We start from the raw sequence: 72089 nt of genomic DNA on the forward strand, positions 1-72089 counted from the left end.
GTTTGTTACGCTAATTTTGAAATTATAAATAAGAGAGAGAAATTAAACCCAGAGGTAAGTTATGCCCTCTGAATCCATAGAATTCATCTGCCCAGGTAGGAAGAAAGAAGAGATTGTTCATTTAGATTTAGAAAACCAGCTGGCTTCCTTCACTCTGCCTCTGCTCCACATAAATGGATTTATCTGGTCGTATGAGAGGGAGAGTATAGGAGGGGCTTTTCAGATGAAGAAATATTAGAAGAGATGAATCATTCATAGTGTTTAATCCATTAATTTACATTACAACGCACATTACAACAGTAACACCTGTATAGAAACTAAAGGAGGCAGGTTTTAGTGCTGTGTGGAATACCTGGGTTGAGCAGACGGTAGTGAGTTCTGGGAAATAAAAGATGCACTTTGTCTCCTGGTGCTGCCCTATTGAGGATGCTCCTAGGTGTTGATAGGAGCTGGGGAGCGAAGGCCAAAGAGATGATGCCTCTCTGTTGTTCCTTAATGAGACAATTAATTACGACGGCTTAGCCTAATCATGGGTAGACACCTAATTTACCCGTGCTGGTGGGCTGTGGCACTGAGACATTCCTGCTAGAGGGTAGTCCAGTAGAGCTCTCTGTTCTGCCCATTTGCAGACAACAGGATGTCCCAGAGACATAAAAGGTTTGGTTTCAGCTTGTTTTTAACGTTTCCTGCGCTCTGTGGCATACTTTGGGTTAGATGCCTGCTGGCTGTTCTCTTATACAAGTTAGGTTACATGCAGGAAATTCATGAATATTGAACATTGATTATACATTACTAATTGATATGAAGTCTTTTATAAATGTTTTATAAACTACCTAGCCAATAACAAGGCCCGCTTGCTAACAGGGGGCAACGAGAACTCTGTTCTTACCCGTGAAAATGAAATGAAGCACCTTTTATTTACTGTTTTAATTTCATGATTTCTATCCCCCATTGGAATGAATTATGTAAATCCAGATTTTGACATCAACGTGATGCAAGAAGGCTAGAGAAGTAGCTTTCAGATCCAGCTGGAAGCTTTGTACAGTGGGAGGATACCTACGCAGAATAAACCCAGCATCACTGACAATCCTGTTTGTGTTCAGCGTAGATGGGGTACCGACCGCGGCAACTTGATATTGTCTCTGAAATGCTGAGCCAGCGGGACGCGCTCCTAGGGAACATTGCTACCAGCACAAGTAAGAGGAGCTGGAAAACTCTTCTGTCTTGATCCAGGGCCAAGATTGCTTCAAGAAGAGGAAGATGGAAAAGTTCCACCTGTGCCTCCGCCAGCGCCAAACATTTCCTTGGGGACACGCGATGATCTGGCTGCTCTCAAACATTTGTTTGAAGTATTTAACTTAGAGGAAAAAAAAAAACACCTTTAAGTTAGGAACAACTGTTTTGTCTTAAACTACTTGATCAAAGTGGGAGAAAAGAGCATCGTGCTCATTTTATTGATGTTCACTGAAGATGCACTTAGGAGAACAGCAACATGGCCATGTAAATACACTAGAAGTTGTGTATTTACCCTTTCTGTGCACTCCTGTGTTTTTCTGGAAAGATATCAAAGACATTTACTAGCTCTGAGAGGGGAAATATATGACTCCATTGTGTCTTCTGAAAATGGAAGCCCTCTGAAAGAGAGACATCAGTCAAAGTGGGGATACAAACTCTCCAGAATTTCAGGATATATTTTGTCTGGAATTTGCTTTATTACTTCATCTTTGGGTCTTTAAAGTTTTATTTTTCTCCTTGTCCTTTTTGCACCTCGTTTCCCAAATACTTGAAAATCATCTTTACATTGTAAAGTGGAACATGCCTAGAATTTAATTGATCAGTGTAAACACAGTAACTGCATGAAGGCTTTTATAAGTCTTTTTAATTCTCTTATGATGCACTTTATGTACTTGTTTTGCATTTTTCTTTTGCTGGGGGTAGTAGAGAAGAAGACATAGTTGGTTTTGCTTTCGGGTTGGCATACTGAGGAGGTGCAAATTCTTCTTATGAAGTAATATACATTAGTCCCCAGAGCTGGAAGCGATGTTTGTCACCAACAGGAACAGAGGTGGAGCATTTCTGTCTTTCTGTTCTTGAAGCAGCTTGACCTTCTCAACTTAGGATAGTTTTGGAACTCTCCTGTGCTACCTACGACCTATGTTTTTAAACGCTCTGTTAATCTCAAACTAGTATAAAGAAAGACTAATACAGTTTCAGCTGCTCATATGATGAGTTTGGACTCATATCAGTTGATGCTTTAAGTGACTTGCCTGAGGACAGAAAAACAAAATCAATATTAGAAAAAAAATTATTCTCCCAATCCTGCGCTTGGGGCAGTAGCAGAATGATTTAGCTTTCTTTTCCACACTGGCAGGCTGGTTTCTGCAGACGTTGCCAAATTTCCAAATACCTTCACTCAAGCTCATAAAAACTTCTTACTTCTCTTGGGAGAGAAAATTGGAGGGCAAGAGTTTTATTAGACCAGTTGGAAAAGCCGACAAGCTTTACAGCAGAGAGTCTCTCATTTCTCTTGGTTGTGGTTGTTGTCTTTTCCCTTCTTTTACGAGTACCTCTGCGAAAGGAGGCACTTAGCTGCTGTCAGCCGTGCAGCGTAACACCGGGAGCTGCCTCACAGAACGTGCCACAAGGGGATACCTCAGCAATGGCGTTTCTGCACGGTCGTACCTCCTCAGGTGTGGGATAGAATTCATCCCCTTTCATTGGAATTTAGCCCAATCTCAATTTTTTTTACTTTTCACTGATCATATCTGTTCTGGCACTGATGTTCCCTGAAGTGGAATACCTTTTGATGTATGTATCTTTCAGGGCAAGCACCATTTAAAAATGATTACTTAGGCTTCATATATACCTCTACGAAGTTAATACACATGTAATTATAATTCTACCTGCCTATCCATCTGCGTCACACAGGGCATACACTCAGTTTAAATGCTTTTTGCATAGGTTTAATAGCAGAATTTTTTTTACGGTAATTGCTACGTTCTGGCCTTCACAGCATTACTCACAGGTACGTGGTGCCGTGCTTGCATGAAACGCATTTCTATCCATTTCTTGCAGGACCCGAGAAGGCCCTTAAACAGACTGTTTCAAACGTTTCTATATTAATTAGATGTGGGGTGTCTGGAGTAGGACTGTTTTTTAGGTAAGCAAGCGGTGTGTTCGAGGGAGACAGTGATGTTGTCGCTCTGGATGAAACCCGGTGTCACTGTCGGCTCCAAGTGACTTTTAAGATTTTTCTTACAGTGCTTAATTAGCTCACTGGCTGAGGGCCAGCTTTCTTCTGGGTAGTCACAGGTTGTTGTTTCAGCTGTGCCATGTTCTTTCTTTCCTTATAGTTTTCAGAAGGTGGAGTGTCTCCTATAGCAAAGTGCACTGGTTTGTATCAAAAGACGTCTACGTTTTTAGCAAGTTTTTAATGCTTTATAGATGTTGTGCTTTTTTTTGTGTGTGTTTATTTGTGTTATGAACAATAAGGTGCCATTTTTTACACAGTATTTTAGTCCATGAACCACGATGTGTAATGGTGTGAGAGACCAATAGGCAAGATCATCTTCAGTAAGAGTAATAACAGATTTTAAAAAGAAAAAACACTTGCTGAATCTTTCTGTGCTTGGTTAGGTGACTGTCTTCCTCTAGAAGAGAAGCGGTGGGATTGAGTTCAGCCAGGAGAAGGTGGTAACCTGATGTCAGCCTGTGTTCCTGCCGGCAGCGTTACTTCTAAGCCAAGGCTCAGATTTAGACTGTGTTTTCTCTGTATGACTTTGGTTTCTTAATGATGCAAAAAAATTTTTGGTGAAGTCACCAAAGTCTCTTAATGTGAGTTTGGGGAATTGTACTGCTCTGCCCACAAAGCGCCTCTTCTAACTCTACTAGGAAAGTTTTATTACACGAGTATTGTTCTTAGGATTATAAATAGCAGCAAGTTGAAAAAGGTTGGTTTTGTCACAGTGTTTGTAGATCAAGTGCACAGCTCTGCAAAACCATTTGGATGGTTTGTTTTAATGGAAAAATATCTGCTGGAGATTGGAAAGCAAGAGAGCTGCTATTCCTGCAGCTCTACTGGTCTAAACGTCGCCAGCGTGGCAGGGTGTGCAGGGATGCCGAGTGCGCTTCCATTGCTGGAAGACAGGTTACCAGCACCCCCGTGTTTTGGTGAAGGGTCACAAGGGCTTTGGGAATGAAGGCTTCAGAGCTCCTGCAAAGCAGCAGACTGTCCCTCAAGCTGTGCAGAGAGAAGATCATTCAATCCCACAGGAGATTTCAAGAACCCAAGTATTGTTTCCATTCCAGCTCCCAGCCTCCAAAATGTCATTTTTCTCCACAGAAGAAAACAAAGCCCAGGAGCAATCTGGGGTTAGCTCCAGAGCTGTGGAACAGGGGCGCCCTGGCCACAGGCTCTGCTGGCACAGGACACGTACATGCCAGGCTGCGTGGGGGCTGCCCACCCTCCAAGGCCCCTGCAGCTCACCAGAAACACCAGGCTACTTCCCGTGAGCGTTACCACTTCTACCAGACCCACTATGACAAACCTCTGGCTCGTCTTGTCTGAGATACTGCAGTTTGTCCAAGTCACTAGATGGTCCTGCTGCCTTGCCTTTTGGCTGAATTACTGGAATGATCTCAGCAGACCCCAAGTTTGAGTTCATTGGAGCCTGTTGTTCAGTTTTCTGTCTGTGCCCATTTTCTGTAGGAGGAGCAGGGAGTTGGATGGAGGTTGGAGGCTGGGCTTTCCATACAGGGAGGTGCACAGCTCTTACTGACAGCAGCCTCCACGGTGCATACCTACCTCCAGCTCTGCTTCCTTCACGGCACCCACATCCAGGCTGGATGGGGAACGCTATTTCTGCTTACCGTGCTGTAAGGGTTGTATGGGATGTTCCATCACCCTTCTCTATAGAACAATATCCCATGTTACGTACAGGCTTCTAAAATGTTGTCAGTACTATCCTCACTAATCTGAGTACTTTAAAGTATTTTCCACTGTTTTTTACAACACACGCTATAGAAAGCACTAGTTAGACTTCGGTGACCACTGTTGTGGTTGAAAGGCAGCGATCCTCCTACCAGACGTGTAATTCAATCATTCGTTCTGAGAGTGAAGTTGCTGTACCAGCTTGTCATGTCCACGGGATTAAACTTTATCTCAGGGGTTTTGTTATGTAAGAACATAATATACAGTCTTGTAAGAAAATTGGGAAAAAAGCTAATTTTAAGAAACATCCTTCATTCCTGCTTTGCCCCTGCCCCCAGAAAACATAAACATTCTTTTTTGTAACTGTCGTAAGTGTACCTGCTTTAACACACGGTTTTACAAAGTTTTCCCCCAAGTTGAGTGCTGAGGTCACACCTTTGGCCTTGAGAGGTATCGTGCACTTGCAATTTCTCCTTAAATCAATCCATATCCACTTGTAGGTGTTAGCAATTTTTTAGAAGAGAATCTGAACGCTCAGCATCTCACCATTTTCTATTTTCTCAGTCATCTGAGTTTGTACCTTTGAAGTTACTGCTATAATTGGAAGAAAGGTCACGCCAATCTATTCCCTTTAAACATTATTTTCATTTCACTAGTATCTAATTATTATTTTTCTCTCATTTCTTACGATGTTTTAGGTGAAAGTAATTTTTGGTGCTTGTAATTTTTTAAGCATTTTCTTTTCTAGAAGTTATTTTGTAGTTTGATGTATTCCTCACATCACAGTAGGTGGTGATGTTCTGGAAGCCCCAGTGATATTTGTGAAATATTTTCATGCAAAAACCTAAAAAGGAAGCATTACTAATTTCCCTTAGGTACTAGTTCGATTGGTTTTCATGGAATTAAAGTATAATTTCTGTTCAGTGCCGGGCTTTTTTTTTTGTTTTGTTTTGTTTTTGTTTTGTTTTGGTTTTTTTTTGTTTTGTTTTGTTTTAACATGAACAAAGCACAATTCAAACAGCAGAACTTCATCTTAAAACTGATTTCATATTGTTTGGGTCTTTCAAGGGCCAATATGACTTCTGGTGGTCCACGACCTTCCTTTTCCTTTTGGGTGCTATGCTATTTTTTTCTTTCCCTCCAGATTTGCAGGGGGCTGGGGGAACATGGCTGCAAAAACACCTTTCAGATCTCAACGTTCCCGCCGAAATGGCGGTGGGGTTGGCGGTGCGCGGGTGGGAAGCGGGTGCAGCTTCCCTTAGGGGAGCGTCGGGGACCGCATGGCCAGGCTGGTGGCACCGGGGACGGGTGCGGGGGTGTCAAGGGACACGGGTGGGGCTTCGAGCTGTGCTTTTGGAGCCGCCTCGGTGCAAATGACTCGGGGGGAGGGAGGCGTTTTCCACTTAAGAGAGTAAAAATAACTCTCCCGACAGGGGACCTCCTGCTTAGCCATCCCTCCGCGGCACCGCGCTCGCTCCCACACGAAGCGAAGAAGCGGCGGAGAGCTGGAAAGCGCTCGTTTGCCTCCGGGCTCCCTCCCGCCGGCTTCTCCCAGTGGAGCTAAACCTCCCGTGGGGCCGGGGTGGTGGTGTGGGGGGGTGGTCCCCAGCGAGCAGCGGGGCAGCCCCGTCCGCCGCCTCCTCTCCGCTTCCCCCCATCAGGAGGAGGATTTTCCCTCCTTAACGCCAACACCCGGGAAGCCTCGGCGGCAGCCCGGCAGCGGCGGCGAGCGCGGGGCAGGTGCCGCCGGCTCGGCGGGGGCTCGGCCCGGCCCCGACGGGCGTCGCAAGGCGGGGGGGCACCGGGGGGTCGGCCGCCAACGGCGGGACGGGGCGGGGAGCGAACAAAGCGTCCCCGACGGGGCCGGCCGGCACGGTGCCGCCCGCAGCGGGGGCGGGGTGACCGGGCCACCCGGCCCCCCCTTCTCCACACACACACAGAGACACGCACACGCAGAGACACAAGCGGCCGCCGGTGCGCGGCGGGAGGATGCGGAGGCTGCGCCCCTGGGCGCTGGTGCTGGGCGGGCTGCTGTGTGCCGCCGCCGCCGCCGGTCCGCCGCCGCGGAGCTACCCGCACAGCGCGGTGCTGGACGGCGCGGCCGCGTACCGCCTGCTCTGGGGCCGGCGCGGCAGCTCCCTCGCCTTCCGCCTGGAGGTGCGCACCCGCGGCTACGTGGGCTTCGGGCTCTCGGCCAGCGGCGGCATGGCCTCGGCCGACATCGTGGTGGGGGGCGTGGAGAGGGGACAGCCCTACCTGCAGGTAAGGCCCGGCGCTGCCGGCACCCCCCTCCTGCCCCGCGTCCCGGGGCCTCTTTGCCCCCCCACCTTCCCCCCCTGCCGTCTCTTTCTCGGGACGCCCCTCTTTCCCTGCCCCTCTTTCGTTTGCAGCCTCTTCGCCCCCCATCTCCGTACCTCTTTGCTTCTTCCTCACAGCTTTTTGGTTATCCCTATTGTTGTGCGTCCCTCTCCCCCCCAGAGGAGCTACTCCTTTTCCTACTCCTTTTCGGTCCGCTCCCTGCCAACCTTCCCTCTAAACTTCTACGTGGGTTTCGTCAAAGGTGTCAGGTTTCCTTCCTCTTTATCCAGAAAATGCAACAGCCCTTTTCTCTCTCTTTGGGCACTCTCTCCCTGCCGGACCTCTTTGCCTGGACCCGAGGAGGAGAGGGGAGGGATGGCAGAGCCTCTCCCGCCGAGATGCGGCACCTTTTCCCTCACTCAGCCGTAGCGCATCGGTGCAACCAACAAGTGACAGAGCGCGGCCGTCCTGGTGCCGCCTGAGCTTCCTCTCTGTAATCCCACTGGCATGAGGGCACAATCCCACCAGCTTCCCAGCCTGCTGATGTCCTCATCCGCTGGGGCACAACCGGTGCTGCTCCTGCCCTTGGTGTTCCTTCTCTCCTCACCTGGAGCTGTTTTGACCCAGATATTGAAAAGGACTTACAGAGAAACCACTGGGGCCCCTGGTACTTGTCCTTGGTCTGGTAAAGCAACCTCAGAGGAGCCCAACTTTATTGCCATAATTCCCTAGGTATGTTTCTGTAATTGTATAGATAGTGCCAGGGCTACGGCTGGGAACAGGAGTGTGGGACGTAGGCTCCGCTGGTGCTTCCAGTGAAGCATCCCCTTCAGGAGGCACCAGTGGCTGGTGGGGTAGGAGCCATGAGAGGGGGAGGGACCCATACCTTCGGTTCCTTCTCAGTGACCTGAGATCCATCGTGGATGAATTGTTCCGGGGCTGGGGGAGCTGGGACACCTTGTCCCATGGGTGAGTGAAAGGGGAATCAGGCCCGACATGACACCTTGTCGCCCCCAGTTGCCTGAATAATAACTTTTAGAAAGGCAATTTAAGAGCAGAGTAACTCCCAGTTGTTAGAGTAAGGTCTAGGAGAAGTTGTCTGTCTTTTCTTCATTGTGTTAGAGCTAGTTGATCTTTAAAGCTGCTGCTTAAATGTTGATAGCTTTTTCTTTCAGAATATGGATTTTTATTAACATTTCTTCATAAGAAAACTAAGTGCTTAATATGCTTTCCCTACTACTTGTCAAGATTTTATAAAACCAAAACCTTTACAGAAAAAGGGAGCTTTTAGCATAAATATTTCCTTTTGTTTCTATTAGTTTGCTACATGAAGTTTTGGCAAATGGTTGTCTTATCTCAGTTCAGACTGATGATTTTCAGAATATTCTTTTCTCCATATTTCAAAATGAAGATCATTTTTCCAAAAACCTCAGTCTAAATAAAAAACTACTAATAAAAACGCCCTATTTTGGTCATGGAGCAATGAGCTCTTAGCTCACAGAATGTAAAGCTTTCTGGAGCCTTACACTTCAGAAGATACACCTATTAATCATTAAAAGAAACCCACACTTTGTGCTTGGTTAGTTCATAGATACTGTTAAAGCAAGCCTTTTAGAAAGGCATCCAAACCTAGTGTAAAGACATCCAGGATCCATCACTTCCCTTGATAGTTTCTGGCAATGGCGAGTCTGTGCTTTTCCTGATTTCCAGTATTAGTTTGGGTTCAGATTCCAGCTATGTATTTTCTCTACTATATTAAAAACTACACCCTCCAACCCCCTTCCCCCACATCCCACCTCCATATAGTTATTTATATGCTGTAATCAAGTCACTCATTTTTCTTTTGCATAAAATGAATAAATCGAGCTCTTTAAGCATCCCACTGCAGGACATTTTCCCCAGCACTAAAAGCACTTTTGTGGCTCTTCTCAGCACCCCTCGCCGCTTTCCAGCATCCTTTAAAAATGGCCCCATACAAATTCCATTCTTCTTCAAAGATTTTATTCACTCGCACACCATGACAAATACAACCGAGACAGAAGAGGGGAGGACTTTAGCAATTGCCTCCTGTTACAGAACACCTGATATTTTTCCTGAAACACTAATTTAGCACATAAACATCTGCTATGCTAAGTGCTATGCGTTATTTTGTTGCACTTTTGAGTAGGTAAAGCACAGAAGAAGCACTTCTGTTAAGCTTGCTTTTAACGTGAGGTTTTCTCCATCCCCATTCCTTCTTCAGTTCTAGGCAGCAAAGTTTCCTTTTAAACTGGACTGAGGTCTTTTAAAAAGTTGCTCGGTTAAAATATTTCTGTACTTGCACCAACAAGGAAAGGCCAGAAACAAAGACGATGAAGAAACAAAATTTTTCCAAAGGCTTTTTCTGGCCAGCGAGCAGGGATTGCTACAAAATGAATAACTTGTTCTAGAATGCTATTTCAATAATATCTAATTCTTCCCTTTACTGGACACACAACTACAGTTAATATTTTAAAAACACGTTCTGTGTGAAGTGTATATCATCATAATTTACATTATTTACTGCTGAAAAAGAATTTTTCATAGATAGTAACCTTGAAAGTATGTGGTTTTATGCCTAGCTGCACTCTATTAAATATGTACACCCTATAATGAAAGAACTTACTTTTCTTTTTGGTTTTAGAAATATGTTTTTATTCCATGATCATCAGTCGGAAAATGTGCATCGTGGTCTAAACCCTTAGAAGGGTCATTTTTTGGTTTCTTTGAAAGTTTTGAGATGCTTGTTAGTGGCCTGATTTTCAGAAGATGTTCTGAAACACCTTTATAGCCTTTCAAGTGGGCATTGAAATTGCTAGTCTCTTGGGAGAATTTAGCCTCTTTTTCCCCCCTAAATTCTCTCTTCTCCTTTAAAAATAGAAAGTGTTCCCGGAGAATAGAGTCCTCTTGTGGGAGCAAATATGTAAATGTAGTTAGACTACAGCTGGTAAAGGTAAAAGCAGATACTCCTTATTCAGTGGAAGATCCATGTATCAAGGTAAAGGAAAACTTCCAGACAGTTTTCAGAGAAGAGAGAAAACGCTTCCTCTGGCATTTATTCTTCATCTTCTCAGAGCAAGCAGATGCTGTTCCCACCGTCAGCAGGCAATACTTGTCTTCAAAAAATCTGGTGACCCAAAGTTCTGGATACCTGAGATTGTGTTTTACTTTCTCAGTTTTTGGATGTCTCCTGAACTTGGGTGTAACGCGTTATTTGTTTTGGTGTGCTTTTCCGTTGCTTGAGCTGTATTTAAGCTAAAAGAGTGTCTGGCATAAGTAAAGGCTAAATTGATTTGAAAGTCTGAGGTTTAGTTCTCTCTAAATATATCAAGGTGAAAAGTGTTGTGATGTCGTGAGTGAAGAAGAACAAACTTTCATGGTGTACCAGAGTAGTTTTTTGGCGAGCATTTGAATGATCGGAGAATTATACATTTACTATCACAGAGTCACAGAATGACAGAATGGTTTGGGTTGGAAGGGACCTTAAAGATCATCTAGTTTCAACCCCCCTGTCCTGGGCAGGGACACCTCCCACCAGACCAGGCTGCTCAAAGCCCCATCCAGCCTGGCCTTGACTATCCTAACGTTTCAGAAGTTCGGGACTTGGAATGGGAACCTAGACATATTTTGGGAGGATGTAGAGGACATGGCATGAGTGCATATATACATACATGCGTAGTTTTATGTTGTTGTGAGGGAGGCACCTCTACCAAGCGAAGAAAAACAGGGAGATTGGGAAACAAATTATTCTTGCATGTTCCTGAGAGCCCTGTGTTGACTGAGGAGCAGATTATGTGAGGTGTGGGTGAGCGTGTTTGAGAACAAGAAGATAGCAATGGAGGCTGGTGTTGGAAAGCTGGGAGCTGCCTTTGTCTCTACAGGGAGGGGGTGGACTTGGAAGGAGAGTTCATATTTAGCAAAACGTTACCTTGAAATATTGCCATGGTCACTTGCAGCATGTGTTACTCTTCATAAAAGTGCTTGGGGCAGCCTTAGCTTTTGCATCTAATTTTCTTTTGTGTCATCCCCCCCCCCCCGCTTTTGTTTTTTTTTTTAAACGCATCTCTTTTGTGCTTATGAATTGACACAGCATGCATTTTCATGCTAGACCCATGCCTTTTCCTTGGTCTCCACCCCTGTCTGGAATTGTGCATCCCCACCCACAGCACGTAGCTGCTGAGAGCCCCATTTTGGGGAGAGTAATCCTCCTTGATGAATGCCTATTTTGTGCAAGTTATACAAGAGGGTTGCATTGTTAGAATCTTCTGTTGAACTTGCACAAAAATAGTCCCTACTCAGGGTGAATAGGGACTGTGTGTCACTAAAAAGTACTTTATTATTCATTACAGCCTTTCTTGTTAACTGTCACCCAAACTAAAGAATATCTGTTATCAAATGTATCCCATAGAGTTAGCTTAATTGCTCATAGGGAAGTACTTGGAAGAGATTTTAAAGGACAGAAAACAGTGAGCATTCTCTGTACTTAACGATATGCTGCTTTTAAGTGCACTCATGCCAACAGCAACAAAAGAAGTGTTTAGAAAACAACTTGAAAGGCACCAAGAGGGAGATGCAAAGTGAGTGCCACACTGACATATCTCAGTTGGTGCTTTGTTGGAGGTATTTCGTGCCTTCGGGCGTTGGGGCAAAATCTCCAGATGACTAATGAGTCCCTCTTGGCTTCCATGTGGGGCATAAAGAGACACTCCAGTGTACATCTCCACCAGCTGGGTGCTTTGTTGTTCCCTTTCAGAGGTACAATAGTTAGGACAAGGAAGCAACAGTTGGTGAACAAAAGATGAGAAGAATTCCGTAGCTCTTGTATTTTGCAGGCTCTTGGGGGCTGTTTTGCAAGGGGTTTTTTGTTCTTTATGGTATTTTTCCTGTCTTTTTCTTGATTTTGGAAACACCAAGAAAATGAAACTTTCTTAAACCTCCCCAAAAATAAGTACCTGGGGCAGGATGGAAATGTAGCCACCATGAGTGATGCAAAGGCTTAAAATAATGGGGGAATGTTTCAATTCTCAGTATAAACAAGTATTTTAGAAGTAGGAGAGGGAAGAGGGGAGATTTTCTAAGGCGCACCCAGAAATTTTGGGAGCAAGTATCACTAATAGTTGTGCTTGAAAAATCCCTTAAGTGTTTTTAAAACTTCCTCATAATTGAGGTAATTAAAGTAATTAAAACAAGAAAACTTGTACTCGTTAAATGTGGCTCCTGTGTAAGGAATGCTCCTTGTGATAAAGTACAGTTGTGAGATTGGATCATGCAGTATCTCCTACTTCCAGCTTTTCCTTCCCTTAAAACACTTTGCTACATGTTTTGTCTAGTCTGTTTGTGTTAGGACAGCCTTTAATCTAGCTTTATAGCTTCTGATATAACTGTAGCATAACCTCTTAAATCAACATTTACTCTCGATGTAAAGACTTGGATAAGTCATTGGGACTCTGATGCAAAGTCAAATTATCCATGCCGATAAGGGACGTCTTATTTCACCTTCTAACTGCTCGTGCTTCTTACACCTCTGTGTTGGTAAGTTAGAGAGCTCTCCACACCTCAGTGTTTTCCGTTTGTGTGTGGAGAAAGCGGTATTTTTATATCTCCCAGGACTGCCATGGAAACCAAGGGGTGTCACAGCTGGCTGTAGGCTACCGGGGAGCTGCAGCAGGCAGCATTTAACTAGATATAAGAAATACACCGAAGTGTTTTTAAATGACTTACAGTTTGATGGGGAAAGACACATCTCTAAGTAAATAGATGTGTTTCATGTGTAAAAATTACGCACTCTCTTTTTGCAAATATATGTACATGTCCACACGCACACACATGCATTATCTGTTTCTGTAAATGAACAAGAGGAAGATGTGTGCCTTTGTGTATATGTTTAAAATACAGACACACCCACAATTATTCGCTACAGATGAAAATTTTCTGTCATTGTCAAAGTTAGTAGTAGACCTGGAGTAAATAAGCCACATCTACTCCAGTGTAATTCAGCTTAATTGGAATTGTACCAGGAATTGCACAGCTTCTCGGAACTCCCTGTGGGCGTGAGGTCCAGGTTTCCTAGCAAGGACTGAATCACTTCATACTAATCTGCTGCGTAGGTAAAAAATAAAATAAATAAATCAGTAAATTAATTGTGAACAGGCTACTCGGAGGGCAGCAGCTGAACTTAGTGATCTCGGTTACTTTAGGAGCTTCTTGCGACTTGATTGCTGTTGCTATACCCTTTCTGTGGATATTTTTTTAATTTGGGGCCAATCCTAAGGCTGGATCAGTCAACTGGAATGCTCTCAAGGTGTTCTTATACAGAGCAGTGATGCTTTCAGGCCCCTGCTTCGTGTTAGGTTTCTGTGGGTGGGCTCTGCTTTTGCCTAACATAAGAGCGTAGTAAGATCTTTGCCTGAAACTCAAGCTGAAATTTATTTGAGGTTGCAAAAAAGTTTGGTTTGCTTATTTGTAAACTCATGCTCTGTTTGCTTCTTGCCAAATACAATGTAAAACCAGCTTCTTTTTGGTGGTAACATCCAGTGTGTGCTGGAACCATGAGCAGCAGGATTCCATCTAAATTAAATGCAACAATAAAAAAGAGAAACGTTAACCACAGTTATTTTTCTGGAAACCCAGAAAGGCAGAGCTTGGTGCTTATTTCAAACAAATGTTTTGGTCAGTTCTTTTGCATCCTGTAGCAATTTATCCATCCTATTTATACTCAAGATAGGTCCTCTCCTGTGCCAGCTTTCATCTTGGTTACAGTTTCCCGATTCCTTTGCCAAATTTTTTTTCAGCCCTGGTCTTACACATCAGTTTGGGTAGTCTGGGGATGTTCGGGACTCCATGGGTTGGCTAAACACCGTAGGTGAGGACTAGTTGCAACACGGCTTGGTTTTCCCTCATTTCCCGTCCCTGGCTTGTCCCCTTTACTGGCTTGTAAGTGTTAAATCACTGCTGAAGTGGCAGCATCTCCTGCTTAGGGAAGGGCAGGGTGTATAAATCCTGGCGGCAGAGCTGCTCCCAAGCCGAGCCCACAGAGCGATGGCTGGATGGGGCCGCAGTTTGAGACTTATGTTACGCTCCTTGAGGTTGAAAGGTGCTGTATATTATTTGGGATGGGAAATGGATATCATAAACAAAACAATCTTGTATATTGTGAAGATCTGGGGAGGGAGTCCCATAAACACCTGTTCAGGCCTGCGACGACAGCTGGTGGTGCTTTTGGGGTCAGGCTTCCCTCTGCAGCTGTGCTTACATTCTCCAAGGATAAAACAGCCTCTTCTCACATCCTTAAGAAATTACTCTCCCCGACTGTTTGTAGAGCAGCAATCAGAAACCATATACGCTGCAGAACATTTTTTTTTTTTTTAAGAAAGAGAGAGGTTAATGGGACCTGAAAAACATATAACATGATCGGCTTCACATCTGGAAAAGAACATCTTTTGTGCTGTCAGGAGGATTTTTCATTTTCCATATGTTGTTTCAACTTCTAGTTAATGCGAGGAAGGAGATACCTAATTATTTGATGGATTGCATAACTTAGTCTGGAGTTTAAAATGCCAGTTTATGCAATATAATCAAAGGGAGTGCAGAAACTTTAAATGTTTTGAATGTAAACAGTTTACATAAGCAAATTTTGAAATAAAAATAGCATCTTTGTTATTATGCAGCATGACCAATAACACTTGTGGAAATTTGTTTTAAACCCTTACTATTTAAATAACAAAAATAAGATGTTCTTACTAGAAAAAATATAGTCATTTCACCCTTATTTTCTCTTACTGTAACTGCTTACGCTTCTGTGAAATTGATGTGAAACTGTAAGAAAGCAAAGAACCTGGACGCACGTGTCAAATCAATACACAAATCCATGCTTTCAGGTTTCTGCTGTGAGTGTTTCAGAAATTCAATTTTAAGGGCTTGATAGTTATTGCAGATCACTGCTGGGATTCCATGAAATGCTGGGGGAATTGTGTCAGTATAATCTATCCTACAAAAGACACACGTTTTCTAGATAACTGTACAGGATGTCAAAACCAAATCTGTGTAAGAGAGGTTGCCACATTAGAGCCTTTTCCTCCCTGGTGGGAGAGATAAGCTGTTCTAATATGAGGCACATCTCAGACCATCTGCGATGGATATTGAAGCACTGTAATTCTGTTGAAAATGTTACACTCCCTTCTCTACAGAATTGAATGTGCGAAACTTGTGAATTTAGATGAGTTCTGTGTTATGGTAGTCTGGCCCTGAGAGAGTTTTGAACTGTATTTAGATGTCCTCAGTTCAGCTGGAGCCCAGACGCCGAGCGTCCCTTCTCTGGCTGCTGGTGGATCCATCCTCTGTGCTGTCCTTTGGCCTTATAAGTCACTTTTCAAAGGCCTTCAGAGGTACGCAGCTTTCTCCTTTAACTAGACACAAGGACTTAAATGGAGAGTAAGCTGTTCAAATGTGGTGGTTTTGATTGCGTCTGTGCCATAGGAGCAGGACTTTCATTTATTCTTATTTTTCTACTCTGCGCGGAAGCACAGGAGATGTATAAAGATACAGACATATATCTATAACTAACTTTTTCTTACTTTTCCAAGATGCTGCTGAAAAGAATATGGCATCACAGTTTGCCAGTGTGTCTTCACTTTTGATAACTTCCTTTTGTTCTTTACGTTGTGTACAGAAGCAAGTGTCTTAAAGGCTTTTAAGCTCTGATTGGTAAATCGAGCAGTGTCCACGGAGTTTGACTTAAATCTTTGTGAACAGAAAGACATCAGTATGTTTCCTTGGCAATGTGGTCTTATTTTGTTTTCAAAGTGGTAAACAATCCTTTTTCATGTGAGACGTTGAGCAATCAAATTCTGAGACGTTCAGAAATTTTTTGATGTATTATTTTTGTATTTCATTTTTGTGATGAACGTCTGGATAATTTTCAACAAAGGAAATAAAAATAGTAATAGAAGCAGTTGGTTAACTCCTAAATAGCTCCTGGCAAGCGTACTCACACTTGATTCCTCTAGGGCAGTCCCACTGCACTCAGTGGAGTTGCAGGATTTTGGGAATAAATGGACATCTCTCCGTCTTCCTGGGTACTACATAAATTTGCTTCCCAGGTATTCTCAGCACCCCGATATTCAAAGACTGTTTCAAGGTGGCGTGTATCAGGCAGAGAAAGTAAGCAGAGGCGAGGAATTCATTACTTCGCAGAAATTTTCACATGGGAAAGATTAACGTTCGTCGGTCAGATTAGCATCTGCCCACAAAATAATTTAAGGTGAGTCACGGAACGAGGTGCTGTTCAGTGTCGACTGCAGGGGCAGGCAGCGAGCACCCAACGCAGCGCTCCCAACCCAGGTCTGCTCCCACAGGGAGCAGCGTGGTCCTCTCCTGGGGGACCTTACCACCCTGCCCAAAGCGTTCCCTGGCAGCCACAAAACGAGCCCCTCGCAGTGAGCCAGGGCTGTGACCTGTCTTTGTCTTCCAGGCGAGTGAAATAATTGCACTGACAAACACGTTATCAAGGCACATCTGAGCTAATACCGTAATTACACAACTTCTTTGAGTTATTTTTGCGTACTCCCCGCAGGCTCATGGAAGTCAGGGCTATATCACAAGAGGTTTTTTTTTTGGTTACAGCTGTGTCCTCTGGACTTGCTAAGAAATGGTGAAGTTCTTTCAAACCAGCAAATACACCCCTAAATCCGCTTCACATTTCTGAGCTTTCCTTCACAGCAGTTTCAGGTAAAGACTTTCAACCTGTTCACATGAGGAGAAGCTGTTCTTGAATTTCTGTTCCTCAACAATTCAGTGTGTGAGTGCTTATTCTAATCCCCCAATTTAAAGTAACATTTCAGCAGAGATGTCACACTGTAATAAAAGCGGATGTTCACAAGGTTACATTTCTTGTCCAGACAAGCCCTTACTATTTTTAAGATGGAAGTGGAGATTCCATAGAGGAGTGTTTTCGGAGCAGGGATGGTATTGCGTATAGATTGTCAGTGTCTCTTTCCAAGCTCTGACAGAGGGTAAAAGTGGAGCTTTTTGATCCCATAAAGTACCCATCTTCGAGTACCATCCCAGAACAGGCCCATTATTTCCCTTTGGAAAAGCAAATCCAAAATTCTTTCTGTAAACAAACTTAACTCATCAGTTCCCTTTCTTTCAGCATACAAATTCAGGTCCCAGGCCCCTCTTTTGCTCTTTTTGGTCGTTATTTTTCCATGTGTGTATTCTTTCAGTATGCGCTCATTCATTTGTAGTCATGAGAAGTGCTGACAGGAAAAGAAGGACTCTTTTTGGTACCTTTCAAAATTTTTGAAATTTAGATTTGTTCCAGAACTGAAAAAATCCAAACTGTTTCAGTAGTTTTGGCAAGATAGAATGAAATCTGAATATTGTCCTACTGATAAAAAAGGGTCAGCTTTCTACACTTGTCTTCATTGACACTGCGTCGTGACTGAGATAATTTTATACAAATTTTCATCGAAATTAATAAACCTTAATGAAATGTTTGGGCACGCAGTTATTTGTACATCTATAAAAGGCAGACCAGTGTGTGAACTCTGACTGGTGTGCTTGTGGTCTCTGGCACACACACACAGGTTTCTAGGCTGGGGTTAATTTTAAGATTACAGCTCCTGAATGATCCTTTAGTGAATTAATAAGGTATCAGCTACTTTTACCGGTATCAAGATACTTGGACATAACATTTTATAATTTTTCAGCTTGGTTACCTCCACTTTAACAAAAGGGAAAAGCTAGAAATCTCTCTAAGAGTGAATGGTGGTCCAAATAGCTGCAGAACTGAACACCTTCAAGGAACAGCCAGCGCTGCACTATTCTGCAAGGGTGCCGCACGATTAATGGTGTCTGCCTGGAGCCTGTTCGGCATGAGAAATACATCTATTAGTTAAAAGCCCTCTTTCCCATCCCAAACCGGGCAGAAACAGCCTGCACCTCAAAGGAGGGTGACCGGAGGAGGTGCAGGGGAGGCGGTGGCCATCCCTTGCCAGGTGGCCGGGGTGGGAGCGGAGGGAGGGCCGGGTCCCAGCTGCTCGGGGCCGCAGGAATTCGGGGTGAGGAGGTTAATGACCCGGCATCGCCGCCGCCGCCGCTCCTCCATTGCACCGTGCCTCTGCTGAACCCCAGTCGGGGAGCGTCTTTCTTACAAACAGCTTGACACCCTCCCCCCCCAAATAATCCCCCCCAACCTAACCCCAACCCAGCACCTTTTGTGTGAACTGAGCACTTTCCGTGCTGGTTAAGCCGCAGGGTTTCTGGTGCTAGTGGGTGCGCATTCAAGAGGTTTGCTTTCTGTGGGCAAGGAGAAAAGAAAGGAAAAGTTGTGCTGATGTGAATATTGAGTGAAATTCGCTCTCTCTGTCATTCCCCCCGAAGTTCACGACGCCCCCGTCAGGATAAATTGGGCTTCTTGGTCGTTGACTACAGCTGATATTTCTGCAGTTATGTACAGGCAGCATGTTGTTGAAGTTGCTCAAGACATTCTTTGAGCTGCTTATCAAGGAGATTTGCTTTCCTGAAGACTTTTAATCAAAAAAAAGTTCAGTGACACCTCAAATTTATCATTTGATGCAAACCTATGATACCTCAATATTTTACATAAAGATATATTTTAGGAGGATTCAGTATTGTTCATAAATTTTTATTTTTTAATTTAATATTAGTTTTTAATAATGGCCCACCTTTTATTTTCGACAGGATTATTTTACAGATGAAAACAGAGTACTTAAAAAGGACCCTCAACAGGATTACCATCTGGAATATGCCATGGAAAACAGCACACATACCATATTGGCTTTTAGCAGAGAACTGCACACTTGTGATACAAATGACAAAAGCATAACGGTAAGATGCTCTGCCTCTATGTAGTGAGATGATGTAATTAATGCAGCCCAAATGTATACGTGGTTATGAAGTTGGTTATTGAAATCTCATTTTAGTAAAAGGACAGAATTAGAGAAATTCACTTTCCAAAACGTCTCTTAGGTCAACTTAAATTAACCATGTAGTTCTTGTGCTAGTTCTATTAAGCTCTTATATTTTAATTTCAGCTTTCTTTGTCCTTCTACTTTAATGCGTTATGTTCTCTAATTTCTAACACACCAAGTGAACACAGGATTGAAACAGGTACTTCTGGGCCATCAAGTCCCATATCCCATAGTTACAATCATTCGAGAGATGCCAACATGAGAAACATTTTTTAGGTCTTACACTAACTTGTAGTTGATCTTAAAGACAGACTTCTAAAAAACATTGGAGCATATATATTTATAGTATATTTTTGGTTTTATTTCTTTATTCAAAATAAAGAAGTTGAAGAGTTTTATGATAAAACTCTTTCCATGCTGAAATATACTTTTCATGGTAAATGCTCCTTTTGCCCTAGGGACTGCCGTGCTGTTTCCTAAGCATAATTTTAAATTATATGAAGTTGATGGCTTTTGTATTGGAAATGACAGATAGGTTAGAGAGGTTTGCAAAGCTTTCTGTGCTCTGGTTTGTTTTGGAAGCATTACCGTAGCAGTTCAACACTATTTTCATTATTTGTGTTTTCACAATATACACAATAATAACAACATGAGGAGCTGAAAGATGCAGGAAGCAAACCACAGCTGTGCAAACCACGAGAGTTCCAGGCAGTCAATGGATCTATGGTTTTCGCACCTGCTCAAAATTGTCTCAGTATAATTTAACATTCTGGGACACTTCAGGATTTATTAGATTATTTTGTCTCAAGGGTGATTATTACAATTGAAGAATGGTTTACAGAGAATTGTTCTGTGCTGTGGCTGTACATTGATGTTTAAGATGCAAATCTGTTCTGTAATTGAATGTCTGTCTTCCCTAGCATGTGAGGACAGCAGTTCACAGAAGGTATTCACATCTTTGCAGAGCTGAGCCTGGGAACTGTTTTGGGAGGAAACCTGTTTGCTGGCCAAATGAGTGGCATCTCTAGAAAAAAACTGTTTGATGTGTTTAGTTGGTTACCTCTTTATGAGTCTGTTCTGCTATTTGCAGATGTGATTTAAATCTGGGGCGTTAATGAAGGAATCTATCAGAGAGAGATTAAACTTCTGCAGATCTGCAATGAACCCTATGAGTATAAAACGTTAATAATTTTAAAAGCAGTAGGTGACTGCTCCTCTGGTATACATTGTCATTGTTCAGATACAGCAGTACCTACATCATAGTGATCTTAGGAATTATGTGAATAATGCAAGGAAGATCTTGTTGCTATTCCTTATGGGTTTTTTGGTTGTTTTCTTTTTTTCAGGAGAGCACAGTGCGAGTTATATGGGCCTACCACCACAAAGACATGGGAGAAGCAGGTCAAAATTACCATGGGTCTAATCGTGGTACAAAAAGTCTACGTTTACTGAATCCTGAGAAAGAAGAAGTCTCATCTGCCTCTTTGCCATACTTTGACTTGAGAAACAAAGACGTAAGTTACTCCGGGTTTTGGGTGTATGTGGAGATGGGGATAAGGTGACAGCCAAGGCTTTGGGCTTACGCGACAGGGTAACGTGACTTTTATAATATCATATTCTTGCCCTTTTTATTAAGACAGGTGCCTGTACCAGACAAGGATACAACATACTGGTGCCAAATGTTTAAGATTCCTGTACAACATGAAAAGCATCATGTGACAAAGGTGAGCGATTCTAACTAAGCAAATTTAGAGGGGCACAGTAACGATTACTCTTCACAGCAGTTCTTACACTTTCAAAATTTGCTTCACTGCTTACTGGAGTGAAAACAAGGCCTTGTGTCTGTCTTCACAAACGTGGGTCAAGTGTGTGTGTGCCCAGGACCTGACTCTGGTGTGCCCTGACAACCAGCACGTGCAGTGACAGGGTTCCTTTCTTCCTCTTCTCCTACGTCCTCTCCCTCTCTCAAGAAAATGAGGTTGAAAATTATTTCTGTCCATAAAAATTTTTCGCAAAGACTAAATAAAATTGTCTAAACTTGATGTTCCGTCAAGTTTCTACTTTTATATAAGAATGTCATGAATTTCTTTTAACAGAGGGTAATTTTAGATTAAAAAATAATTAAATGTTGACGTTTGTTAAAATGATGAAGTTTGTTGTTCTTTGATTCCAATCACCTGTGATGACCACAGTGGAGTTCTGCCGCGTTACATCACGTGAGCACAGACTTCATTATCTTCAGCTGCCTAAAAGCCAAGTGTTATGAAAAAAGAGACGGATGTTGTAATTTAAAATAAATGAAAAAGTGTAAACATCTACACAAGGTTCAGCAAGATCCAAGGTGATTTCAAAACCCACGTGCATAAACATGTTTTTCTATAATACGTTTTCTAACTTTCAGTTTGGAACTGAAAGCTTAAGAGTGCTGGGAGAAAGGCGGTTCTCATATTCCTTCCCAGAAGCAATATACTGAAGACCCCCTAAAAGAACAATTTTTTACTATTGTTTTAGACTGCTTAAGATAGCACTGTGAGATAGCTCTGGCTCTCATTTTTATAGTTCCTTTAACCCATTAGTGCTTTTAAGTATACAATTCTGTCCATTTTTTTTTTATTGTCAGTCATATTTCTCCAATGCATTCAGTAAGACTGAAATTTTAAATTAACTCAGAGAACTTAACGTGATTCCCAGTGTAAGTCTGAGAGATACATACAGTTATTATGAAATATTGTGGGTTTCTGCACTTTATCAGAATGAACAATCGCAAGGTCCAAATTTCTGCCTTCAGGTACTTGATCTTTAATCACATTTGAAATTTGTGACAGCTACTTGCACAAATCTGTATTACAAGCAGAATTTGCTTGTAATACCGTAACATATGTTCAGGATTCCTAGCTTTCTGCTTTCAAGTGAGAGAGCTTCAAAATGGTACTATCAGAATCATGCTTTCCTTGTTAAATTTGGTGAAAGTTGTAGGCACATGCTGTTCTGCTAAAAAACCCTCTTGCACTATTTACTATTTATATTTTCTGAATTTATTTTTAAACTGCACATAAAGTTACCCGTTTTAAAAAAAATTGTGGTTGGCTGAAGCTCAAACATGATTTTCCCTCAGAAATACAGGGACTAATTTTTCAGAATAGTTTTATAGTCTTTATTTTTATGATGATGTATAAAAATATCATAACGTCAGAAATCATATTACAAAGTCAGAAATTTATTTGTTTTTTATAAAGTTAAAGATTAGAGAAGACTCCTCAGTGATTTTCCACCTTCAGAAAAGCAAACAAATTTCATCTTGTCACTTAGAAAGTATTTAGAGAAAGGAAAGTGATTACAGAGAGTGAGAAGAATTATGTAGGAACACTTCCTTAGCATTTCTTTTCAGGGGCACAGCTTATATTTTTATATGGGTGACTTTTGTAGGTGACACACAGGGTTGTTGTGGAATTGTATCTCTGCACTCTTGCAAACTGATTAAACATTTCCTAAAGCCTACTGATGCACAAGGAATGGGGCTTACAGCTACTCAGGAGGACATTAGCTCTGCAAACAAAGATTGAATTTCACAAAGGGGAGGACGGATGAATTGTTTGGCCTGATCAAACTGTCTGTGTTAGTTAAATACTTATGTAGATGTTGATTCTGGATTGCTTCTCTAGCACCATTTTCATATAAACCTACATATCTCATTTTTACAGACAGAAAAAAAAGTAGTTTAGAAAATGGTACAAATTCATCTCTGGTATAATTCAGTCTACTTAAGTAGTGTACATGTGAGCTGACTTTGGCCATTTCTGTCCTCCTGTGTGATTTTGTGGCGCACTGAAGTGCAGTTGAGCTTTGAGCTCTTGTCGGACAATGTGTGCCATCACCTCCATGGAAGTGTGTGCTTAGCTGTGCGTATGTGTAAATCTGCTGGTGGGCTGGAGTCTCAAGTAAGTGCAACAGCCGCAGGAAGACATTTTTTCATACTGTTCAGCTGTTCTCTATCATTCCTGTCTTCCTGAAAATTGCCCTGAGCATTTTAAAATAATGTATTTTTTAAAACATCAGTTTCATCAGGGAAGCACAATATTTTAATGAAGGGAAGCATGAAAAAATTAGACCTATCATTAAAGGTAGAGGCTAACACTTTCAATCATCTCTGGTTAACGAATGCCAGATTCTGAATACAGATTCTGAATTAAACAGAATTTTTTAACTTCCATTGACCATGCATTATTTTAAAAAAGAATATATGCTGTCACGCAGAACATCTTCAAAACACTTACAAATATATTTTGTAAATACAATCCAGTGGTGCAACAGCTGGGTGATTGATAACACTTGGTCTTAGGGTGCATCTGCAGTAGTGTTACAGTTTGGCTGAGAAGCATGCTTCTGAAGTGAATCTTCAAGTTATTCTTGGTTATTTCGGTGTTGTTACTGCCATGGAGCAGTCGTGGAGCTCGTGAACTGAATCCCTTTGGGTATAACTCAACAGGAGGGTGTGTGCCAGGAGCACAACAGAAGTTGCCTGGGTGGCAATGGGACAACATTTGTACAAATAAAACATTTCTGATGGCGGGCAGTGAGGATGTCCACAAGACATCCTTTTCCTCTTTTGCACTTTTTCTTCTCAAGGAAAAAAATGTCCCCCAAACTGAATGACTCTCTGGGCAAGGAGAAGCTTTTTTTGCAGATGTCCCAATATGCTGCCATTGCCTTCTGGGTAGCTCAGGCACGGTCCTCCACCTGATTGCCTGCATGAGCAAAGCTGTTGATTTGAAGTGAATTAAAGGGCTTGTTTGGGTAGCAGTTGCGAGGCCTGGGTTCTTCTGTTAGCACAAGATAAAGAAATAACAGCATAAGAGAGCTCAAAATCAGTTGAAGGTATAATTATGTAAGGTCTTATGTCTTTTCTTTCTCTTTACATAATATTCATGCTACTTTCCAAGAACCTCAGGTAATGAGAAACAGCATATTTTCATTGACTGTTCTTGATCAAGCTGTGCTACATGACATGTAAATTGTGCAAGAGATAAGATTGTAATCTTGTGTTCATCTCATAGGTAGAATAAGGACATGGATAAGCAATTTCTCCTTATGCTGCATTTACTGATGGAGAACACCCAGCCAGGTTTAGGGCTTCTCTGTTTAATCTTCCTTTGTTTCATATCTCTTGCAACTTCTTCCCTAGAGAAGCGATTGTGTTTTCCTACGTGTCCCTACAATGCCTTCTGTTACGAGATCTTCTCTGATGCCTCTGGGAACTCCTGGAGAAATAATTCATAATAACATTGTGCCTGCTAAGAAATAAAACAAAATAAGATGATTTCTCGACAGCTGGGCATAATAGTGATAAGAGTTATCCAGATTACAACCAATACCAGGCACCGAGTTGTTTTTGTGACCCTCATGGAATACATCACTCTTCAGCTTCAGGCAGCGGGGACTGCTTGAAAATTTATTAAACTTCTACAGGTTTTCCTTCCCCTGTGTTTTTTTTGTCATCAGAACCAATTATCAGGGTAACAGATAAATTTTAAAAATAGCAGTATGCAGAAGAGACGAAAGGGGTTGCTTGGAGGCAACCGTCTTTCTTCAAGTCAGCCGTTCGCAGGATGTCTCCGCAGTGGTCCTGGGGCCATGGGCCCTGGCTGCTCTTTGTGTGGGAGAGGGCACATCACCGCCAGTCTGCAAAATCCTCCTGCAGCTACATGTGCATTGGCCTGTTTCGCTGCTTCGAGCTTCACGCTGCCTCAGGCTTACTACCCTACAGGGGTTTTTACTTTTCTCACACACGGAAGTTAGCCGGGAGCTTTCTCAGAAGTAGCTTTCTTAGAAAAAAAGCATTCCACTTATTAGCCCAGACATTCTGGAGATGGGTTTAAGGTTATTTCTTGCTAGAATCTTTTGCAGTGCTCTGCAAATACCATTATTTTGACGTAGTTTTGAATGTGCCTCTTACTTGCACCCTCAAAGAAAGTCCTCTGGTTTCACCGACTGCACCTGGGGTAGGATGTCCTCTCCAGCAGGTCCTCTCAGAGGGAGGGAGGGAAGGAGCCGCCGGTGGAGCAGACACACAGCCATGTCCATGCACCGACCTCTGCGAGAAAAGGTTTCTGTCTCCCTGCAGAAGGGCAGCTCCCGGGGTGTGGAGAGCCCTTGCAGGCAGAGTCCCTCTGCTCCAGGGCTGGGAGCGGGGGCTTTCAGGGGGAGAGGGAGGAGCAGGCACTGACAAGGGGAGTCCCTGCATCATCCTCCCTCTTGTAAACCACCCGTTTTAAAAGTCTCTTCCTTATTTCTCTTTCGGTTTATCAAAAAAAAGTTATTCAGTGGCAGCACACTGGAGCTTCTGAGATCCTTTAATTCTCCTACCATCCAGATGTCTGATTTTCATGATTTTCTATGTGTGTGCTGACACGTCTCGCTCTACTTTGACAGTTTTTAAGGCTATTTGTTGGTGATTGGTTTTTTCTGCCTATTTGCTGAATTTATTTTTTGCTTACTGTCAGTTGGTGTCATGCATATGTTTACCAACAGCATGAAAGTGGAAATTTGTTTCACATTCGTGGGAAATACTTCCCTGTATTTTGGTAAATGCAGCTTTTGCTGTAATTTCAAAGCCTGTCTTTGCTTCTCTTTCTACTTGTGGTTCTACAGATACAACATTTTTATTACTGTCTTTAGCTTAGCTTTCAATACTTCCTGTCTTCTGTTTGTTTAATTTAATTGTATTGCTTATTAATATAACTGCGTCTGGTAAAGATTCATTACTTCGGCTTCACATTAACTGCAGGTCTCCCATGCGCTCCCCTGTTATTTTCCGCCACAATTAGAAAACCTTAAAATACGGTATTTCCTCTAGTGTCTCTAGATTTTCTGTGGATCCTTTATACCTGTGGTCTCCTGACAAATTGTTTAATGCTGTGTGTAAGCTTCTGAAAATTTACAGTATTTACTGGTGAAGGAATGGTATGTATATTCTACATGCCAGACGTGCCATAATCGATTCGTGTGAAGCTTTTCAGCTTCAGCGTATAACATGTCTGTGCTAGTTTCAACGCTTCATAAATTTTCCCTCTTTATTTTCTTTATTTCTTTGAAATATATTGTGTTTTCCTCAGGGAAGGTAGTTCTCCAGGCTTCAGTTGTAATAATCCCATAGACAAAAACATGTCAGACATTGAATTTCACTCTTAAGAGAAGGAAAAAAATAATTATGTAAAATAACAAATACGGTTGGGTCGTAGGGTCATTTAGCTGTATCTACGTGTCTTTTTTCTAAGAATTACTCATTTTCCTATAGACCCTAACTTTCTGGGTTTTTTTTGAAACTAGTATAGCCAGAGAAATACTGTCAGAAAGGCTGCGATGTGGCTGTGCTCAAGAGCATAAAATGCTTCAATTCTGTAAGAGAACTTTTTTAATGGGACACCCAGTTTTAGACGGCAGAAAGGAGGATCGTAGGTTGCATTTTGTAAGCTTATGAGAATGGAGAAGCAGGTTTAGTGCTGCTGAAAAGGGGAAGAAGCCCCATGCTGGGGATTAGACTATGTGGTCAAAAATTCAGTGTCTCTTAAGTGCACCTCATGCATACGAAATTAAACTCAGGCAACATATTGAAGACAGTAAATTAAAAACGACAAAGATGGGCTTCCTCTCATCTAACTTGACTTATCTCCAGGTCTGAGACTGCTGTTTAAATGACCTTACAGTGGCAGAAATACCCATTTGTATCATCCTGGAGGAGGTGTCTGAAATACATGAGCTCAGGCATCCCCTGTATGGTTCAATCTCTCCGTTGGCTGAAGAGAGAACCCAGATAACCAGCCTGTATTAGATATGTAGCTCTCAGCTGGATGAATCAGGGGACACGTGTCCCACCAAAATGGTCAGGGGACAGAAGAGATTGTGATAGGAGCAAAAATTGCAAATTAAAACTTTTTATTTTAAATTTGCCTTTAGGAAAAAATGTTTTTTCTCAACCATAAGCCTATGTAATTTTTTAGCACTCAATTTAGGATGCGACTAGGGAAAACAGGCCAAGCATATCACTAGAAAAAACCATAATTATTAAGCATTAACTGAGAAGCATTACACTGGGTATATTTTTATATAAGCACCAAAGTTTTCCATTGTTGATCTTAGAAAAGGGAGCCTCTTTTCAATTAAAGAAAGGCCTGTATTAGGGCACACCAGCAGCTGCTAGTTAATCTTCATGTTCAGTTTCAGAGCGATCTCTGATAAGGAAGTAAAAACTCCAAAAAAACTTGTTGCCAAGGGTAACTCTGCTTTTTGACAGTGGAATGCTTTAGTAATACCAAAGACCCCAGTGTGAAAATACAAAGGGACTCCAGTTTAAGAGACTGATTGATTGAAAGCCAGAAGGGCAGCCTGTGGCCTCCAGTACCTAAATGAGGGCACTGATTTTTAACTTGAGTGATACCAGACAGTAACTGCTTGTTGTTCTCTGGCTCGAACTTTTACATTTTGCTAAATGTGATAACTGTAGCAAATTGCATCATGCAGCCTGACATAAACAAATCTTCTGTGTTTTTGTGTGTGTTCCCCTGCAAAGCAATTTCAACCTCGGTAAATTAGATTGGCAACCAAACGATCATCTTATGCTGCAGAGCTTGCAAGCTATCTGCCCTTTGATCTGGAGGGCTGTCTCTTCAGTGCAAGCCTGAATTGGCCCATTAGGCTTCGCAGTGTTAAAGAATGATATAACTGAACTGGCTGGAAATTAAAAGTTTCCCAAGCAACTGTCTCGGGAAACAACACAAATACTGTCTTGCATATTCTGCTAAATTATTTCATATGTAAAATCATTTCTTATGTTATTTCACTCTGTGATCAAAGATGAAACTACATATGACCACACATTTTACTGTCACACCGAACTTCATATTTCTCATGGAACATATTCTTATTTTGCGGTAGTCTTATTTCACTTGCATACCTTTACAATAAGAATACTTAAACTATGCAGCTATTGCTGCATTATTTTTTTCGCACTGGTATGCAAAAATAATCTACTTCATTTCTGTCATCAGCAAACTTGCACATTTAGTGAATTTATTCCAGTTTCTTTGATTTTTCTTTTTTTTTTTAATTAAAACAACATCCATCCATTACAGCAATGTATTGACTATGCCAGCACATGGTTGGAAAATATGTATTTTATGTGATTTTCTGGTTAAATGAAAGTCAGAAGTTATGTAATTTCTGGTTACATACAAGTGTTAGATGACAGGAGTCTTAGCTTAAAATATGACCAATGGTGAACATGGAGAAAGGGAGGGTACAATTTCTGTGAAGCGCTCTGAGTTTTACCTCCCAATTCTGAGACGATATGTTAGGTCATCTTCAGGAGAGGACTGCTATTAGAATCATAGAATCATAGAATCATTTAGGCTGGAAAAGACCCTCGGGATCATCGAGTCCAACCATCAACCCCACTCTACGAAGTTCTCCCCTACAGCATATCCCCCAACACCACATCTAAACGAGTCTTAAATTTGATAAACCCCATTTTGTCTTGTACCACGTCTTTGTTTCTTCTTCCTCGTCTTTAGCTTTGTGTATGGTTTTAGAGTAAGCCTGTGACTAGGTAGTGCACTGAAAAGAAAATTGTGCCTAGGAATTGTCTGCAGCCAACCAATCTACACTTCTTATCATAGCAGGCAACAAAATATTTCAGAGTAGAATTGTGCCTTAGATGAGCAATTATAAAGCATCTTCTGTGCAAATATCAGAACAGCAGGTTCATAGGTGGTAAAATTTGACTTGATGGAGTTTGCGCAGTGTGAGGTGAGTGTCTGGGTGGATCACAGAACAGATCTACCTTGGTCCTACTAGCATTTTGGCATTGCTTCTTAAGATCAACTTTCTAATTCAGGCAAGTCACATATTAGCAACATCTTAAGCAAATTTGCTATAGGACCACATTTAATTCCTCCAATGTAATTTAGATGGAGAAGAAATTTAATTTCCAATCTAACTATTCAAAGTGTTTCTCTTCAGTACCCACCTCTCACTCTGCAACCCTAGCATTAGCTACTGGGGTTAGTTTTCAGAGAATAATGTTAGGATACCTTCTCCATCTCTGCTTCTGCTTGTGATCCGCAGTAGTCACAGCTATGTCCAGAGCACAGATCCATTGACTCCTGGGGGCAAAATAGAAAGAACATTAATAACAGTGGGAAAATAGACAGACAACAGACAATACCACTCCACCACATCCACACATAGCATACATGACATCAAAATCCACACAGATGACAACTGAACTACAGGCAGATTGTGAATACTTTCGCTTTGCAACAAGACTGAAGTGAAGTTTTACCTGGTATGAAAATAATTTACATCTTGGATCTAACTAAAATACACAAAAAAAAGTGCAAACCCAAAACACCATAACCTGAGAAAACAGAAGTATCTAATCATCAGTCTTCACTGGCAACCTCCCTCCCCACACCTTTTGAGTGGATGAACCACAAGGCAGGGACAGGGGGAGCAAAGTCCCTCCCACTCTAAGAGAAGATCAGGTTTGTGACCAACTGAGGAACCTGAACGTACAGAAGTCTATGGGACTTGATGGGATGCATCCCAGAGTCCTGAAAGAATTGGCTCTTGTAGTTGCCAAGCCACTCTCCATGATATTTGAAAAGTTGTGGCAGTCAGGTGAAGACCCCAGTGACTGGAAAAAGGTAAACATTGCACACACTTTTAAAAAGGGTAGAAAGGAGGACTCTGGGATCTACGGACCTGTCAGCCTCACCTCTGTGCCTGGGAAGATCATGGAACAGATCTTCCTTGAAGCTATGCTAAGACACATGGAGGACAGGGAGGTGATTCGAGACAGCCAGCATGGCCTCACCAAGGGCAAGTCCTGCCTGACCAACCTAGTGGCCTTCTATGATGGAGTAACTACATCAGTGGGCAAGGGAAAAGCTATAGATATCATCTCTCTGGAGTTCTGTAAGGCCTTTGACGTGGTCCCCCATAACATGCTTCGCTCTAAATTGGTGAGATATGGATTTGATGCGTGGATGGTTGGATGGTTACATCCAGAGGGTGGTGGTCAATGGCTCAATGTCCAGATGGAGATTGGTGACAAGTGGTGTCCCTTGGGGGTCCGTATTGAGACCAGTACTGTTCAATATCTTCATCAATGACATAGACAGTGGGATCAAGTGCATCCAGCAAGTTTACAGACGACACCAAGCTGAGTGCTGCGGCTAACGCCTGAGGGACGGGATGCCACCCAGAGTGACCTGGACAGGCTGGAGAAGTGGGCCCATGTGAACCTCATGAGGTTCAACAAGGCCAAGTGCAAGGTCCTGCACTTGGGTTGGGGCAACCCTCGGTATCAGTACAGGCTGGGGGATGAAGGGTTTTAGAGCAGCACTGCCAAGGAGGACTTGGGGCTACTGGTCAATGAAAAGCTGGACATGAGCTGACAACATGTGCTCACAGCTCATAAGGCCAACCACATCCTGGGCTGCATCAAAAGAAGCATGGCCAGCAGGTCGAGGGAGTTGATTCTGCCCCTCTACTCGTGAGACCCCCGCTGGAGAACTGCATCCAGCTCTGGGACCCTCAGCACAAGAAGGAGATGGACCTGTTAGAGCAGGTCCAGAGGAGGGCCACAAAAATGATCAGAGGGCTGGAGCACCTCTCCTATGAGGACAGGCTGAGGGAGTTGGGGTTGTTCAGCCTGGAGAAGAAAAGGCTCCAGAGGGACCTTATAGCAGCCTTCCTGTACTTAAAGGGGTCCTACAGGAAAGATGGGGACAAACTTTTTACCAGGGCCTGTTGTGCTAAGACAAGGGATAATGCTTTTAAAGTAAAAGAGGGTAGAATTTGACTAGATATATGGAAGAAAGTTTTTACGAGGGTGGTGAAACACTGTCACAGGTTGCCCAGAGAGGTGGTAGATGTGCCATCCCTGGAAACATTCAAGGTCAGGTTGGACGGGGCTCTGAGCAACCTGGTCTAGTTGAAGATGTCCCTGCTTATTGGAGAGGGGGTTGGACTAGATGACCTTTAAAAGTCCCTTCCAACCCAAACTATTTTATGAATGCCTAAGGTCTTTCTTGTTTGTGTTCCCTTTTGGTAGTCCTTCACAGAAGTCAGCATTTCCTTGTCAGAAAACACATTTCCTAACAGTTACCCCAGCGTGTGCAAAGCAAGAAGCAGACACCCTGTAAATTCTCACGCACTCTGTCTTCGGGCAAAGCTGCGTGTTCACTCCCAAGCAGGAGGAGAAAAATTATAATGTTATTATGCTACGCGATCAAAGGGAACATTTTGCAGTTGTACAATAGAATTAAAACCTCTTCCATTGCCATCTCAAAGAAACAGATAGACTAGATAGACATCACTCTGCATGAATGGTTATTTCATGAACAAAAGGAAGTACCTGCATTGACTTTATTATTTATACTATTCAAATTATATGTTCCTCTTGAATGTATATAAACTCTTTATAGACAGCCCTTTTTGGCTTTAGATCTGAAACATATTTGGTTACATATTACTTTATTATTATATTATTTTCACAAGAAAGTAATGATGTTGCTGATTAATTGCCGATTAATTCTGCTTGGTGTGTGTCAATTGTGCTGAGAGTCTATGGCCGTACCGAATACCACAACCACTCTGTCGGTGTTTCTGCTACTTAGGAGTGCAATAAGTGTATTGCCAGGAAGCGTAACCAAATGAAACATGTTTTTTCTTGACCTGAGCTCTTTATCAGATTGCTCCTCAGGGTTATACTTTTTTACTGTTACTAAATGCCTTATCTTAAATCTTCAGACACACCTCAGGCAGAAACAATGTTTTATGAATATTTCTTTGAGGTACACTTCTTGTGGATTTAGTCTAAATTACTGCATGCCTTTAAAGTCTGAAACTCTTTATGAAGGGTAGATTAATTAGGAATAACAATTTAGGAATGGACGTGATGGCAGAGAGAACAAGAAGCCTTAAACCTATCGCCAGTTCTCATTTTTAAACTTTGGTGTTATTGGTTATTTTGTCGTTTGGTTCCTCTTTCCTAATTAAAATATTCAAGTTGTTCTGCACACTGAACTATAGAAATTCCGGACGTTCAATGTAATCATTAGCAGTAGTTTGTGGAGATGGAAAAATTTGTGTGAATTTAGAGATACGGCCTGCCCTCCAAGCCAACAGCATTGCAACAGTAGCTTTTACCTGAAAGTACGTGTTCTTTTCCAGTAAAAATTCTACAGCCTAAAGTGGAGGTGTGGTAATTACTTCTTAATGCGGTATACTAATAAAACTTTAATAAGAGCCTTCATTGAACAACGCAGTCACTGAGTAAACAAATGCTTTCTTCTTTAGGCCAAGAACAGGAAATATCTGTGCTTTGAATAAGGGTTTCCATTCATGTGGTAAGGACTTTTTCTCCACAGTGATGTTAGAATTTTGGTTTTGCATTTTAAAGTATACCCAAAACCAGTTAAACCCAAATGCCAACCATATATCTTAAATAAATAAATAAATAAATGTCAGCACTGTCATTTCAATTTGGGATTATGTCCTGTATTTGAATCTCACTTTGAAAAAAAAAGTCCTCTACACACATTAAGGACAAATCATGCAAATTTAAATGCCTGAAGTTGTATGGAACCTCTATTTTTGGTCTGGAAAATTTCCATCCTAGAAGGAAACCTTACCTAATCGTATTATGAGATCGGGGGTGGGGATGGTTGCTGTTGCCTGAACCTTTTTCTCATCTCCATCTCTTTTGTATTAAAATATGAGAAGCAAGATATGTCACTAACTACACAGGTTATAGTTTCCTCCAATTGGAAGATGTGGAAAATGTGTATGAAAATAATTTGGATGAACATTTGTATGTTTGAAGGACAATTCAAGTTAAGCAGTAATGCTCCCTGTTGTACATAGGTGACTATCAGTGAACCAGAAACAGCGGCTTTGCTCTGCCTCCTGCAATTCGCCCACCCAAATACACACCTTTCTAAGTAAGCAGCGCAGTACAAACTCAGGCGCACTTGGGACAGAGGGCGATTTAAAGGGCTTTGTTAGTGATGAAGACTGAATTTAGGATCTGGACTGTACAGTGAGAGAACCAGAAATGGGCACTTAGCTGTGTACATGCAACTGATACGGCCGATCTCAGGCAAGATTATGGCAGCTAGTCCATGCTAGACTGCAGCCGGCTGAGCATTGGAGGTGTCTCTTTCAGCCCTAACTATCCTGTGGCATTAATTTAATGCTTTCTGACAGAAGGGGTGGGGTGGGGGCGCCGGGAGGGTGGTCCCTGCCTGACCCCGGGATGCCTGAACTCCGGGCTCAAAGTCTGCAGCAGATTAGTGTCCCAGACGTGACGCTGGCCTAGGCAGGCTTTTCTCCTGACATGAGATAGCCGTTAGGTTGTTAGGGTTAAAATCCTGCTCTGCCCTGGAGTCATGGACTTAAACACCTACCCCAGCTCAGAGGCGCCTTTACAGCTCTTGGTTTTTAGCTCAGCACACCTCTGGGTTGTGTGGAAGAGGCAGTGTTAGGCAGAAAGCAACTAGTGCTTTTCTTTCAGAACATTTATATGACGATAAAACCATATTATTATTGAGGTTTGGGTTTTTTTTTTCTGGAATACCTGGAGGTTTTTTGCTGAAAAAGACCCAGCTTTATTAAGCCAAGTATTCTAAGTATTTGCTTTTCTGAAGAAAAATCTAAAACCTTAAAAGAGACGTTTTAGACAAATATTTGTTCATTCCAAAACTACACTTTTGAAAAGCAAAAAAAAAAAAAATCAGGAAAAAATCTTGACCATTCCTAATAAGAAGACATTGTGTCTTTGAAGAACTGAGAATAAGTTACAGAAATATTTCAATGTAGGTGTGTGGTACACATTTGTGAACGAAGTACAAAGATCAGAGTAATCAGTAAGAAGGTAATAGTTCTTCCTGAGGATGAATATAGAAAGCAGAGACCCTGCAACTTGGTCTTCTGCTACAAAAAGTCTCTCGACTAAACTCAGCTAGTACTCAGTTTCACAACCATCACTTTTTGGTCTGAGTTAATCAGGGACATGGCAAACTCATATAAATAAAATAACCAACCACAGGCTGGAAACTCTCTTAGATGCAGCAGTGCCAGAACAAAATCTTGTGTCAAATTTTTGCTCTCAATTTTAAGATTACAGAATAATGTTTTTTTCCCTTGTATTACTGCCAGCTACATACACAAGGTGTTGTGTAAGGATGTGGCCTTATTCAGTCGTTTATATGGGAATATGCCATCCCATAGAATCTTTAAAATGTAAGATTAAGTTGAAGCTACCTTTCAAGCCAGAAAAAAAATAAATCATATTTTTCACTGTCATTTCAATGTAGAAGCATCACTGCAACAAGACAAAAAACTCGTCGTCATTTTCATATATCAAATGAAATTCAGCATTTTGTTTTCTGAAGTTCAGTGGGCAATATTTTGTAACAGGGACACTATGAGGAGACTATGGATGTAGTTTACTAACCTTCATCATTCGCACAAGCAGGCACGAAGAAGAAACCACAGCTGTTAACATCAAAGAAAGCAAAGCAAATAAGAAGGGAGAAAAACAGGAATAAGCAAGAAAGACTTCCAAGGTTTCTGGAGATATTTTTCCCTTGTAGGGACTCTAACTTCTTGGACCATTTGAGCTGTTTTCATTTTCATCCTGTTTAATACATTGTACATTAGTATCTTGACCCTGCTTGTCTTTGGCTTTTGAGATGCAGGGCTCTATTATGTTACAATTTTGGCTTGTTTTTTTAAGAAACACAGACATGTGGTGCATTTGGTTTGTGGGTTGGTAAAGAGATATTTGGAAATACAGAAAAGAGCAAGAAAAAATGAAGCTGAGTAACCCAGCACTGGCAGATACAAGCATTTTCTTTGTTCATGTGGTGTCAGCCTTTTGACCAGAATAGAGCTTCTGTTAAATTTACAGGTGGAAAGCACACGTCTTATCTGTATCAACTAACTTGATAATAAATTAAAAATGTGTTTGTTATATACTTTGAAAGTCATTATTTCGAGAAGTGCTAAGAGATACAGTACAGGAGCTCTGTAAAAATTCTCAACCTGCCTGGTGTGTACTGGTCATGCTAATCCCACACCATCACCGTAACCCATACTTTTGGTTGCAGAGGGCAGTGTCTTCATTTTGCATTTGAATGCGGTGTATTTTAAATCCCTCCACCTTTGGAAACCTTGATTTGACGTGATGGTGAATTATAGTGCATCTGTTATTTTTTATCTCTGTTAGTGGGAGTCAGATAGGTTCATATATGTCAGTGTGGAGAGAAAGAAAGAACTTTTGCCCAAGCTTTCAAGAAAGGTAGTGAGGATGCAGTAATTAAGTCATCATGAATAATAAAACAGGAGCTTCTTTTTGTGGGTTTCATGAAAAGCAGGGGAGATCGTGTCTTGTTGCACGCACTTATTTTTTGCAGTCCCGAACGCCTTCGGCATTTTGATGTAGGGTGGATATAGGGCTTTTGTTATCTGAGCCTCTGGCAGTTGGGAAATGTCAAGCAGAAAATGCACTTTGCCTGCAGGGGAAGAAGTCACCAAGGCGCCTCGGTGGTGCAGTATCTCCGCAGGCTTATTCACGACATGGCAAAGAGATGAACCCTGACAGCTGGGTCTTCCTTGCCTGTCAGCAGCAGGGAAAGCACCACAGATGAGCCTCAAAGAATGAGGCAAAATGGGTAAAACAGGTAGTTATATGCATATTCCCTTTCAGTCTCCTTTCAGCCTCTTTCTTGACTCCCTTGGCTAACAAGAGGTGGGTAGCAATTAGCAAGGAAAGAGGAAGGAACTACGTTTCAAAGTCAGAGGTTTCCTCATAATTATTGAAAGTGAAAGGATTCCCATTTTCACTGCAACTCATCTAAATTACTCAAGTTATTGGTGGCAGGAAGTGTCATTTGAGAGTCCCCTTGCACTACAAGAACAGAGTAAACGAGGCTATGTATAAATAAGAATACAAATAAAAATGAATCGTTTGCTTATATCTGCAGAGTTTATTGACTATTACATATTATGCCTATTATGCCACACTTTTTTCTGTATTTCCACAGTAAATTATTATCTTTTCATAAGTATTCTAAAAGTTGCACTATTTCCCGAGTCAAATTAACAAGACAGTCATGGTGACCTTTCAGGGTTCATCCTGTAGTATTGTGACCGGAGACCTGCAAAAGTAGACCTTAGTTTAGCTTAGTTTTCAGTTGTGTGATTTGGGAATTAAAGACTATCAAAGAACCAAAAACTTTATGCTTAAAAACTTCAAATAACTGGAAACATTGAATGCGTGCATTAAACAGTCCGTCTTTTAAAAATGAATGCTTATAGCTGGGGATCAAGGCTGATAAAGGGCTGTTAAAATAGGAATAACCTGGTAGGAGATGAGCCCTTTCAAACTGTGTTATCATTCATTGGGGCTGCAAGTACTCTGGAAACCAGGCCACCCTGATGTAGATATTTAATTGTAGATACCTGCTCTAGCAACTAATTTTACACCTGAGCCTACTTGTGTGCACATTTAAATGCATTAGTGATTTGCTGAATTTGGCCCCAAATTTGAAGAACTCGGTCGTTGTTCATCATTGTTTGTAAGGCTGGCCAGAAAACAAGAATTTTGTTTATTTGGAAGAAAAAGGAGGTTTTGGAATTTCTCTTCAGCTTGTAGCAAACTGAGCTGTACAGATGCTCTTTGTGGAAAGTGAGGGAGGAAGAGGGAGGCAGCCTAAACAACCGACTTGTTCTATAAGCTAAAATAACGAATGGCTGAGTAACTAGGGCAGCACTCACCTGGGATGTAGAATGGCATGTTTAAATCCCTGCCTCAGTTGATCACTACAATAGAGAATCAAATACTTTTTCTTATTTTTTTTTCTTGTTGAACTTATTCTAGTAAGTAAATACAGCTAGCTATTCTTTGGATCAGAGAAAGGGAACCCAATGTGTCTAGGGGGTCTGCATCTCTTCCTGCTCTCATTTCAATCAGAAATGATGCTGTGATCCTTAGGGAGCTGGCCATTAAAATATTTCCACGCATTTCTGGGAAACGAAAAATTTGTGATTAATGAGATTTTCCTAAGATTCTTCTTAATAGATTTCTGACCACTCCTAATAGTTTCTTTTTTTTTCTCCATTTGTTTAAAAGGGGAAAGAGAAAGGTGGCACCTTCTTAACAAAGTTGTAATAAAAATTGTGTAAAAAGTCTAACTAACTTCACTGCTGCTTTTCATTATTTAGTTGTGCATCTGAAGAATATAAATTGTCCTACAAGAGGCATTGGAAAGATGCTGAAGGGTTTGTTCTAGTTTTTTTCTTTTCTTCAGTAAAGAAAGCTGAAAAAACCTACTTTTTGAAGTGCTGTTATTGTTTAGGTAACTGACACTAAGAAAGCGATGACAGGATGTGAGTTTCTAATTTTGGTGACGTCCTATTGTTTTGAGGGGAAGTTGGTTTTGAAGCAGTGCTTGTAAGCACAGCAGGTGCTGGAATCTTGTAGAGGCAGGCAGAACTATCACATGTTGGGACAAAAATACTCTTTTTTTCTTTGTAGATACAGGGATAATATTTCCATAACCATTTCCCTGACTAACCTAGACGTTATGTGGAGCTTCTGAATTCTTGGGATATATACTGCTTTTTATTGTATAAGCTGCCATGATATGAGTGGGTTTTGGTTGTGCAGTGTTTGGATAAATGTGCAGGTATATGACGGAGCAGAGGGAAGAAAGAACATCAAGCTGAAATGGATTTCTGAATCTTTGTCAGTCAGTCTGATATATTGGGGAATAAATTCTTATCTGATGAGAAAACTGACTCTTATCTCCCTCAAACATACCTTTTACTTCCATAGTACAGTAATTCATGATGATGGTAATGCGAACTGAAATAGGGATTACTGGGAACAGTACAGAAGATCTCTTGTGAAGTACTTCATTCTTGCCATCAGAACAAAACTTTGGTGCATCCGTGTAAATTGGCATCCTTCCATTGACTTCTAAGTGCAGTGGAGTGGGTGGTTTTGGGTTGTGCACTTCTTGGACAGACATGCAGGTACTCAGCAGCAGCTGGACTCCCCAAGAGCCCAACTTCAATGGTATTTTGCAGACTCATATCAACGAGGGTGGTCTTGATATGCACAGGCTCTGGTTGCGTCTTCCTGCCCTTCCTCTTTTGTAATTGGTTTAGTGGTTTGAACGAAGTGCAGAGAGCTAAATTTCTGGTAACAATATTGTGCTGACAATATTTTACTAACGAAATAAACTTCTTGCTTACCCTGTTCTGATCCTCTGGTAGCTGGGCTTCATGTGCTTGCAAAGCAAATGGATGCAAAGTTAGGATGTATATACATTTTTTGCCTGCTTAAAATACCTCCTCTTTCCTAATATTAAAAGTCAATACTGCATGTCACCCTATGTCTTAAGAGTTACGTTGCCAAAGCTTTGCTTTTCTTCTGAAAACATTAATATTTATCTTACTCAACTTGAAGGTAGGTATGATAGAATGGAATGCAATCTTTGAAAGCAAAAGCAAGGGGAAAACTTCCATTTTAATACTATTTTCTATATGCTGATATTTGTGGAATATGATCTTTCTGAAAAGCAAAATAATTTTTTAAAGAAGTATTCATGTTTGCCCTGGGGATGTCATCTCTGACAGAGATGATTTAATATCATCCATCCAAACAGAGAGTGAACACTATTAAATGGGAATGAAATTATTTCAGCCTACCCTGAAGTTCGATGGTCAAATTATAGTGGGGGCACCCGGGCACCCCTGAGAGCCCTCCAGCTCACCACTGTCATAAACAGGCTGGAGCACCCAACCTCTCAGGAATGACTTCGTGTTAATAAATTCTTTACAACTGAGCAGATTGTAAAATAATTCTAAGTTCTTGTAGATGTCAAAAAAATTTGAAAGTCCATCTTGAGCTGCTGAGGAGTGTGGGGTATACCTCCAGGCTCACCGTACATGTACAGAATCTATGGGCAGCTCTAGTTTGAAGTAGTACAAAAGAGGCAGAAACAGGGATGGAAAGTTCTGAGTAGTTCAGATACCAAGCTGGTTTAGCTGAACAGACTTTCAGCTGGTTTATATCCCCTTCATGCTGGAATGTGGCTAAACAAGATTGTGCAGGGAGAAAGACAAGTGACTGTGCAAGACTGGAGCGGGAGAAGGGAGAACAAGACAAATGGCAACAGAGGTTTTGTCAAGACACATAATTTTCCTCCTGCCCCCTGTTGATGCACTTGGGCAAAGCTTGGGGTTGCAGAGCGCTGAAGTCACATTTCAACCTAACTACAATCGAACATCAAGTCTCCTCTTTTAAAATAAATGCACTATATAATTTTTAGTTCTGTCTGCATACCTGGATTGAAATAGTCACATCTGAGATGTGTTTTCTTTCTTTTTCATTTTAAAACTGACAGGTTGAGCCATTGATCCAGAAAGGCCATGAGAATCTGGTGCACCATATCCTGCTCTACCAGTGCAGCAGCAATTTGAATGACAGTGTGCTGGACTACGGGCACGAGTGCTACCACCCCAACATGCCAGACTCTTTTCTTACATGCGAGACGGTCATTTTTGCTTGGGCCATTGGAGGAGAGGTAGGATGAATGTCTGTCTAGCATGGTTCATCAATGGGGCTTTAGGATGGTGTGTATCGTAATCAAGCTTCTTCCTAGTATATTAATGATTCCTTCATCTGTCTGGTTTTAAGGGTATACAGTCACAATCCCTAAATGCCTCACCGGTAAGTCCTCAGCTCTTGTTGACTTAAGAAAGTATGAAATGCAATGAACATTCCAAGTGACAAGCCAAAATCAATGAATATAGTATAGAGAGAATTGATGCCTTAGGGGAAGAAAGATGACTTGGGAGCATGGAAATCTGTCTGTGTATCAGCTTGGCCCATCTGATACAGAAATATGCTGCCTCCAGTGATGACCAATATCTGTTACCTGTGGAGAGCGGCAGAAAGAAAAGCAAATCTCTGTAGGTAACTGCATAAAAGACATGGAGGCAATATTTTCCAAATAAAGTTAGACATAGATTTAATTCCTTTTGTGCCTCGCCAGGACCTGGTTACGATAGTTTCAGGCATATCATTCCAAAGTTTCCTACCCAGCCTAAAGAGAAATCACTTCAGTGTAGGAGCGATTCTGTGTGCAGACGACCACCTTACTCATGGCAATGGGACATATCTACGGAAAAGAGTCTCTGATGCCATGTTGACCCCAGGCTGCGTTTTCAGCTTATTTCATCTGTTAATTTAGGCTGCAGTAAATGCTTTCAGCTGACATAAGGCAGCATCACTGCCAAAAGAATCCCATCCCTTCTTTACCCCCTTGATTCACTGTGTGCCCACACAAACGATGGTGTGGGCACAAAGAGGGACTGGGATGATGATAGTTTCTGGACCCTGCATTTGCCAGTCTGCAGTCCAAAACCGTCAAAGAGTGCTGAAGTGCGAGGAAGCCAGAGGTGCTACACAGACCCATCAGCAGAAGTTTAATCCACTGTGAGCATTATCCCTGATGTATGCTTTGTGCATTTTCGCCATCAGCTATGCTCTGACCTAGTATTTGTACTTTCAACTGTCTTAATCTAAGTTAAATAAAAAAACACATATAAATAAATTATAATTTGACAAGCACTACGAAGGCTTTTGCAAGGATGATCCTGTTGTTAAAGATCTGCAGGGAGGAATCTGGCAGATCTGGGTTAAATTCAGGTTTACTAGAGTATTCACTACACTTACTTCAGTTTACCCGTATGCAGAATGGAGGTGATATTTGTTGCTATATACTACGATTAATTCATTAATGTCCATGAAGCGTAAGAAAGTTGGGATTGCAAATTGCATATTTCAGAAAATTAGAATCTCCAATTGCATATTAAAATATTAGCTATATCCCCACTTACCAAGCTCTGTTTATCATCATGAGTGGTTTCAGAACTTGTACAGCCCGCTTTGGGATGAAGTTAAACTGAACGTGCAGGGGTGAACCCAGCACCTCCCAGCAGTAAACGGGGTTCCGTGCATTGGGTCTGACCAGAACTTGTCCAAAGTAGCATCGTTGTTAGAGGACAGTGGGTTCAGCCCAGCACAAGCTGTTGCACTGTACAGAGCTATTTCTTTTGCACTACATGGCTTCCTGGTGCAAATGTAGCCATGAAGATCATCTTTATTGTTCACATCCTTTTACTTAGAATGCAGTGATTTGGGCAGGAAAAGCCACCTAATTATGTACAACCTCAGTATTCCCTGGAAAATACTGCTTATAGAAACTGGGGACATTTAAAATGTAGATTCACCTTTTCATAAGGGTTTCATTGACAGACTAACTGCTTGATGATGCAGTGTTTGTACATTTAAAATGGAATTTTCCTTTTCCGCTCAAGCAATAAATACAGGATAAATAATCATAAGATCACAGGATAATGCAGTTGGTTGCGACCTCAGGAAATCTCTAGTCCAGCCTCCTACTCAAAGCAGGGTCGGCAGCGAGGTCAGACCAGTTTCCTCAGACCTTTATCCTCTAACAAGCATAGGATCTACTGTTTTGTATTGACATAGCTATTATTTAGTGCGTTGAGTATATAATAAATATATTACACCACAGTGCTATGTTCAGAAAGTTCTAAAAGGTCACCTTTGTAAATTTTATCATTAATATGCTTGTATCATTGCAAAAAAAGAGTAGATGCATTTATAAAAAGAAATTAACTCTTAACTGTGGCAAAACCACGTCTCACTCTGTATACGTTGGTTTCCAGGGCTTCACCTACCCTCCTCATGTTGGCTTATCCATTGGCACAGCAGCTGACCCTCAGTTCGTTCTTATGGAGGTGCATTATGACAATCCATCATACACAGAAGGTTTGTGCCCTCACACTCTTTACAACATGCGAGACTGGAAAATGCACTAGACACAAGTGCTTCTCATTGCATTACATGGCAAATAGAGCAAATACAAAGCTGAGGTTTGTTTTTCCCTGCTCAGTAGTTCCTGGTTCCCATTGTTTCTCTCACTGCACTCAAAAGCTTAACCTGAAGTCAGTGGGAGATTCAGATAGACAAAGAATTGTGGACCGGGTGAATACATCTCCTCCTATCACTATGTTCTTCGTGTTCTCTCTCTCTCCTTTCCTTTTGCTGGGAAATCCAATCAGATTGAGAGAGAGCAGCACAGCACCCAGACTGTGAGGCAGCAACACAGGGAATGAGCCTTTTATTAATTTTTTTTAGCATTTTTTTTAGGTCAGTTTCTGAAGGTGAGGTGTAGACTCAGGTTGCTAGATCATTCACTGGGTAAAAGCAGTTTATCTTAAAAGATAAGCTTTTCATTTACAACAGTGTTTTTTAATTGTCTTTCTAAAATTGATTTATATTTAGAAGAAACAAAAGGAAGAAACCAGGGAGCCCCAGAAAATCTAGGGAACTTTGAAGCTGACTTTTGGAAAGATACTTTTTTGTTCTTAAGCAAAAGTTTATTGAGCCACTGTACCTGAGAATATTCTGGTGATTGGTGTATATGAACTGAGTGAAATCCAATGCAGCACAGTGCACTGGCCTTTCTTCACACTCCCGTGTGTTTAAATAACATCCTCTGTGTGGGTTATAGTGTTCTGTTTTACTCTTATTCCTCCTCTTTTTTGTTGTTCTAGATGAACTACCTTAAAACTGTTTTATTTAATGCCGGACACTAGCCCTTCAGCATGCACATTTGTGCAGAATACAGTAAACTTCATTTGCATCCTTGACGTTGCATGCTTTTCTATCAAATATTACCAAAAACCCGAGAAGTCGCACGCAGAAAAACTGTTTTCATATTGGCTGTGTCCCCAAATTCATTATTTTATTTTAATCGACTGTACTGCATGATACTGTTGTTTTAGTTCAAGTGGCACATACAAAAACTGGGAATCAATAATGTTTTGTTTCCTTTTTAAGCAACAGGGACGATTTTGTCTTTTTGGGACAGTCCCAGGTGAACACAGGGTCTCGCCAAAGACCTTGGGAAAATTCAGAGAGCACAGGCCGAGCGGGGTGTCTGTAATCCCGGTCATGTTTCTCTCCTACCTGACAAAATGCACAGGGTAAGATCACGCCAGGAGTGGGAGAGGGCAGACCTGGGTTCTCCCACTGCTTCGGGTGGGAGCACACGAGTCCCCCTGACACAGCCCCCAACCTGCCACTGGGTCGGCTTCATTTTCCCGTTTCAGGATCTGCATTTTCCCAGCTTGGGTCTGGCGGTTAAAGGCTGCACTGTTAGCCTTACGTTGTGATCTGGGGTGATGTTTTCCTAAGTGACTCAGATCGGTAGTCAGCGTTGGCCCCCAGTTAGACTCAAAAATGTTTGAATTGCTTCTAACTTGGCTGGTTTTGAATGTGTCTGTTTATGAAATCCCTAACATTCACTTTTAGTTGGAAAGGTGTTCTCTTTTGAGATTGTTTATCAAAAAACTCTTACATAGCTTAAAAATTTCTGGCATTTCGATGTTAGCAACAAGCTTGAAGGGGAAATACCACAAAGGAGAAATTCAGGTTGATGAGATTGTACAAATAGCTTCAGAAAGGGAATGAGTATGGATTCCCAGACACAGTAAAATTGGGATGTTGTGGGACAGTATATTTCACCTGAAAAGTCACGATTTGTATACTGGAGAATGTCTCATAGTTAATTACCACTCTTAATTTGCTATGCCTAGTTCATAGCCTTTGTTCCTTAATAATTATATAAAACTCTCTCTTAGGTACTTTAGTAACTGGTTAACTTAGTCCCTGCTGTGCTTCTCTGTCATTTGCCTATCTTAAAACAGCCTGCTGATTTCATGTTGATGTAAAATTTAGTTTCAGGCACTGCTATGTCTGTTATGTTTTCTAGAAGACCAATATAGGTCACTAGGAAGCCTCTTACCTTCTTTGAGACACTTGGTATGTTTTTTGCATTTTTAATTTTCAAAACTGAAATTTGAAAAGGACCAACAAAGAAGAGGGTAAGAGAAGAGTTAACAGAATGCAGAGCTTGTGCAACACAAATTAATTGTTGTTTTTTGCTTGTATCTTTTCTAATAAAAATGGCTGATAGAAGAGAAATAATTACAAGCAGGTAGATGATAGAGGCAACATAAATTCTGTGTAGATACACAAACAAATGCATATGGCTAAACATTTAGATGAATGAAATAGATTCACAACATTTTAGCTCTTAAAAACCACAACATTTTTAAATCAGGTTTTGGTTCCTTAGGCTACTTTTTAAAATCAAGAGAGGTCCTTGAGTGAGTGCAGCATTAAAATCCTGTGCAGTTCTCCTGTCTGCTTTACTCAAGGTGCTGGTGTTATCTTCAAGTTTGAGATTTAGGAAGACAATTTTCATATGTTTAATTGATGCTCTTTTAATAGAAGAGATTGCAAAACCGACGTATTTGGTCATCTGGGGTATGCTGTAACGTGACAAGCAATCCAAAACAAAGAAAGAATATAATTAATGCTAGGGCTCAAGGTGAAAGAATAGGTAAGCTGACAGGTAGAAGACAACACATGGCTTGAAAATTTTAAAGAAAAAAACCACAACAACTTTAAGCTCGGCTTTAAATATTTGATTTGAAAATCATACATGGCACCTTTTGAGGTCTTATTATCTCTTTTTATTGTTTGCTCTGCCTGTGGTCTGCCTTCTTTTCTCTGAGGTCCGTGTTGGATAACTTAGTGGAAGGGACACAGGGGCTACGGGCAGCACATATTTTTCATTCACATCTGAGCATGACAGATATTAACATACCATGTTTAACAACCCTCCTGTGGCCTGCCTCTCTTTATTACTTCCTGCATATGGTCTGACTCATTTCCAGGTTATTGAGGTTGATTCTTCGATTTTCGTGAAAACACTTAGGACAAGCCTTGAAAAATGTGAAACAATCGGATTTTTTTTTTTTTTAAATACTGATTTGCAGCCATGGCTGACTGTGTTCTTTTGTTGCAGGTTTGATAGATAACTCTGGTCTGAGGTTAATTTATACTCCAGTTATAAGGAAATATGATGCTGGGGTAATTGAAGCCGGTCTTTGGGTCAGCCTCTTCCACAATATCCCACCGGGCATGCCTGAATTTGTGTCAGAGGGTCACTGCACACTGGAATGTCTGGAAGAGGTATGTCTCCTGTCTGAATCCATTGGTTTTCATTCCTAGAAATAGTTTTGGACAGCCTCTTTAACTTCTTGGGAAGATTGATAGTTACCGTTTAAGATGTGTGAAGAAAGGCATCTGCTACATGCTGCCCTCCAGAATGTTGAGTCTTTTTGATCTGGGTATTTGGGGTGCTCAGTATTCAGGCTGCTTTACTGGTATGAGTAATCCTGGGTGACACAGTGCTTGTGATGATTTAATTGTGTGTTCCATATACATCGCTTTCCATGGCAAAGCTATAAATAGCCTAGAATAGCTAGCCCAGAAAAATTGTTGAGAGAGACTAATTAAGACCTATGCATTAACAAAAGGCTCATAATAGTGAAGTGAAAGCCTGAAAGGTATTCTTAGACCAACCACAGAAACTAAAGACCTGAAATGTTTTGTTGTATGGCCCAAAGTACAAAATTATGCATTCATTAAACACTTGGTTTCATTAGGATAATCTAAATATCTCTACAGATAATTGAAGTATTGTCTAAAATCTGTGATTAATGTGATCACGGGAGATTCTCATATACTTTTTCGTTACAGAGAAAAGTTGAATGGATGCTTGTTATGATGTGGTTTGGAGTGAAGTGCAAATTAGACAGGGGATTTAGATTTGTTCTTGGAAGTGTTAAATGTTGCATATTGTCCTAGCATTTTTCAGCCTGAAACCACTTGAGTAATCTGTTATTTTGAGGTTTCTGACCTTAAGGCTTAAGGTATTTGAAAGGTATTGTAATAACAGGTTATTTCTAGTTTGAGCTCTGAACAAGAATCAAAGTTTAGCATACTAAAAGTTTGGATCCATAGATCTCAGCTAGAATGGGAGTGATGTCAGATTTGTGTCAGTTTGGAAAAGTAAATTTTAAACTGTTTTTTTGACCCGGAAAAAAGTTTCAGGTGTAAACCTATGGTATTTCACTACCAGTTGACTTGAAGATGGGAAGTTGAGCATATTATAATTACATTCTCTTAATTTAAAGTGTTTCTCTTGGCATGATATTGATGATAACGTCTTTCAAAATGGCATAGAAATTCCTTTTCACAATAAACATCCACGTTCAGCAGTAGCAGCCACTAGCAGTAAAATAACGTCCAAGTTTTAGTATAATACCCTTGAAAGTCTTAATCTATTGAGAATTATTGGCAGTCCAGTTGATTTTCATAAAAACTGCGTGTGTTAGGAGTCAAAACTTTTTTTTTTAAAGAAAAAAATTGCCCAAAACCCCCAAGCTTTTTTGTATATAAAATCTTAATTTCACACACAGATACATTTGTTTTTGCTCCAGACTGCATTTTGCTGTAAACCGAGGGAATGCAAAATGCATTTATTAATATATTTTCACTCTGTTTGTACGTTGCATTATATTACATTGCATCTGGGCACGCTGATGATGTTGGTTTCCCCTTGCCAGGCTCTAGGTGCTGAGAGACCTGCTGGGATTCATGTGTTTGCGGTACTTCTTCATGCTCATCTTGCTGGCAGAGCTATCAGGATGCGTCACTTCCACAACGGCGAGGAGCAGAAGCTGCTTGCTTATGACGATGAGTTTGACTTCAACTTCCAGGAGTTTCAGTATCTGAAAGAAGAAAGAACCATCTTGCCAGTATGACACTCTTTATTCTTTCCCTGAAAGTGTTTAAGAGGTCGTGTGCCTAACATTTACTGACATTTAGGATTAATTTTGCTATAGAATTCGTGAATGTTTTGTTTATTTTTTCACTTGTTGCAGAGTGACTAATGCAGTGAATTTGCAGTATCTCAGGAGACACTGCGGAACTGACTGGCCCATGAACTCAAGCTGTTCTTTGGGTGCATTTGGTGTCCACAACTACTTGATTTGAACTTTACTGTTACAGTAGACTGGACTTCAGTAAGGCCTTTGACACCGTTTCCCACAGCATTCTCCTGGAGAAACTGGCTGCTCGTGGTTTGGACGGGCATACGCTTCGCTGGGTAAAAAACTGGCTGGATGGCCAGGCCCAAAGAGTTGTGGTGAATCCAGTTGGCAGCCAATCACAAGTGGTGTTCCCCAGGGCTCAGTATTTGGGCAAGTTCTGTTTAATATCTTTATCAACGATCTGGATGAGGGGACTGAGTGCACCCTCAGTAAGTTTGCAGACGACACCAAGTTAGGTGGGAGTGTTGATCTGCTGGAGGGTAGGAAGGGTCTACAGAGGGATCTGCACAGGCTGGATCGATGGGCCAAGGCCAATGGTACGAAGTTCAGCAAGACCTAGTGCTGGGTCCTGCCCTTGTGTCACAACAACCCCATGCAGCAACAGGCTTGGGGAAGGGTGGCTGGAAAGCTGCCTGGTGGAAAAGGACCTGGGGGTGTTGGTTGACAGCTGGCTGAATATGAGCCAGCAGTGTGCCCAGGTGATCTAGAGGGCAAATAGAATCTTGACTTATATCAGAAATAGTGTGGCCAGCAGGACTAGGGAAGTGATCGTCCCCTTGTACTCGCCACTGGTGGTCAAGCATTGGAACAGGCTGCCCAGGGGAGTGGTTCAGTCACCATCCCTGGAGGTATTTAAAAGATGTGTAGATGTGGTTCTTAGGAACATGGTTCAGTAGTGGACTTCTCCGTGTTGGGTTAACGGTTGGACGTGGTGATCTTAAAGGTCTTTTCCAACCTAAACAATTCTATGATTCTATGAAATACTTGAGCAAAGTAGACTATAAAATCACACATGTGCCTGGTTATGCCATCTTCGTGCTTCCAGCCAGCTGAAGAATGGAAACACCACTGTGTGGCCTTATGGAACCCTTGGAGCCAAGTAGCACATCCTGAGTATTTGCACACAGCAAGTATCCAGCCTTGCAAACATGTGTCTACAAATCAGCCAAATCTTACTTGTTTCACATTTTTATTTGTTGTTGGGAGTAAAACTCTACGCCCACGTTCCACATGAGGTTTCACTGAGTAAACAAAACCCTTCAGAAGAAGAAATAATGCAATTCTATCTGCTCTTCTTGTGAGAAAAATGTAATCTATCTTTTAAAAAACTCCCAACCGCAATTACATTATAAAGCAGTAGCTGTCCATAGATATTGCATGAAAAGAATCTAGATTTTTTTGGTTGAGTCACTCATTTAAAAATCATTCACTCAACCTTTGTTAGTTCCAGCTGGCATCTATTTTTGAAGATTTGGCCTGAGGACAGAATGTTAGTGTTGCAAAAATTGGGTGCTCCAGATATGACCAGCAGCAGCTGGAGATGTACCTGTCTGGGTGCATATGAACAAGCCCATTATTGGTGGAATTGGCCAGATTTAAAATATCAAACAACTGGATTTTTTTTTATGATTGAAGCCAGTAGGGGAAGGGGAAGACCTTTGGAATGACTGAACTTCAAGTATGGTCAGGAGCCCCATGGTTTAAACTTCCAGGCTTCTCTTCGAGTCCCTTCCTCTCTTAAGTCTCTTCTCCCACAGTCGTATACTTTAATATTTGTCCTTTAAAGGCAAGACACTAAAATGCTAACTTTCTAATTTTATTTCTACAGCAAAACATGGATGTTCAGGTGTAGCATTTACTCTTTGAAGTCCAACTGCTTGTACTCCACAGGGACTTCAAAGACAAACTGGTGTTACCTCCTCCAGGAAAGAAGTGTTGAAGGGTTTAGGAAGGGGGCTGGCAGAAGATGACAGGTTTGCAGAGAAAGCCTGTAATATTTTTAGGAAAATCCACGCAGATTATAGAGAAAGACCTCTTAAAATTCAAGAACAAAAGGGAGTAGGCTGCAGAAAGACTAAAAGAAGTATTTGATAGTATCAGCAACTTAAAAAAGACAGCTTGAGTAGAAACAGGAATTCTTTCTCTGAAGTGAGCCTTTTTCATGCCTTCTATTGTTTTCATCTTATGCAAAAATACCAGTACAGCTTTACATACATCATTCTGGTGTAATTCGGACCACAGCCTAATCAATTAATTATTAATATTAAAAATTTTCATAGAAGTTCTTGTTATTCTGTCCTTCTGCCAGCTCTTCCAAGGGTGTATCCTTCTTTCAGCTCGAGGAGTCGGGGTTATTTGTTTTCTTCACGTACTAGCACTCTCTTCCAAATTTGGAAGCAAAAGATTTAATCTCACAGAAGGAACACTTCTAGTGAATGTTATCCAGTCCGTAAGCCACGAGAGCCAGAGACCTCATTGGTGGGAACCAGCATATTCCCACTGGGGGCAGCGAAGCCGTGCCAGTTCATGCTGCTTCAGAGAGCTCTGTCTCCATCTGTCCGACAGGAGGCTGACACAGCTTCTTCCAGCAGCCCGGAGTAGTTAGTGCTAGCATTGATCTGGCAATGAGACAGCCCACGGGAAAGGAGAAATTATCGGCCTTTGAAGGGTGATCTGATTTTTGCAGGGAAGACTAGTACAATGGGTGATAGGGTAAGATGCTGATACAAAAAAAAAAAAAAAAATTAACCAAAACGAATAAACCTCTGGCATCCTTGTGATGTGAAGTTGTCCAAAAATATCACAATTTGGACATCTGGCTATGTTCTTCAACATTTTCATTTCCACTTGATTATCATGGTGGTTTTGAGATTTGTATTTGATTAGGTACAGGGAATAGAGGTACTACCAAACTGTAGATCAGTTTGTCAAGACAGCAAAAAGTTAATTTGTATGTACTTGAGAAGGTAAGTATTCAGCCTTTCCCATACATATCTGTCAATATACTTAAGTCTTTGCCTGCCACTCCTCTACTCGCAGGCTTGGCAGATAAACAGTTGTTATTGTGATGTGGAAAGCCTTCTTTTCCTCATTTGGCAAGTGTTTCTATTGAAGTTGGCAGGATAAATTAGCCTGGGGAAGGCTCTCCAAACTAGAACTGGATGGGTTTTGGAGCAATACTCATGTGTATACATCACAGAATCATAGACTCTTCATGGTTGGAAAGGACCTTTGAGATCATCGAGTCCAACCATACACACAAAAAAACCCAACCCTACGATCTCTGCCGCTAGAGCACGCCCTGAAGTGCCAAGTCTATATACATAATTTTCCTGAAAATAGGATTATAACTGGGCTCCTCCATTGCTATTTTAGAAAAACAGACCAGACTATTAGTAAGGCTCTGTTTAAATCCATGGGGGATCCCTGAGGATCAGACATAATATGAATGCTAAGTGCCAAAGCCTTACCATATGCTTATTACCTAATCCTTTGCTCTTTCAAAAAGTCCTGTCCACTGCTCTGATCTTTATTTCTTAAGTGTTTTCTGTCATCTGTGGTTACCTGAAGCTGGTGTTGATGAACTTCAGAACTCTGAACTTCCTAAATCTTGTGTTTCAGGGGGATAATTTAATCACAGAATGTCACTACAGTACTGTGGACCGAATTCGCATGACATGGGTAAGCCAAGTCTTAATGGATCAAAATAAGTACACAGATAATATTGGGGACTAAAATCTTTTTCATAAAATGTTATTGAAAAGTGTGAACTTACTTGCTAACGCCTGTGTGCACGTAATTATGTATTATCTTTCCTTTCATAGATTCTTAGGTTTTAAAGTCATCAGGACTATTATGAGAATAGTCTGATCTCTTGCATAAGGCATTCAAATGGCTAGTTTAGAAAATTAAACAAGCTAGTTCATAAAAGATCTTTAAAAATCAGACTTAGCTAGTGTAGGGAGTGCTTTCTTCATAACATGTATTGACATGCAAATTCTGCATATTCTAATGAATTATTTTTATGAACTTGCTACCCACCATTTTTCCACAAAGTTGTAATTGCTAGTTCTTACATACTGATTTTTACTTACGCTGTGGTTAAGATGGGACCACTTGGCTTTTGTGCCTAATGTAGAATCCAGGCAGCAGGCAGGTCCTTTGGGCTGGGAGGAGGAGGCTGGGCTCAGTGAGCCTCTGTGCGTTACCGTTCTCATGCGGTGGGTTTTCCAGCATCAGGGACCCTCCTGCAGAGCTGCTGCCCCCAGGACAGTGCAGGAGGAGCCTTTGCCGTAGCCTTGCACCCTTGCAGGCGAGGCATGAAGGGCGGCTGTGCCACAGCACTGGGTGCATGTCCACGGCAGCAGACAAGGCAGGGCTGTGGCCAGGGGGAGAGCATCCCCTTTGGGGTCGAGAGGGTCTGGCTCAGGCTTGGCACATGGCAGCACATGGTCTCCCAGACGCAGCTTTTTAGGTTAGCAGAGGCCATTGCGATCTGGCCACTTGGTTTTAGAGGTGAAGCAAATTCGGTTGTTGGGAAATGAGCTGGACTGTGCCAGCTGGCTGTGAAACCAGAGAGTGATGCCAGACCCAGTATGCTTATGGGAGGGAAGTAGCTGCCAGCACCCAGCCTTCACCAGGGGCTGATCCTGCTTCCTTGGGAGGTGCTGGATCCAGACCTCCAGAGGTGAGACCGGAGGGGTTTCTGTTGGCCAAGGAAGACCTGGTCCTGGCATCCAGAGAGCACAGGGATACCTCTCCCTGTGATGATACCTCTCCCTCTCCTACATGGCTGGCATGTAGGCGCATGCAGTAGGTATATAAAGAAAAGCAAAAGAGCGAGAACAAAGGCTTTTGAGTTTTTGTCCTATTGTCCTGTGTGGCGACCACACTAGCTCTTGGCCTTTAGTTCATGTATTTTGTGTTCTCCATTCCTGTTCCTGTGGTTCTGTGAGATTTGTGTAACCGTTCTCACATGGGTTTTAGGAACACGCAACTCATTATCTTGTCCATATTTACCAAGATTGATTTTAAATTAGTTGTTTGCCCCATTGCTCTCAATGGAAGACTGTTTAAGAGTCTATGTCTTCTGCTAGCTAAAAGTCTTACTGTAATTAATTAATTATTTTATAGTTAGTGCTCATTTGTTCTTGAGTCAACATTATCTGTTAACTTAAGTAACTCTTTTCTTTTCATACTCTGCATATGTATTTCCAAGGAGAGTCCTTAGAGATACTTTTTTCCATCCTGGCCTCCATTTTGCTAGGCAAAGCTCATTTAATTTCTTATTAAACAGACTAATTATCCTACCAGATTTTTTCTCCATCAGCTCCACTTTGAAGGCCTTTTTCTGAAACACCGTAGATAAAAGTAACTTGGAGACAGCTGAAATGAAAATAAGCCTGAAGTCAGATAGTACTCTCCAACATAATAGGAGTCTTCTTTATTGATAGTTGTTCTTTCTGTCATCTTTTAAGCTCAGGAGTTATTGCTTGAGCTTGCAGTGTATTTTGTAATTAATTAAGTAATAACTTCTTGCTACTTGATAGCCTAATGTGCAAAATATACCTGTTGAATTGGGCCTCCTGATACAAATTTCATCAGCATATAAATGCTAATTGGTGTTTTTATCTGCGGGATTCCAATGCTATCTTGATTTAAAGAAAAATCCCATTTTCAGGGTGGTCTGAGCACCAGGAATGAAATGTGTCTGTCGTATCTGCTTTACTACCCGAGAATCAACCTCACCCGATGTGCAAGTATTCCAGATATAATGGAACAACTCCAGTTCATTGGTGTTAAGGAAATCTATAGACCAGTCAGGCAAGTAAAATGTTTATGGATATGTGTAGCACCTCTATTTCTGTCTGTGGGATTACAGGGACATTTTTATTAGACCTTTATTTCTTTCTGGTAGTGCAACATGTTGCAGGGTCACTCATGTCACTCGTTTTTGGTCAATACATTGTGCTGCTACTTATTTTTCCTGCCAAATTATTTTGCATCTTTTTTTATTTTTAATAAAAGAGCAGTTTCTTCTGTTGAAGAAATAGTATTTCTCACTGCAGTTTTTTTTTCACCACACTAAAAGTTTACAAGTTTACTTTACATGTAAAAAGACCACGTATCAATGTCATATTGATGTTTCAAATCTCTCAATTTATCAAAACATATCAGTGTTTCACATATATGGAGATAATTTTGAAAGTTTAGAGTTTGGGAGCATGGGTATTGAATTACCTTGGGTAGATTTGTTGACAGTAATTCTTCAGATCCTGAAACTGTTGCTCGCATATAGAGCTTAATGCTATCTTGGTGACACTCACAAAAATACACAAAAGGCGAAGAAGTTGTAAATTAGAAAAGAAATGGAGAGATTGAGAGAATATGAAGTTGTTCGTAGTAAAAGATAAATGGTAGCACCATGGATAAGCACCATGGTGGAGAGAAACGAGATAATGGAGGCATTGGAAGAATGACAAGTCAGAGGATGCAAGGTGAGTAGAGAGAAAAACATGGAAGCAGTGGTAGAAATCTAGCCAGGAGGAAGAATAGAGCTTTTTAAGTGAAGTGTTGGATGCAGGGGCTTGCAGTTCTGTGCAAAGACACTGTGTCCTGAGCCTCGGACTCCTACCATTCAGGAAAGCAGGACGCTGCATATTTTTGAGATGTAAATCCATGTTAGGAAAAAAACACCCTAGCTCATTCATCAGCTTTTCTTCGTAATAAAAATAACCCATAAGAATCTGAATATTGGCCCACTGTTCAGCCCAAATGGGGTAATATCATTTTGTTGTAAGATCTGCCTACTTCAGTGCTCCACAAATATTAAATATCCCCTCTGTGAATGGCAAGGGGTGGGGGTTGTTACCATTTAGGCAACTCAGGATCTATAATAACCACCATGAAGGGCCATGCAATTCAGCTGGCATCTCACCGCTGGGGAAAACCACAGGCTGGTGAATTTTAAACAAGGTGTTGCAGTTTCTCCAGTAAGTCAGCAGAAGTCTTGCTGTCCTTCATCATGAGAGTCCTCGGCAAGAACAAAATGCTTCCCGTTGTGTTGTTGGATCTGGCTTTTCTGCCCTTGAATGTCAGTGGGATGACCTGCGCAACGATATTGCTCACTAAGAGCAAGAGTGATTTCCAGAATCTCGTATAAAATTTAAATTTTGGTAGGAGATGGGAGGAAGCCCGCTACAGAGAGGATAAATGTGTGTGAATATATAAAAATCAATAAATAGCATATTTCCGTTTTTAAGCCTTCCGTACAGTGCCTAAAATTAAAGCATCTCAATAGCAGATCAGCAGTGGAAGTGATTGTAAACAGAGTGAGAATAGTCTAAAGAGGAAAGTTCCCAAATGAATGAAATGCAGAAAAATAATCAAACAATGGAAAACAGAATGCACTATTAGTGGTGAAAAGTGAATTACATTTGTATTGTTAGTTGCACTAAACTAAGGTAGTAGTAAGAATTCAAAATAAAATTGATAGACTAATAGTGTGTCATCACATTTAAATTCTTAAAGTTCTCTTTCCTTATACAGTTTATCTTAACAAAAACATGTAAAACTATGATTGCAAAGTAATTTGATGTACAGGCTTACTGGTCTTAGTTCTGAAATTCATATTCAAGACAGAAGAGTCTGAAGAATGTCACAATACAATCAATGTCTACTTCATTTTCCACACTATTTCTATTCAAAATCTCTTAATACAGGGAGAACACAGTTTCTAAATTAGTCCTAGCTAAAATAGTCTTTCTGAGCTTAGAAAGAAAATATTCTAACAAATGTATGCTCTCTTGAGTGTTCATTCATGATAACTGTACTTAAGGAAAAAATGCACATTTGGCCTGGGGAAATAAAGATGTTTTGAATAGAGTAAGTATGCAGACTGTCTGCCGCAAATGGAATAGTAATTAGAAGAAGAGATTATTAATGCCTCTAGTATTTATGACCTAATCCACAATTCTTGTTTCATTAAGCTCTGTCAGCCTAAGGATATGTGACCTGATACTCATCTCTCTTGTGTCAGTCTTACACGGGAATTGCTTCACTGACTCCTCCAAAGTCTGTCTTGACTTAGAGACGAAGGCAAACTGGAAGCAGGATCAAGGCACTGTGGCTCACTTTAAAACTTTTTTCCCTCAGTCTGGTGGCCCAGACAGTGGTATAAATCATGAGGAGCTGAGATGAAAGCGATTGGGCCACAATAGCGTAAAATAGGTGCTTGATTAAAATTATGTCTTCCGTGCCCAAGTGTTGAGTAGAGCAGAACTTTGGCACAGGCAGCACTTTACCCAAAGCAAGTGGGAGACAGCCCACTGCAAGATAACACAGATCTGTCTAAAGGGCTTTGAAAAGTAACTCATGCTCCAACCAAAGTATTAATCAGGCTACTTCGATAAAGTTTTAGCTGCTTTCATTCTTCCACTAGCTGTATTGGACTTTCTGTTTTTAAAAACTTGACCCATCCACCACGCTTTCATTCATCCCAGTAGTCAAACAAGGAGAAAGCAAGAACAATGGAAAAGGTTTTCTTTAGCTGGTTTTTTTTTTTCTCTCCTTTGTTATTATTTTTGAGTTTTCTTTACTAAATGAAAGATGAGAAATCTCTTTCCTTCCCTTTCCACGTCTTTGGCTGGCGAGAAGTGGGTTTGGCCCCACTTTTTCATGGGGAGGATTCCCACGTGTGGGCAAATTGCCGTCTCTCTCACAGCAGCGCAGCGCGTCTCTATCCAGCCCCTGGCAAAAAGTCCCGTTGCAGCCAGCATGTAGGGACATGCCAAAACGCAATGTCCACAGCACCAGTTACTCCCATTTGATCTTTTGGCACCGGTGCCAACCAATGCATGCTAGAGCAACTCCTGTGCTAGGCTGAGTTTTGACCTGTTATCTGAGTTATGACCAGAGCTTGGCAGAGCCATCTGGAAGCAGCTTTCTGAAGCCAAACGTTTCTTTACAATGCTCTCTGCCAAGCCTAACAGAGGGTGTGGTGCTTTTTTTTGTTTTGTTGGGGTTTTTTTTTTGAGAAGTTACAACAGAAGATCTGTTTTGTATTGCCTGTGTATTCAGTTTGTAGATCAGAGAAGAGCAACGTTAATTCTTTTTCTTAAGTTGAAGTCTTTCATTTCTAAAAGCAGCTGGAGGCAAGTCCTAAACTGCTGACAAAGTTTTGTAGTTCTGTTAAAATCAATGAAACTGCGTTAGTTTTCAGTAGCAGAGAACTTAGCAGAGAATGTGATATATGTGACATAATATACATACTAATAGTACATTTGTTTTTCTGAATAAATTCTCCAAAAGCTTTTCCTCATCAGTTCCAACTTAATGGCATTTATCTATTTTTTAAAACCTACTTATTTATTTTTCTTTAGGACTTGGCCTTTCATTATCAAGAGTCCTAAGCAATATAAAAACCTGTCTTTTATGGATGCAATGAACAAATTCAAATGGTCCAGATCGGAGGGTCTCTCCTATAATGAACTTGTGCTTAAACTACCAGTGAATGTGAGATGTTCAAAAACAGATAATGCAGAATGGTCGGTAAGTCTAAGTGTTGAAAAGGGGGCAACAATGCCATGAAACAAATGTGGTTTACTCTGCTTCATTGTATATGAATAAGTACCCGGTTATATGTCTTTAGACTGTTTACACGGCCATATTACATTTACATGCAATAACAAATGATGAGAATGTTTTATCAATGCTTTCGCCTAACTCGAGCATTATTTTAGAAGTATTGAAAAAGAATAGAAAAGTCGGAACTTCAATTAGCACTTGGGATGAGTAGTAGGAGTATGGAGTCTTCCAGTGTGTCTGGGACTGATCAGAGGGTAACCGTATGTGTCCAGATTACGTGACCAAGTTAAAAAGCTGTTTTCCCTTGGTGGCCTCCATTGTCAGGGACTTATGTTGGGTCTTGTGATGGATGATTCAAAATCCCTAAATCAGGTTTCTTGTCTACGTCACTCTGTAGGGGGAAGCTCATTGACTGCATAAGGAAGCCTCAAGAATCTGACTTCTTAACTCAGGCATTTAGACTACCTAAAGTTATATGAATACTCTTCCAATATTTCTTGCTTTTTTGCTGGTCTTGTGTCTTAGAGATGGCTATAGTATTGGGCCAAAAAAGGTACATTTGGATTATCCGTTTCCTTTGTGCACCTTTGGAAGATTTTATTATAGTTTTCCTTTCCCAATTCTCTTGATGAAAAGAACTCTAAGATAAAAAATAATTCCCCAGTAAGTTATTATTTATTCTAAATGTCTCCTGGTATTTTAACAGGACTGCTGGGAAAAGCTGTCATCTTTAGTGCTGATGTGTGTTTGTAAAGAACTACTAGTGCATATAGTATTATCCCTGAAGGAGATGCTGAAAAATACATATTGCTCCTTGAACTCCTTTACAGAGTCCAAAACCAAGACTCCATTTTACTTTTTTGAGCTTTTCTGCTCAGAAGAGGAGATTGTCTCATTGTACTGGCTTATCTCCTACTGCGATTTTAGGCTAGACTAACAGAGACCATGACTAAAAGATGTGAGATACTACTGATGAAATACTTCCTAGGAAAGGACTTTTGCCTCATTGTCCTCACCCCGCAAAACAGCCCACGCTGTCACACGGTGCTTTCAGGTGGTGGAGAAATTGCCCTTCCTGCAGCAGTGTTCTCGGGTCTTCCCAACATTGATCAGACTGTTCTGCCCATGGGTTGTCAATGAAATACCATGTGCTACAAGTAATCAAAGAGGTTCTCTTTTTTTCTAATATTTGTCCCACTGCAGACCTTCTGTGAAAAGTAGTTATTGACAGTACCTGCCACTATTCACCAGTTTTGGTTAAACTTCTTGACCTTTGCAACTGCTGCCCAGTAGCAGCTGCGTAGTCACTCTTTCACTGATTATTTGTCAGAGGACAAGTTAAGATGATGAAAAGCACACAGAATTTTTATCAAGAGGGGATAGGTTTTTTTGTTTTGTTTTGTTTTGGTTTTTTAAATGGTATGCTGTTCCCCTTTATCTTACAGGAATAAGGAACAGTACTTAAAATTTAAAGAACATAGTCAAGGAGTGAGCTCACTGGAACTGGGAGTGCTTAGGCCTTCCTTTTAATCATAGTTTCCTGTATCAAATGACTTGGGCACATTCATCAAAGCTAAGATTAGGACTCTTTCCTTTCCCTTCCCTTATTAGTGATATTACATTAAAATGGCCATCCTCATCAAAATCAAGAACAGATTTAACCTGAATGGCCAAACAATCAGTGAGTTGTTACAAGAAGGAAAAAACTTGAAGTAGAGGAAGTGAGTTGAAAGTACCTTTATCCTTCTGTAGGGATGGTCCCTTGATGAGTTTTAGCTTTCTGTTGTGTTTGCTAAGATTAAGTGAATATTTAGATTTTTTTTTTCCTGCAGCGCAGGGTAATTGCAACATGGAAAAAACCCAAAGCGAGCACATGCTGTGCAGGTGGGCATTCAAATCTTCAAAAATGTTTGTGTCCAGGGTCTCGCTTTTTGCATAGCTTCTTTTCTTGAATGTGTAGGGAGCACATTTAGGAAAAGCCTAGCCAAGCAGTGTACCCAAATCTCTCCAATTTCATGTCAAAACCAGGACAGGCAGGTAGTTATGTCTAATTCCATAAAAATTGCACTGAGTTCTACAGGAAGACTAAAAAGTGCTCAATATATAGAAATATGACACTGCTGTAGGTGGCCCTGCTTGAGCCGGAACATCGGACCAAATGAGCCCCCAGAGGTCCCTTCCAACCTCGGCCATTCTGTGATTCTGTGAAATAAATAGGAATAACTGGAAAACAGGAACAACTGCCTTGTACATGCAAGTATAAGCCTTGTTATGTACAAATGAAGGCATTCAAATATCATCCAATATCCCTATCACACCGTAACACTATAAACTTCCATTTTTATCTGCCAGAAAGATGAAAACAAAACCCAAAACAACCGACCAGTCCCACAAAGCAAAATAAGGTCATACAACTCAAGCAACGAAAGCCTAACCTTGCTTTACTGGAGAGGATGCCAGTGTGTACAGCTGTTCCCAAGCTGAGAACAATGGATGTGCACACTGGATGATCGTTTGGCGTGCAATATATTAATATTTTTACTGAGCTCGATGTCTCCACAGTAAGAGTCAAAACCCCACTACAGAACTAACAATAGATTCTCATGAAAGCTGCCAAGTAGTTAGCAAAATACAGATTTCTAATCTTATGTGATGAAGCTCTGACCAATTTTTATTATTTTAATTGCAGATCCAAGGCATGACAGCTTTACCTCCTGAAATAGAGAGACCGTACAAGACAGAACCAGTAATATGCAACTCATCTTCCTGTTTATGTTGCAGTTTATTCCTCACCCTGTTGTTTGTTGTACACATCGCAGCCAGCACCATAGGAAACACTGGGCCCCTTGTATAATAATTTTTATTCAGTTGTGTTCTGTATGCCATGCAAGTTCTCATGTGTTTGCACTGTTGCTATTGTAGATTTATTTTTTTACATATTAATAAACTAAATTTGCCAGTTCCAAATAAAATATGTACTTCCTCGGAAAAATGTGGGTTTTTTGGTTTCCAGTGTAAAGTATGTATAAAACACAGTAGGTACACTGGCACGTTGCATATTGAAATCTTTTCCTGCACCATTTTGTTACACTTTGTCCTGGCTCTTTCACACGGTGTTTTCAAAACCAACTCTGTATATGGGTAAACTTAATAAACTAAAAGCAACTTAGTTAACCATATTCAACGTGGTGTGTGCTGTATTATTTTGTCTTGGTTTCTTGACATCTGCAGGTTATGAAATTATTTCTGTATGGACAGGTCTTGCAAACATGTATTTGGCCATGTCTGACTGACACCTGCTGTAAAGCTACAGGAAGGATTCATTCAGGGAGGACATTTCTGGGAGCAACACATCGCAAACCATCTCTCACCTTAAGAGAAATGAGCGCTATGGCTGTGAAAGGGATGAACCCCAAATCTCCCCGTAGGAGTCCTTCAGCTTGGCAGGGACTTCTCTCCCCCTTTTCTGTTCTTTATCTCTTGCCCAGCCCCTGGCAATTCAGTGTGTTTCTTTTGTCTTTAAGGTATTTGTACGGCGAGTAAGGCTTTGGCGAGGGGTAGGCACACCTTTGCTGGATTTGATCCGGATAGCAGTAGCAATGAAAGATCTATCTCGCAGCCAGGCTCTGGCACGCACAGGGAACCGGAGTACGAGCCTGCCAGGAGCTATTGTTAGCACATGCCGAGCATCACGATAGGCCACACCGTTGATGAACAGGTTAGTTTTGTGTAAAATTTTTTATTTGTTTGTTTATTTATTTGGAAATCCTCAACTTTTTTACTCAGATGGTGTTGGGCAGGGAAGATTCCCAAAAGATACCTGACTTACTTGCAGCCCAATGAAAGTATGCAACACAGTAGAAAAGGGCTTTGAAGATCCACAAACCCCCTTATTTTCATAGCCACACTGCAGTTACAGTAAACTATAATTTTTCCACAGCGCTGTGTAAACTTTGCTGGAGCGTGGCTATAAAAGTAAGTTGTTTTGGATGTTGAGAGTGCTTCCCTGACCGCTGCAACTAACCTCTAAGGACTTAGTTACATACAGACTTTGTTACATATATTTTATGACATTGGGCACTCTTGTGCAGTATGGCGAGTCCCGATCAGATCGAGAACCTGACCGAGCTGAGATAAACTGGTTTTCTGAACGTTTTTGTTCATTGACTGTTAATGACTGATACCTATCTGTGCAATTGCACCTCTTAACGAGGGCAGGCTGTCCTAATGCAAAGAAATAGCACATAGGAAGGAAAATCAGGAGAGGATTTGGGAACTCTCTCTTCTCTATTGAGAAGTGGGAAGGAAAGCATCACAAAGCTGGTAAGGCTCCTTTGTGGGTAGCCAAAATGGCAATGTGTGTGATACTCGACACAGAAGAGAGGCGCTGAAGCAGCTAATGCCTCAAGTAGAGATGAGTATTAATGACGTATAGATTAATTTTCTAGGAGCTATTACAATCTCAGTAGAAAATATATGCACGAAGGGAGTTTAAAATGAGCCATGAAGGTCGAGGTTCACAGGGCCTACTAAATATTCCTGGTGTTGCAGTCTGCACTTGGGGTAACTCCCCCAAATCCTGGGAAACTTCCTCACTGTTGTTGGGCTGCTGCTTGCTCTAAATATACCTGGACAGTGGTACATTCTGCCATCCTTCCTATTGGTGCTGGATAAGGTAAGGAAAGTGTGTATGCTAAATAGCATATGGATATTTGGGGGGTCAAAACCCTGAAGTTTCAATAAAGAAATATAACGATTTAGGTGTTTCCTTACTGCCAGCAGGAGAGCTATGCTTTTCTGTTTTGTATTCCTGAATAGACTTGGTTGGAAAATGAAAAACAAACAATGGTCATGGTGAATTGCAGGCAGAAAAATCTTCCAAGTGATTATTTGTACAGATCTGTTCTGAACGTGAAAAGCTAGGGCACCCTCCAGCTCAGGTATCCCAGAGTCCGGGATTGTAAAAGCAGTCAGCGGGAGCCTGGGCCTTTCTTACACTTAAAACCATTCCTGAAGTGAGCATGTTTGAGCAGCTTTTTGACAGGGAGTGAGGGGTAAAGTAATAGGGAATGAAATGAGAAAAAGCGCATTTGCGTTGGACAGGGGAGCCCTTTCACATGCAACACGGTCTCATTTGCTAATAGACGTGGGCTACTGGCATCAGTCCTATGTTGGCTTGGTTTGCAACCAAAATAAAGAAGATCTAGGGTTATTTTCCATTCGCTTGGCTGTTCTCTGGTTTGATGCAGTTTCTTATCTACAGGGATGTCCTTTCCATGGGCACTCGTCCTAGGAACACGTGAACAGATGGGTGTTTGTTGTTGCTGTCCAGTAGGCCGCGACATGATGTAAAGCAAAGCTGGCTCAGAAAGGATGTCTGTGTGAGATAACTGCCAGTATATCAGGAAGACCTGCCGTATACACTAAAAGTTCATTTTTGTTTAACTTCCAACTGTTTTATGACTTCTGGAGGAATGGAAAGGAAAATTTTGCTTCACAGGTAAATAAAAACAGACACTGGTGATATAGTTCTGGGATACTTCCAACTAAAAGGATCCAAAGCAAATGTGAGCACGTTACATTATTAAAGAAACATAAAATAAGAAAAGAAATAAAAGGTGAATGGCTGAAATTGTCACAAATTCAAAGCAATGATAGAGGTGAGAAATGCCACGAAATAACTCTATGACACTGAAGAAAAAAACAGATGGGGCAAAGAGATGCCTAGTCACAATGCACACGAAAAGCTCTCAGGCACAGATTTCTCTGGTTTTCTTTCAATATTGTGCTGTGGTAAAGCACATACTCTTGCACTGTATTGCTACTCAAAGCTTTCATAACAGTTATAGTTAAAAGTATATACAGTAAATACTGTTTTCAAGGAAACCGTAGGAGAGGAGAAGATGTTGAGTATACACTGGAAAATAAATGAGTTAGGGACAACAAGCACAAAATGATTAAACATAGTACCTCCTTTTAACAATTTTGCCATTCAAAGTTTTTCTGTGTGAAGAAATATGTTACGAGCTTCTCGTGAGAAGCTAAATGCATAAATAATTTAGTGGGATAAGGAGTTGCATTCTGGAATAGCAACTGAAAATCCCATTCTCCTTAAATCAGATTTCCTACACATTGGTCCAGCTGCCTGTCAACCTGTAGACTACCTATAGATATATTAGTAATACTATTTAATCCCTTTTAGTTTTGTTATTTATTCATTATGAAGCTTCCATTTAATGAACACATGGCTCTCCTCAAATATTCACATTATCTGAATCAACAACCATTTGGGATTTTGCCTGTGTGTTGTAAAACCAGGATGCAGGAAGATTGAGGAGGCAGCATTGGAGCTTGTGTAGCCCTTAAATCTGCCCCTATAGGGGAAGGTGTCATTCTCTGCTCACATATCACATCCAAGAGGTGCATTGTAGGGCCCCCGTGTCAGCCCGTCTGTGCCTGCATCGCAGTGACGTCTAGGCTGGGTGCAAGGGTGGATCAACACAAGAGCGAGAAGCGGAGCTGCAGCCGGGGGGAGTGCAACTGTGCTGGGATTAATCTCTTTCACTGAGGAGGTCTGGCTTGGTAACCAGACTGGCTGGTTAGAAAGGGACTGTATGGCCATATTATCCCAGAGGCTGAGGCGGCACAAATTTAATAAATAAAACCTAGCAGAAACACTGGCGTCATTCTCCTCTTTCCTCCCTTCCATGCAGAAAATGACTATTTTTAGACCAATTATTACTTATGGAATGTTACAGAATTTCCACTCCTTCCGCCCTCTGCCTCTTATTTCTGAGTTTTGGTACATCCCTGTCTTTGCATGAGAGAGAGAGATAGCAAACGTATCCAAAACCTGTTAGCAGAGGGGAAAGCTGGGAGAAGAAAAGGACGGCTGTAACACAGAGAGCTCTTCCAGGCTGCTTCCTCCTTCCCAACGGAGGTTTCCCCAGGCCGTGGGTACCACCGGGAGCATCAGTAACCCAGAGACCAGTGTCCTGTGGTCACACTGAGCCTGGCACAGGCTGAACAAAGGGTTGAGGACAGTCATGAAGTTTCTCTTCTTCAGCCCCTGCAAAGTGCTTGCCATGCAGGTGCCTGCTCCTGGCTGCTGAAACCTAAAGACTGGTGCTTAATGCACTCACCCAGGGTAAAGGCATGAACATAATTTAGGTTTGTACATCAAAACTAGCACAGTAGAATATTTTCCCAGACTGAATGTTTAGTTTTGTGGTAACTGTAGTTTGCAGGAAAACTGTAAGATATCAGGCAAACATAAGATGATTTAAGATGTCCAAAAACACGACTTATAGTCTGCTTCTGAGAGCTGACCATTTTAGGATGAGTTATTGCATCCTGTTCAAAAGAAGACATGTTAAAATTCAGTACAAGCCCTTCCAAACCACTGAGCAAGAATCACGCCCATCACCACTTGAACGATCCCGCATAATCAGGTGTGGCTCTCCCTGTTACCCACTTCGTTTGCATGGTATCCCCAGACCTCAATGTTAAAAGCATTTTCAACAAGTACATTTACACTGCAGTTTTTTTACAGGTACAAATGTGTCTCTCTGCTAAATACGTGATTGTTTCTCCTACTCCTTCCACTTTTCTTCAAGGTAAGATGAGTATTACCTATATGAGGTAAAGCTTATGGAGGAGCTTATTGTTCTGCACAGTGTGTGAGTGCCAACATTAAATGGTGCAAAATGATTGTTAAATGCTGTCATTAACATAATTGTTCTAAAATCTACTTTGCCCTGGTTTATGTAACTGCAGAAGGCAGAGGAGAATAGCAACTCCTGCTTCCAGTACCTACGCTAAGTCTGACTACCTTCAAGACAACCTGTAAAAACTTTCACGACTACATGTGCCACAGCTGTAAAAATATGCAGAGAGCTTGAAGCTTTTCCCAGACAGCTGTGGTGAGTGAACCATTGACTCCCAGCAACATTTGTTTGCTCCATGTCCTGCCTGTCCAGTCCTTGTAGCCCTGGTGGTGACCTGTCATCGTTTATGACTTCAGGGGTGACTTCTGTGCTGGCTGCGCACGGAGAAGTTCAAGGGCTCTGCTTTGCCCCTTGGCCATGGTGAGGACGGCTGGAACTGGCTGTGGCCACTGGCTTTTTCATGGCTGCCCTGCAAATTGCCTTGGGCCTCGATGAAATTGATAAGGAGTAGGTGAAATACGTTGCCTTGTTTTTAAAATGCACTCACAAAATTGGGTAGAGCTGTATTTTAATATGTGACGGGAACTCTGAACTGAAGAAACTGTGTAGTTGGATTGTAATATATACTACATGGATTTTAAATATGCATGGCTGCTGAATGCAAAGGTGTAAAGAAAGTGGGACTTTTTAACAGTGCAAAGGAGGATAGTTGCTCTGATATACAGGGAGAATGTCCAGTACCCTGTGAATACCTGTCTTAGAAGCAAAATCTTCGTCATAACATATAACCATCATGCACGGCTAGGAAGGTTGATGAGCGGTATAGAGGTGGCTGATTAAATACTTGTTGGAGTGTCCTTTTAAAATTATTGAAGTTTAAACTGTACTGTTAAGATTTTTAAGAACGTCTTTTGAATTGAATATCCACCTTTTTAGTTAAATGCAAACAAACCCTAAATAAAAGACTTCTGAAGGAGGAAGGGCGGTATGCTGGCAGCGTGCAACTGATAATGCTACAGGCTCAGATGGTAGCAACTACCTTATCACCACTTGCTTGGAATAAAATCATGGTGTGATTCTTTGCTTGCTCTCCTGACTGGAAGAGTCCAGGATGGACAGAACACGGCTTGTGTTAGCTGGGACAGGCAAAAGTTTTACCGACTTACTAAGATTAAACTATTTCTATTTAATTTTATTTTAGTTAAACTCTTTCTATTATGTCTTTAATTATTAAGATCTTGTCCAGATCATACTGCAGGAATCAACTTTTATTATACCATAGGCAGCATAGAGACAACTGACTAAATAGATATATATTCCAGCAGTTCTCAGCTTGCAGAGCATGTTTTTTTGGGAGAGGGTTGACCATCTTTTAATATCACAACCTTTTAATCACTGAAAAGATACAGAATATGCAGTGGGACATATTTGTATTTTAAGCCTCAGATGCTTAAAAGCATATGTGGGTTGTTTGGTTTTTTTGTACTTACTGCACAAAAGGCAGTCTTTTAGTTTTATAAGCCTGAGCAACCATTTCTTCAGCACATTGTCATTATTTAATCATGATTTAAATTCCCTATTTGCAGTGATTTTTAAGAAAGATAATGGTAATTTTTCACTGGAAATATCTGATCTCTTGAAAGGAAACCTGGCAAAATCCAAGGTGCTGACTCCTTCCTCTGCTCTAACCTAAGGACCAGGTAATAAAAGGTTCTTACAGCTTGACACAGTACCGCGAAGAGCCCTGCTTTGTGACTGAGCAAAAATAATCTGAGAATCACAAATGGCTCTCATCTCAGGTTTATTTAAGCATAGATTATCAGTAGCATAGAAAATACCTATTTCATCAAAGCGAATAGCATTTCTGTGGGTGTCCTGTTGGTTTTACCGAAAATTTCTGCTCTCCGGACTAAAAGAGGATGTTGTGTAGTATATTTTCCTTTTTCACTGCTTGTCTTAAGGTTGTATGGCTGGCTTGTCATCAGTGGATGTCTTAAGATTTTTAAGGGGATAGGGTTTGAAAGCTTCGTCACAACCTGTACAAAACCTTGCAAGGCATTTCTGAGGAATACAGCAAACTTCTATAAATATCTATGTCTTTAGACATCAAGTTACAAGTCCGCAATATGCTGTGAAAGCCATAAAAGCTGCTCAAGTGTTGGCCATTATTTGTGGCATCATGTAGTAAATCTGGCAGAAGCTATTCCCAGATTGTGCCTCTCTGGGGAGACTGTAATTGAAATACTGAACCTGGACACATTTTTAGACTTGACAGGTTGGATTCAGTGCTGATGGAAGCTGACACAAATCCATTATAGGGCTATATGAGTCTACCTCATCCTTCAGCAGCAGAGGATTTGGTCCTTCAAGGCTGGCAAGATTTAGAAAAGCAGGTCAGAAAGCTGAGAAATGCACGACAGGAAGCAGATAGCAGGGAAAAAAAATTAAAGATGAATATGTCCAGCTGAACATACCTCCAGAGGTCAGTGCTTTCAGCTAGGGTGCGGAAGAACTAAGCTGTAGAAAGAAGAGATCCCTGTATATGAAATCTGTGGGTATTTTTGAAAGGCATGATGGAAAGAACAACTGGCTTTGTATCTAATGCACTGAACCAAGCCTAGGGCTCCCGGGTTCAGTAGCCTACCAATGCCATCGCCAGAAATATGTGTGCAGTTAAACCAATACACACTCCAAACACCTCCAGACAGGGCGATGGTGGATAAGTCTGAAAATGTGCATGTGGGAACTGGATACCGCAGAGATAAGAAAGGTGTAGGGTGTGTATTGGTACAGAAGAGGAGAAGGAATTATTAAAGGGAAATTGGGACAATTAGGCAAACTAAAATGGTGAAAGGCTGGAAAAGACTGTTAGCCAAGACTTCCTGATGATGAAATCTGTCCAATTGTTTGTTCATTTCCTATGTGAAGTCCCAGGGCTTTATTGTCTGGGAAAGGGAATCTTAGATTTGACAAAAACTGTCTACTTTATTGAACATTCCTGTATTGGCAGGGGATAGTCCACTAACCAGATAAGAACCTTCCCTTGTAAGTAGAAAGATAAAACATGCCTTTTCCAAGAACCTCTTTTTTTTCGGTAGGTATATTTTTGCATGCATCATGTTCATAACCAAAACCATGTTAAAGTACTAGTATCTGTTTGCCAAAATTGATACTCAGAATGGTTTTTTCCTGTTTGTATGTTTGTTTGTTAATACAGGTTCAAAAATTGTGTCTTTATATATTTGTTTTTAAAAAGTGTTTGTATCACATTGGAACAGGTTAGAAATTTTGGAAATTGCAAGTTGGCCAAAAGATTTCATATTGGAAAAATTTATGTATTAAATTCACTAGTCAACCTCAACCTCAGCACAGACAATACAATAGATCCTTCTATACGGTGTCCTCTCTAGAGTTTAATTTTCACTAAAACCTCTCAGTTTTCAAATTCTGCACTAACAGGAAAAGTAGGGCTGTTCCCTTTCAATCCATACTTGCTGGACTAGGGGTTATCTTCATTTATTTGGTTTTAGTTCCCGGCTGTTTTGCTACTATAATTGCCTTTCTCTGGCTTCCTTCCGTTCCTTTCCCTGTTCTGTGGCCCTGGCTAGAATTTTCCTATTCCTCCACCACCTCATCACATATAACACCAGATCCTTGCTGATCTTGCTTTTACTGCTAAAGCTTTCATTTCTATTTTGTCTCCTAAGAGGAAAAGCCGCTTACTTCTCGCTGACTGGCATAAAGAAATAGTTATTTTGCCCGTTCAGCCCTGATGACTACCAGAAGGAGGATGCTGCTCCTGCCTGCAGAGTGGGGTAACGGCAGAGAAGGAATTTTAAAGGGCTTAATTCTGGACTTGGTAGCAAGTAGTTGTCACCTTCCCCATGCTATGCTGTGAATCTGCCCCTCTATGCCCACCCACTAGCCTTTTATCAATGTGCTGTTGAGATACCCAGGCAGGTAAAATGGACTTGCCAAGCAGAAAGCAAGATGTAGGGCTTGTACAAGACAAGCTGTTCACTTCTTTTTATGGTCCCATACTAGCTGGTATGACTACTTAATTTGTAGCGGATGGAGGACTCTTTCCTATAAGCAGGCAAGTACTTCTTTTTTTTTTTTTTCTTCCTTTTGCGTTTTCCTCCTCAATTTTGCATTAAAACTTGAAAAAAAAAACTTGAAAAGACTGAAAAAATAACTGCTTATTGAACAGCACTCTCTGCTGCCTCCTGAGAGATTTGCATGTGATATCTGCTTTAAGCTTTTCAAGGGTGAAACAGACACTTCATAGGATGGGGGAAATGCTCTTTTCTGACAGGGAGCTAGAGGGGATGGTGTTAATGGTCTTTGATGCCAGTCCTAAAGCCTGCTGTTTGCTCTCCCAAGCAAGGGGGAGAGCTCAATAGTAATGAAGGAAAGGAAGGTGGGGGGGCTCTGCATTAAAACCCATCCTCAGTCCCCACCTGGATAATCTCCTACTGAAGTAGCATCCTGTGCAGGAGTCGGAGGGGAGGAGCTGACATCAGGCAACACCAGCAATGGGCTCTGTCAGCACACTTGAGAAAATACCTTTACAACAGCAAAAAAAATACCCCACCCAAACATCTGCCTTCTTCAAATAAAAATCTTTTTTACTAAGGTCTTGTCCAGGGACAAAAGCTGAGGCATTTTATGTGTAAACTATTACATCTTCTTTAATCTATACCAGTATAAAAATATTTGCAGTGGCTGGCCTACTCCCATAAGGAAAAGGAAACAAATGGTACTAGAAAGGTGCACTGGCACCAAGTGGTAAAGTGTTTTCTTAAAGTGTTTAACCCACTCAGAGATAAAGCAAAACTGCTATGCAGGCCAAAACTCATCACTAAAAAAGCATCATTTAAACTCCGCGTTTAAGCTCAATCACATAAATAGCAGTAGCTGAGAGCGTCGGACAGCCCCCACACGAAACGAAATTTTAAAAAGCAGAATAAGTAAAACAGAAATAGGAAAGAGAGATTTCGAATTGAGGCCCTGCCATCTTGTGGTACCACGGGAGAATAACCCCGGCGCCGGGGCGGCCACTGCCGGCCCCGACACCCCGCAGCGCGGGGCGGCTTTTCAGCTCCGGCTCTTGAGCAGAGCATCGCCGCTGGGACGGGGGGGTCCGCATCACCGCCCCTGCCCGGAGCCGCTCAGCAGAGAGGGACGTTTTCTCGGGGCGCTGCTCCCGCTGCGGCAAGATCCCCATCAGCCCCGACTGCTGGGTTTGAAAGTACCACATAACAGGTGTTTAAAGAAATGGCCGGCCGCGGGATGGGAGAGGCAGGGATTTAAATACTGTAGCATTTCAGTACTCACCTAATGGGACCCATAAAAAGATTTTTATCAGTTTTATCTGCCTATTATTTTATTTGTCTGTTTCATCTCTAGCTTTTCACCGGCACACAAGGTGCTTACTCTATGTTTAGAAATATCATATGTGTTTGGGGTTGCCTAATCACTCTTGGGGTGGGTGTCTCCCCCCGTCACTCCCCGTGGGGCTGATCACTCACCCTGGGATGCACAGGGATGCCCCCTGGGATGCCCAGACAGTGCCCCTTCTCTCGGATGGATTATTGGCATTCCCCACAGGCATCACACCTCTGTGCTCCCCCTGTGTATGGAGATGAGGAGTCACGTAGCAATGTACCTTTTCCTAGGCTGAATAAGCAGCTGCTGTATTACTTAAAACCTTCCAGCCAGTTCTTAACACTATTCACTATTTCCCATTGTTTATTCTCTACAACTGATGAGGCAGAGATCTTGTATGAACCACAGCACACGATGAAAAGGCACACATGGGGCAGAGCCAATCTCCCACTGCCTGACTTTGCAACCTTGGGAGATGTTCTTCAAGAACATTTTTTTTTCCCCCCTGCATTTTCATCTTTAAAAATAACAAGGAAAGATGATCAGAGAGATGCCACTGGGTGCTACCCATGGAAATGCCGACTGCTCTTCCCAGATGTCAACAATTCAGCAGCCAAATGCCTACAGTTCAGTTCCTTCTGGACAAGGAGACAGAAGCATCTGCAATTTTTGGCCACACCGGTTTGAGCAGCCAGGGAGCGGTGTGGGAGACAGCCCAAAGCTCCCCGGTTCATGCAGATTGCTGCAGCTGGGGGCTGGACCAGCAGGTGGGTCAGGACACATGGCACCCTGCAGCGGGGGCAGGTGCGGGTTCGTGCTGTGCTCGCGTGCTCTGAGATTGCATTTCCAAAACATGAGCTTGAGAAAGAGCGGGGCGCTCATTGTGGCTGGAGGCTGGCGGCTCCTGCAGGGGTTTGCACAGCAGCGGCAGGTAGATGCCAGGGAAAAAAGATGCATCACCCAACAACAGGTTTGACAGACATCTGCTGGCAGCAGCCCAGTGAGGAGAGGCTGCTGGACTTGCTGGTTTACCACATAGACATGAGAGCATGCTCTAAGCCCACCGGTACCGCCTGAGCACCCCAGCCTTTGTGCCAAGACCAATTTCTACTCCAGGTTTCAAGTGAGAGGGGTTGCTTCAGTGCCTCCAGGGAAAAGCCACCAGAACATTGTTACTGTGTGAAAAACAATGTATTTTTAACTAACCTCTTACTTGAAAAGCCGTGAATCATTTTGGCTGAGTTTTTCCGCAAATAAAGCAGCTTGAAGCAGACACTAGACATGGAAAATGTTGTCCAAATAAAGAGTTCAGAAAAATTACATGGAACTGAGAATAGGACCTGCAAAAGGGAAATGATGGGGAAACTTTAGTAGTAACTGATGCTGTTAAGCAGTTTTACAATAAACCTACAGGAAACCTGAATAATTCAACAAAGACCTTTTTTTGTTCTTTTTCACCTTTTTTCTTCAATGCTGATTTTTTACCTCCTGCCTAACTCATCTCCTGTGGAGATATATAGCAGTACCTGAGACAGATTAGTGTACTTTTACAACTCCCTTCATAAGCTAATATAAAATATTACCACTCATTATGATCATCCTTTTCTCCAGCATTTTTATTACACAGGGAAGAATTGGCAAGTTTTTTCTAAATTGTGATTATTAGAAGTGAGAATAACTAAGAACTTGAAATTCAATATTTTTCTTGGGTATCTTACAGACTTAGCCAGACTTTACCACACAGGTTTATTCTTAATTCTGTTGTGAGTTTTCCAGTCAACAAGTCTCATGCTGGTTTTGTGTTATGAAAAAGCAGACCCTGAAATATAAATCACCTGGAAAATGATGTATCACTAGAAGTTATAGTTTGCCTACCTTTCGTTCCTGCTCTATTCTCAAGTAATTTTGTTATAAAAGAGGGTCAATGCCGATAATATTTTATCTTCTTTTTTAATATAGTAGGTGAAGGAAAAGTTACTTGGAAAATACTGCATATTGTTTATATTATATCACCGCTTCCTTGGAAAAGGCTCCTGCTTGCTCAAATAACATCGAAGTAGTGGAAAATGAAGACTTTTGGAGATGTGCACGATATGCCTAAATCCACCTCCTCACTGCCTGTCCTGGAGAGAGCGTCCCCCAGCCCCCTGCCAGCACGGGACAAGGGCAGCTGGCTGCCTGCCTTCTTCCACAAACCAGAGCCTGGATCACAAAAACAAAGCCAGCTTGTTATTGCCTCCGGAGCTGAGACAGCAGGACTGAAGGTGAGAGGGACTCTTTTATCCAGTTCTGTAACTTTATTCAGCTCGTTCGGACTGGGATTTGGACTGCTTTCTATTCATCTTCCTTTTCTGT

At 41.5% G+C, this 72089-nt stretch overlaps 1 protein-coding gene across 1 annotated transcript; it reads left to right on the forward strand.

The window, feature by feature from the left end:
* The first annotated feature begins 6403 nt into the window (after positions 1-6403).
* Positions 6404-59858, forward strand: MOXD1 (monooxygenase DBH like 1). The gene is made up of 12 exons (XM_074580699.1): positions 6404-7192; positions 18950-19096; positions 20526-20693; positions 20820-20903; positions 39657-39836; positions 42010-42112; positions 45222-45388; positions 46828-47019; positions 50716-50775; positions 52775-52917; positions 56475-56643; positions 59369-59858. Exons 1-12 carry the CDS (start codon positions 6920-6922, stop codon positions 59531-59533), a joined length of 1851 nt encoding a protein of 616 aa, XP_074436800.1. The 5' UTR covers positions 6404-6919; the 3' UTR covers positions 59534-59858.
* Positions 59859-72089: the final 12231 nt, after the last annotated feature.

Source organism: Larus michahellis, chromosome 3 (assembly GCF_964199755.1).
Source record: "Larus michahellis chromosome 3, bLarMic1.1, whole genome shotgun sequence".
Lineage (NCBI taxonomy): Eukaryota > Metazoa > Chordata > Aves > Charadriiformes > Laridae > Larus > Larus michahellis.

Excerpts from the sequence above, each read along its gene's own strand:
- MOXD1 (XM_074580699.1), top strand. The coding sequence starts at position 6,920 with ATGCGGAGGCTGCGCCCCTGGGCGCTGGTGCTGGGCGGGCTGCTGTGT. Across the intron at positions 20,694-20,819 it reads TTGACTTGAGAAACAAAGAC|GTGCCTGTACCAGACAAGGA; the intron begins GTAAGTTACTCC and ends TTATTAAGACAG. Across the intron at positions 50,776-52,774 it reads ACCGAATTCGCATGACATGG|GGTGGTCTGAGCACCAGGAA; the intron begins GTAAGCCAAGTC and ends TCCCATTTTCAG.